The 72,089-nt window shown below is 40.4% G+C and overlaps 3 protein-coding genes and 1 long non-coding RNA gene across 4 annotated transcripts; 2 read left to right on the forward strand and 2 right to left on the reverse strand.

Moving 5' to 3' along the window:
- Nucleotides 1-17,674: 17,674 nt before the first annotated feature.
- Nucleotides 17,675-34,458, reverse strand: LOC146645107 (scavenger receptor cysteine-rich type 1 protein M130-like). Its single transcript, XM_085394814.1, has 19 exons — nt 34,396-34,458; nt 32,655-32,975; nt 32,311-32,409; nt 31,948-32,169; nt 31,603-31,794; nt 31,345-31,499; nt 30,381-30,528; nt 29,825-30,133; nt 28,701-29,006; nt 28,140-28,436; nt 27,460-27,768; nt 26,566-26,862; nt 26,003-26,275; nt 25,376-25,536; nt 24,856-24,964; nt 24,525-24,683; nt 24,014-24,109; nt 18,156-18,308; nt 17,675-18,013 (listed from the first exon to the last, which is right to left on the reverse strand). The coding sequence occupies exons 1-19, from the start codon at nt 34,451-34,453 to the stop codon at nt 17,829-17,831; spliced, it is 3,849 nt and encodes a 1,282-aa protein (XP_085250940.1). The 5' UTR covers nt 34,454-34,458; the 3' UTR covers nt 17,675-17,828.
- On the forward strand, nt 20,135-23,209 carry LOC146645108 (uncharacterized). Its single transcript, XM_085394813.1, has 2 exons — nt 20,135-20,636; nt 22,798-23,209. Exons 1-2 carry the CDS (start codon nt 20,247-20,249, stop codon nt 23,170-23,172), a joined length of 765 nt encoding a protein of 254 aa, XP_085250939.1. The 5' UTR covers nt 20,135-20,246; the 3' UTR covers nt 23,173-23,209.
- A 12,032-nt stretch (nt 34,459-46,490) lies between the features above and the next one.
- On the forward strand, nt 46,491-50,199 carry LOC146645109 (uncharacterized). Its single transcript, XR_014909012.1, has 2 exons — nt 46,491-47,244; nt 47,636-50,199. It is a non-coding gene; the product is annotated as an uncharacterized LOC146645109 (long non-coding RNA).
- Nucleotides 50,200-57,641: 7,442 nt separating this feature from the next.
- Nucleotides 57,642-58,891, reverse strand: LOC146645110 (syncytin-A-like). The gene has a single exon (XM_085394828.1). The coding sequence runs from the start codon at nt 58,712-58,714 to the stop codon at nt 57,752-57,754; it is 963 nt and encodes a 320-aa protein (XP_085250954.1). The 5' UTR covers nt 58,715-58,891; the 3' UTR covers nt 57,642-57,751.
- Between the last annotated feature and the right edge of the window lie 13,198 nt (nt 58,892-72,089).

Genomic DNA, 72,089 nt, shown 5'->3' on the forward strand with positions numbered 1-72,089 from the left:
AAGCAAAAACCAACAGAATAAGCAGGGGGGGAAAAAATGCATATATCGATCACCTGGATCACCTGTTGAAAAAGAAAAAAGAAAACAAGCAGAAGAGAGCAAGAGTAATAGAATAAACAACATCACAATGATATATGGGAATATGACAGTAAATACTAAATATTAAACATTATTGTGCAGCACGTAAGATCGACAGCACACAGTGTGCTTTGAGGTAGGAGCCAAAAAGGGTGTAGTTTGTGGGTGTGATCACCCGTGTGTACACCTGTGAGCATGGACGAGCTTGTTTTTTTAAAAGGTTCCTTCATGTAATGATCTGCTAGAGGGTATGGGGGGGCCACTGCCCCATCCTCCAGGGCATGAAGCAGGTATGGAGGAGATCAAAACTCCAGACATCCAGAGGCCCCCAGAACACAAGAGACCAAGGAAGACCAACAGAGGGGCAGCCGCGCCACTGTCCCAGAAAGAGCTGAGGAGAGTCCCAGATGAGGGCTCACTCAGCAGCCGCGGAGCAGAAGCCAGGGGGAGTTGCAGTGACGCGCCCGTGAGCTCCACCGGCAGCCAGCTGTGCCTGAGTGACCGAGCCCCAGGCCGAGAGGCTGGGGGCACCCCACCTCCGAAGTGGCCCGAGCGAGCCCCAGGCTCCAGGCCCCGATAAGCGGCCGCCAAGGAGTGAGCCGGTGTGTACCTGGACGCCCATCCCCAGACACAAAGAACCACCAACGCACCGATGTCTGAGGGAGTCCGCCACTGGCAGGGGAAGTGGTGGTGGGGGGAGATAGACCTCCAAACCTTGGAGGGCCTGAGATGTCCCCAGAGAGGTGGCGTCTGATACCCAACCTGACATATAGACAAAGACATACAGGCATACACAGATACAAACATCCATTCCCACCCTCATGCTCTCATATGCACTTACTCCACACTCAACCAACGTGGAGACAGACATAAAGAGACGCTGTACGCACGATCACACTCCCCAAGCGTACTCTACGAACTGGGTCTAGGTACCCTTGCCCCTGGAGGGGGGAACTGCACCCAGACCCAGGTGGTGTTACCCTTTTCCCTGCGGTGGGGGGAGGCAGACCGCCCCGACTCCGCAGCAGCAGGGAGGCCCCACACTCCAGACCGCAGTCGGACGGCCAACTCCTCCTCCTAGCCCCCCCGCTCCAGCAGGCCGCAGAGAATGGGGGTGAGAGAAGACTCCAAACCTCCCTCCACCCGCTCATTGTAGTGTTGATGCATGTGTGTTCTAAGGTGCATTTAAAACCCAGGAGGGCATGGAGCTACCTGCCAGAGAGCAGCAGGTAGGCGCATAGCCCCTCCTGCTAGCCCTCAATGTCTATGTGTATTTAAAATTGAGAGGTGGGCAATGACGCCAAGGGTGAGGTGTACACACTGATGGTCTTTTGGAGTCCGTGTAGCGTGCCCACCCCCAAGATCCTATATGTATGTGTAATGAGAGTGTGAGTAATGTGAATGTCTAAGTTGTGGGATAAAATTGAGGCAGAGGCAGCCAGAAGGGGACAGAGGGGGAGGGGGGGTAGCCTCCTCTGCACCCTGGTGACATACCCCTACTCCAAGGCCCTGCATGTGTGGGTGGTTGTGGTGGAGCGGGAAGAGGGAGGCAGCTGAAGATGGGGAGGGAAGGAAGGGAGGGGCAAGTGACCCCTCCCTGGGGCCAGCTCCCCAGTTGAAGAGTCCCCCAGGTGGCTCGACGCACCGGCGGCACCCTGCTCCAGGGCTGGGCCCTCATGCACCCACCCGCCCACAACACCCGGCAACACACCAACCAGGACCCAAGCCCCCGAGGCCCGGCCAGGGCCCCAGCCCAGAGACGGAGCGCCCCCAGAACCTCACGCCCATCCCGGACCCACCCAGGGGCAGCCAGGCTACCAGGTCAGTAACCCACGTCCGTCAGCACAGACCCTCCCCTAGCCCCGCTGCACGCAGCCGCGAGGAAACAGTCACCTGAGAGCCAACAGAACCCCTAATCGGACATGACTGCTACCCCGGGTTGAGCCCCCCAAGGAAGATGCCTCCAGGGAACCCCCAGACGCCCTAAGCCTATCCCTACCCCCACACCAATCACAACAGTGAAGGCGGGACCAAACTAAGAACCCCCCACCCCCACTAGGTGATGGAGCTGATCAAAGGAGCCCAGAGCAATTGATCTGATGTGGTGGCAGAGGCTGTATCAAGATTAATGTGATCTAATAGATAATTTCTATATTGGTTAGAATTAAGATTATTTTTATTTTTCCAGTTCATGAGGACTGTTTTCTTGGCTATGCATAGGGCAGTGAAAACCATATGGGCTATATTATTTTCTGAAGTGACAATATCTAAGCTGCCCAACAAACACACTAAGGGGGAAGTTGGAATGTTACATTTCAGACACTTCGATAAGTCTTCACATATCTCGCGCCAAAACTTCTGAACTGGTGGACAGAACCAAAGAGCGTGGATATAATTGTCCGGTGAATTGGTTTGGCAGTGGGAGCAGGTGTTGGTAGACGTAAAGCCCATCTTGAACATCCGATGACCTGTATAGTGCACTCTATGTAATATTTTGTATTGAATTAATTGAAGACTGGGATTTCTAATTAGATGAAAGGTTTTTAAGCAAATCTGAGACCAGAAGTTTAGGTCTAAGTTAACTGATAAATCCGCTTCCCATTTTGCAATAGGAAGTGATATTGATTCATCTGTTTTAGAAAGCATTCTGTATATTTTGGATAGTAATTTGGGGGTTTTAAGAGTAAGAAATTGAACCACACTTGGTGGTGTTTGTAGTTCAACTTGACCCGGTCTAAATTTCTTTTTTACTATGGATTTAATTTGTTGATTCTTGTTTCTAAGAAAAATGAGAGCCATATATGAGGATATTTGTTTTAACATTTGATAAAACAGAAACAGTACAATGTCCTCATAAGTGGATAGCAGGCCCTTGTAGAGTAAAATACTGTATTTTGGTCTAGACCAGCGGTCCGCATCCCCCGGGCCTCCGAGTTGTTTGGTACCGGGCCGTGAGAGTTGAGGCTCAGGTGTGAAATGTATGGTTTTCAGGGTTTTTATCGGTTTTCAGCGTTATTCTGTTATCGTTTATATCGTTTTCTCGGTTTTCCTTGGTCTTTTCACGTGTGTTATGAATAAATTTTCTTTTTTTCGGTACCAGTACTAGTTTTATTTTGTTGTATTTATCCGCGACACCTTAAAGGCCGGTCCATGAAAATATTGTCGGGCATAAACCGGTCCGTGGCCCAAAAAAGGTTGGGGACCGCTGGTCTAGACAACCAAAAATGTGATGTACACATATGTGGTCGGCAGGTCCTAGGAGGTTAAAGACATGAACAGCGTTGTATTTAAAAAGTTCTGCATTTCTTCTTTACAGAAAGATAGATCAGGTGAGTGACTTGTGTCTGTGCAGCTGACAGACTAGCTCATAGTAGCTCATGTAATATTATCAGTATCAAATAAAACGATGTTAAAGATTTTGCTATTTCTTGTTCTACATAAATACTTCTTGTTTATAATGATTATAACAACCTTAGTGAAGTACAGTATTTAAATGACACAAACTTTCAAAAATGAGGATCAGTAATAAAAAGCAGATTAAAAAACAAACAAACAGATTAATGAATTTCATATTTGTTGTATTTCTGTTCAGCTCCACAGTGAAAACTGAGGTGAAATAGAAATGATGCACCTTGAATTGATCAGGAGCAATAGCACTTTTTATGGTTGGAGCCTCTGCACTGTAAAACCTAATAAGCTCACAGAACTCAAAAATTGTTGTGTAACAGATTACACAACAATTTTTTAGTGATGTTTTTAAAAGTTTTAAGTTTAACTAAAATAAAAATTATAGTTGCAGTTGCCTTAAATTACCTCAATGTTAACTCATAAATGTTGATATTCCTCAACTTATAATTAGGGAGTAATAAACTCAAAATGTTCAATATGTTTCAACTTAATTAAGGTGGGAAATACACTCAAAATATTTTACATATTGCAACTCATACGATGTGGGAAATAAACTCAAACTTTTTCATATTTTCTAACTTATAATATGGGAAATAACACTTATAATCTTCAATATTTTTAAAATACTGTGGGAAATACACTTACAAATAATTCTAAACTGTTTGCCCAGTAAATTATAATCAGCTAAAAGTGTTAGAAAACATGAAAGTAACAACACTAACAATTTAACAACTTTTTATTAAACACAATGTGCTTTTAAAAAGGCACAAACAACAGAGCTCACTCATAAAAAAGTGCTTAATAAATAAAACAAGAGAAAAAGCCTCCAAGGGTCTCCATCTCAATTCTAAAATTCAATAACATTTTCAGTATTAACAGCAATTGCAGCTATTAGAACATTGAGGCATTTAACACTTACTGTACCTTGACAGCTGCAGCTCACTTTCTTTTTTAAAAATACATTAAAAAAAAAACAGTACTGTTTTCCACTGCTGTACTTATAGGGAACAAACATCAAGGCAGTGCATTTACGTATTAGGCAACAGAACATTAAACATGAATAGTGAACTGAACAGTCATTCATCTTAAATGTGAGGTAGGAGAGGCAAATGATTAGGAAAAAAACAAACAAAAAAAAGCTTCCTCAATACTCAGCTCAACAAGTAGTCCATTCTGAGTGATTCACTCATTGAACAAATCATTCTTCAGCATCAGTAGACGCCCTTTCAGTGGTTTGTTGTCCTCAAGGCACATCACAACCTTCTGGATAAATGTGAATGTAAGCTCAAGTTTCTTTAGGTATTGTAGGTCTAGTGCATAGATGTACCCAAAGAGCAGGAGAAATGACTCAGCCAGATTTGTGGGACCATTCACAAGTATTTCATCCTCAACGACAATGCAGATGCTTTCGGGACTGAAGAGGGCCGAATCAGTAGTGTCATCTGTGACAACTGTCAGCAGAGCCACAGGAGTGTCAGTGAGGTCTGGACCATCTGCTGACTGCAAAACAAAAATAATACAAGAATGAGTTCAGCCCCACAAGGACACAAATCATGCTATTGATTAGAGGTGTGAATCTTCATAAGTCGCACGTTTCTTTTAGGATTATAATGTCAACGATTTAATTTGATATTGCGATACATCATGATGCATTACAATAATCTTAATTTGGGTTTGGTTTCAAAACATATGTTTAAATAAATGTTTTCAATAATAAATATATGCCAAGATATTTGTTTTTGTTATTTACCAAACATTTCTCTGACCACAACATGGCACCTCCAAAAAAATAGAACACTTGAATTTTAAAAAGGGAGATGGATTATTATACAAAAAAAATCTGCAGATAAAAACTTTCAACTATTTTCATGTTTTCTGGTTTATGCATAACAATCTTCTTGCAATCTTATTCAACAATAGTTGATATATGGGAGAAAACAAGTCAGATGAGGACTGTGTTGAACCTCCTTCCTGATATACACCCTGGTTCTCCTTGAGTTCTGAGTGATGTCATATGGTTGATGCTGAGGCCAGTATACTTACATCACAAGTCCTGAATAATGTGGAGGCATCTTCACGCAGGTACACAGGAAGTGCACGAAGGACGAGGGCCCGTCTTGTATTTACATCATGCTGTTCCTAGATGAACATACAATATCTATTAGAATAGTAAGTAACACTAAAAACAAAGTGTTGGATAGCCATGTTCTGATTGTCATTGTTATAGATCAGGGGTGTCCAAACTTTTTGTGTAACGGGCTAAACTTGTCAATCTAGAAGGGTAACCCAAAAAAATCTAAAAATTTTGAATAATTCCGGGCAAAATTCTCTAGTTTCTTTGTATTTATTTTTTATTTAAATTAGGACACAAAAATTCACCCACTGACAGCTGGTGAAATGTTGACTCTCTGTAGCGCTCTTTGCAGTCTGATATCTGTAAACAATATGTGCACAAAGACGACTTATTAATGTTCAAAAACATTTTTTGCACAGCACACACACGTAGTCAGCTGATCTCATCTGATGCAGATCTGCTCCTTGATCAAGTGACATTTGTCCGGATTTTTGGCACGAGTGACGTCGAATCAGCACCGCAGCTGGATGGCCCGATTTACATACCCAGCGCAGCTGATACTCACCACAATAATTTACTAAGATTATATGCACTCCTGTTATTAAGTCCAGTTCAGTCTGTTAATGTTAACCATTTCAAACTAATGTTGATAGGTGTGTTGCTAAGCTTAATAACTTAAATAACAAACTTGAAATTTACCCGTCCTATTTTCCCCTTTATTGTTTTTTCTCTGTGCTGTAAATCTTCTGTCTAAGAAGAAATCTGAGGCTGTTCTGAGAACGAGCTACCAAAGCTTTTTCTGAATGAATCAATAAAGATCCATTTATGGAAAGCTGTGATGAAGGCAGTTTTGTCTTTAATTATATTCAACAATATAACATATTCGACCACTTTTAAGTGATTTTGTGATCTTTAATACACTAAAGTTAAGGTTATTTACCCAATTTCTAGTAAGTGGTCCTCAGTGAAAAAAGTTTGGACACCCCAGCCTTACAGGTTAGGGAGTATTTGTGATCCGCACAGTCTGCATCAATGATTCTTTCTTAGCCTGGGAGCAGAACACGGCTCTTTATTTTCATTTCATTTCAATTTATCTAGCAAAGATCGATAGGGTCTGGCTTAAAGGTGTCAAGGAGGCACCTCAGTCTGGCTGGTTGAGCCTTGTCGAATTAGCGCGAACAATTTAGCTGAACTTCGTTCGTAGCACCGAGTTCGACCAGTGTGTAATGTTAGGCTGAATCAGGCGATGCGTTTTTCCGCAAGCCTTGACTTGTAGAGCTCGCTTAGTGGAATACCCCTCTAAACTGTTAAAAGGATTTCGAGATTATCTCACAACCACACATTTGAGACTACGAAAAAATACAAACATGTGTCTAATTACCATCATGATAACACACATGTTGTTTATTATTGTTCGCTTCATGCTAGCACACACACACACAGCTAAACAGCGTGAACTACTGACTGTGTAACACGGACACTTATTGAAATGAGTATACTCAGAGTACGCACGTGCATTACTGGCGAATACGACAACCGGTAGAAACGGACAGTAGAAAGTTCAAATGCATGGAGCTAGAACTGCCACCGTCAACCTCCCGGGCAAGAATACAATGCATTATGGGAAATGTTGTCCCCCACGGAAAACCGCCAAAACGTTACACCATTCTAATTTGAAATAACATTACGTATTTGTCACATTCGAAAACTTCTAAAATTACAATTACTTGGATTCGAATTCATTTATAACAAACATTCACTGTGCACAAAGTACGAATATATTTCCAGTAAAAAATTAAAAAAGAATGTTTATCGAAATTAAATTTAAACAAAACAAAAACACGTTAGACTTACCCAATTTAGGGCAATTGATGAAAAAAAATAAGGTGGTGGTCGTGGTGGGTTGAAGTTGGGGACTCTTAATCCACACGGTCTGGCCAAATCTTCCCCGCATCAAGGTAAATTCAAGATGGCTGACTCAGCTTTCCTGAAGGAGCGACAAGACTCCACCCACCTGAACGTCACTAATATGCTTCTTAAACTTTTTGAGCGTTCCAAAAAAATTAGCTAAAAAATATTGAGCCCTATTCAATTAAAGCTGCATAAAAGCCAACAGAGCTCAATACTTTATAGTTTGCTCAACTACAAAACGACATTTGAGTGTTATGAGCTTATTAGTTATGAGCTAGAACAACTGTTAGGGATTACAGTGTGTGCTTACTTGATACAGTTGTAGTAGTAGGTACAGCAGTAGTTAAGTAGAAACAACTTATGGAAGCAGAAAATTGGAATATCAATATATCGATAATATTATCAATGTAAAATATTAAAATGTAATATAATACCATTCCTAATCCAAATGAATGACCTTATTGATGTACAGGATATAAATCACACTAAGCTAAAGACTTTAAGCAGAATCAGTAGTGTTTAGAAATACATTTTTAAAAAGTTAAAATAAATAAATAAATGACTCACTGCTATGACTGAGGTCACCTCATTTTCTTTGTTCATGACATCCTCATATTCCTTACTTTCAAACTCCAGTTCTGTCCCTGGAAGCATTCTTGCTGAAAGGTTACAGTGTTACATATTTACTCTTACAGTACATAACGTGTTCAGTCAACAGCAAGTGATGGCATTATTTGAAATGGCCATGTACTGAAGGGCACAGAGACGTCACAATTCAGTCCGTATGTTGAAGGAGCGCCCTCTCATGGCCAGAAGCTTCCAAAAACCCTTTTCTCTTTCTCTCTAACTGTAGTGGAAATGGCATCACAGTCTGAAATCAAATACAGCCACATTTTAGTTTTCTGGATTCATTCATAGTGAGAGCTGTACTTTATTTAAGTTCATGGATGTACAGTCCCTTTCTATGCAAAACAAGTGAATGAATATTTTAAAAACCAGTATGGCATACTGAGAAAGGATTAATAGTTTTGGCACTTTAGGAAACACGTTTATCCACTTTGAGTCTGAAAGACATACAAATATGAAACTGCAGATGGTCAGCTTAGCAAAAACACCAAGATAAGATAAGATAAGATAAGATAAGATAAGATAAGATAAGATAAGATAAGATAAGATAAGATAAGATACTTTTATTAGTCCCACAAGGGGAAATTTCATGTTAAGGCTGCCGACCTATTGCACGCAATGGCGGCGCCATCTTACCCTCCGATCATACATACATTATACAAAAACATCACATGGGGAAGACAGGTCAGAGAGGTATAACAATGGAAAAAGCACCACATGAGGAAAGATAAGGAGAAAAAAAAACTCCCCCCAGACTGAGCTCCAACATGGAGATCAGTTTGAGAACAGAAAAAAAACACCTGCAGATAGCACATGAAAAAACTCTTAATACACCAAAGAAACACATGACAAGCAACAGGGATGGGTAAAGGGTGAGAGACAGCCAGTGTAGACAGTACATCCGGGCCTGCAGCCAATGCGCTGGTCTCCTTTATCCACCGTCAGTATTGGAAGGGAATAAGCGTCGAAGGCGTTTGGAGGGGGAGGGGGGATGAGTGTACATCTGCATGTGTATATATGTCTGTGTGTATGTGTGTGTGTGTGTATGTCCAGAGTTCAGCTGAGACAGTGTCCTTCGCCCTGCCAGGCTAAGTAAACAGTCTTCCAGCCAACCCGGGTGGCCTTGCATTGAATGGGAAGAACAGTCTAAACACAGTCCGTATCAGGGTGTTGTTGTTCAGCTCCAGCCTTGAGACCGCAGCTGGCGCCGAAGGGGAAATGATGGTGGTTTTTACTTTAGTGCGAACAACTCATAAGAATTTCAAAGTTGTTCTAACAGTCTGACACTGGTCTGTCAATCTCCCGTTGGAGAGCCGTGAGCTTCTCCATGATGTTATCAACCTTGCGCTCCGTGATGTTGTCATTCTTGTGCTCAAAGAGCCGATTCTGAGAACTCACAACCACAGTGAGCTTCTCCAAAATGTGATCCAATTTTTGCTCAGAGGTGTTATTCCGAGCGAGCCCCTCCAAAATGTAATCCAGTTTGCGCTCAGAGGTCTTATTCTGAGTATTCACGGCAGCCGTAAGCATCTCCAACATCTTATCCGTGCTGCACTCAATGGCCCATTTTGAGCCCATCGTTTCAATCCCAGCGTTCAGCCTTGTGGGGGTTTGAACAGCCGGTTCCGCTTTCTTAATTCTTCGATAAGCCGGGGCCAAGCCAGCTCCGATCAGCAAGAACCCTGTTATCATGGTTCCGAATAGGTAGATATCTTCAGCGTCTTTGATCGACAGTCCCACCAGGCACACGATCCTCCAATTCTGCCACCCGTCCATTGTGTATCCGGCAGGGAAAGTACCTCCAGGACACTCAGGCTCACCTGAGCCCAGACTTCTCGTTGAGAAAAGGGTGTCAATTGCATTCAGGGACCAGTTGATCAAATCCATAATTCCTCTTTTAGGTTTTAGAAAACAGACTGTGAGAGAGTGTTCCAGGGAAAAGTAATACAAAAAACACGAGACTAGACAAGGACACAAGAGGCTAAGCAGGGAAGCTAAGGGAGAGGAGGAGGAGGAGAGGAGAAAAGTGCGACCACCTTCGTCAAGAGCAAGAGCAGAAGGGCCGAGGAAACAGCTGGCTTCCCTCTGTCCAAAGGTATGAAAGCCAAAGTGTAAAAAATGTTGCTGTTTAAAAACTCAAAGAAAATTTTTTCACACTTGTGAGCTGAGGTCACTTGCTTCACCAGGCTCCAGCCTAAGCTAAGTTAGACACAATGTGCCTTGGCTCTAGCTAATGTATGAGTTACATCAATCTTAAAATCCTAATTCTGTGCTAGAAATACTAAGGAAAAATCACATCACGAAATATTATCACTACTGCATATACAGATTATTTTAGATCTCTCCCACAAAGACCCTGAAAATGTTATTTTTCTCAAATATTTGTTTCATTTATATGAAAAAAAAGTTTTTAAAATAAATGGACTAAGAAAACTAAGCAAAAATGAAAGTGGTTTAGCAGAGGAAACACATATGTATGTAGTGATGTATGAATCAAGGTAGAGATATATGCATGGGAAGACAGGTGTATGGACATATACAGACTACTACAAGAAATTTACATCACTCTTTCCTTTAGTTTTCCAGCACTCGCCAAAGTAGTAGTGATGCTCATCACAGCTGACATGACAACCATGACAAACTCAGTTTGAATAGCTTTTGTCTCCGCGACTATCACACACTAAAAGGACCTGTGAGGGTGAGATATGTAGCAACGAGTGAACTGGTACCTTCAGTTTTGGGGAATGTATGGGATTTCTGTTAGAGGAGAGAAAATATTAATGCAGATTCCAGGATGGTAGAGACATAGCAAAATAATTTTTGAGCTTCATGATTGTCTAAATTTCTACTTGAGTCTGAGTGATGGGGAGAGGCAGCAATGGGGAAGTGGTTTGCACAAAGTTACCTACAAGGGATAATGACAGTACGCGGCATGAAGGCTGATTGACCTGAAGAAGGCAGGCAGAAAGATGATTTAACGAGACCAGTGATGTCACAATCAGCTTGATAGCCTGGGAAAGTGGAATTGATGTAAAGCTTAGATTAGCCACAAACACCTGGGAAAAAGAGATGTATTAGAATTTAGCAGGTGGATTTCCAGAGGCTGTAAGGTTGTACAGGTGAAGAGCGGCCATGAACGTGAACGTGGAGTGGGGAAGAAACAAACTGAGTGAGTAGGTGAATAACTATGAGATAAGGAAATATCCATTGGATCCTAACTGTCACCATAACGGCAACTCCCCCCGATCAGAGTACAGAAATCCTGTACTTAAGTAGAAGAATAGAAACCTGTCATAAATAATACTGTGGTAAAAGCTAAAGTACTGATTAATTTCTTTATTCAAGTAAAGGAGAAAAAGTAAGATAAGATAAGATAAGATAGAACTTTATTAATCCCTCGGGTGGGTTCCTCTGGGAAATTCGATTTCCAAAAAAGCACAGCACCGACAGAAGTTACAGAGTTACAGAATATTATATATATATATATACACACACACACACACATACACACACATATATAAATACAGAGACAAATATAAATAAAATATACAAAGGGGATAAATAGAATAAATAGGAATAAAAATAAAAATACAAGTGAATTGCACATTTCAAGTATTGAGGTCTATTGCACTGTTGACTATTTACAAAAGTATTGCACAAAGGTATTGTACAGTGAGGTGAAGAGGCACTACAGCTTAGTTGTTCCCCCCTCCTTTGTCCTCCTGTTTCCCCTCCCTCTCCCCTCCAGAGAGGAGTTAAACAGTTTGATGGCGTGTGGGACAAAGGAGTTTTTAAGTCTGGGGCGCTGGAGCCTATCCCAGCTGTCATAGGGCGAGAGGCAGGGTACACCCTGGACAGGTCGCCAGTCTGTCGCAGGGCCAACACACAGGGACAAACAACCATTCGCACTCTCATTCACACCTAGTGGCAATTTGGATTATCCAATTAACCTATCCCCACAAGCTGCATGTCTTTGGACGGTGGGAGGAAGCCGGAGTACCCGGAGGGAACCCACACAAACACGGGGAGAACATGCAAACTCCACACAGAAAGACCCCGGCCTGATGGTGGAATTGAACTCAGGACCTTCTTGCTGTGCGGCAACAGTGCTAACCACCGTACCACTGTGCTGCCCGTGCTGTTTTACTGCATAATACTGCTAATTGGTGATGCTTAGTTACCTTAATTTCAGTATTGAGAACAGGTACATTTGTCCACTTTAATTTTAACCAGCCAAGAGAGTGATTTGCCTTAAATACATATTGCTGTAAGATGCACTGTAGATGTATTAAAGCTTTCAATCCCTAATGAAGTACATGTAAAGAGATGGAACATTGAAGTGTGAATGCATTTATTTTTCTGCTTATGACTTAAAAGATGAACATATGCAACGTGTAAGATCACTGAGACTGAAAGCGAGTGATACACATGGATATTGTTACTGTTAATGAAACTTGAATAACAGATGCAGTTTGGAAGGTAAACCGAGTGCACTGTGCCTTTATTGTTCCTGAATTTCACTTGTATTTACATTAATTTCATCTTTGTTATAGTGACACCACTCCTGGGGCCTGTAACAAATACACCAAATATAATACTATCATATATATAATACAAAGCTTAACGTGTATGAATGCAGGAATAAACCCTTTCCAAGCTAGCATGAATGTAAAAAGTGTTTGCATAAAGTTAGTGGAATATTAACATGGTGATTAAATGACTAAAATATCTTAGAATAGCTTGTCCCATTTCACACACATTTACATGAGGCCTGATGATAGTTTTCCCACAAAATAACAGTTTATATGCTTTATTTTACTGCTGACATCAGAACAAACAAATCAGAAAAATTATAAAATGCTAAATATGTACTTATCCAGAGATGGTAATGCTAAATTAATGGAGTTCTAAATCAGCTAAATATAATCAGCAGGTAGCTAAAACCATCATTTACATGACTCTGACATGAGTTAAGAACTTCGTCTCAGCTCATGTTCTCTGTTCGTGGTGTGCCCCGACGCTGGTTCCAACACCCCACAACACTGATAAAGATAAGTGGAAGAGGATGGATGTATGTGAAAGAAAACCACATGGCTGCTGTGGAGATGTTGTGTTGCATTTTTGTTGTATATCAAGGTTCAAGGTTCAAGGTTCTTTATTTGTCACATGCATAGTTATACAAGTATAACACACAGTGAAATGTAGCCTGACACGCTCCTCGACATGTGTGCAAAAATTGGGGGGGGGGGGGGGGGGGTGTAGAGGAAGAACATTATATATATATATACACATATAGTATATACACTGGGTGAATGTGCAGTAGTAGCAGCAAGCAGGTGAATTCTGTACATTAATATGAATAGACATCTGACTATTTTACAGGATAGACAATATAAACATATTTAAAATTAAAGGAATTGAAATGTACATTGTGCCTTGGTTTAGAGTGTCTCTCCACAGCGCCTGTATAGAAAATCCTGAGGATCTTTGGAGAGACCCTGAACTTCCTCAGTTGTCGTAGGTGATACAGGCGCTGCCTAGCCTTTTTGGTCTGGACCTGAATGTGGGCAGCCCATGTCAGGTCTGAGGAGATGTGGACACCAAGATACTTGAAGGACTGCACCCTCTCCACTGGAGCTCCATTGATGATAATGGGCTTGTAGTCTCTGTGCTGACCCCTTCTGAAGTCCACCACCAGCTCCTTGGTCTTGCTGACGTTCAGCTGGAGGTGGTTGTCCTGGCACCACGATGCCAGATTCTTCACTTCATCCATGTAGGCCGCTTCATCGTTGTTGGAGATGGCACCCAACACCACTGTGTCGTCAGCAAACTTCACAATGGTGTTGGAGCCATGGGTGGCCACACAGTCTGAAGTGTAGAGGGAGTAGAGCAGTGGCGAGAGGACACATCCCTGAGGTGCTCCTGTGTTGATGGTGATGCTGTTGGAGAAGCACCTGCCCACCCTCACCACCTGAGTTCTGCCAGTGAGGAAGTCCAACACCCATGCACACAGACGGCTGTTAAGTCCCAGATCCCTCAGCTTTGTGAACAGTCTGCAGGGCACTATTGTGTTAAACGCTGAACTGTAATCAACAAACAGCATTCGCACATAGTTACCCTGTTTCTTGTCCACGTGGCTGAGAGTGGTGTGTAGGACGTGGGCGATGGCATCCTCTGTGGATCTGTTGGATCTTGTCTGAGGTTCGCTTTGTTAAAGTCTCCTGCTACAATGAGGGCTGCGCCCGGGTCCTTGTTTTGAAGCGAGCTCAGCACATCATGTAATTCGGACAAAGCCATACCTGTGTCCGCTTGGGGTGGGATGTAGACCGCCGTGGCGATGACTGAGGTGAACTCACGGGGCAGATAGAAAGGGCGGCACTTAATGCTCAGGAACTCCAGATGTGACGAGCAGCCGCTGGAGAGAGTAGAAATGCTCCTGGCATCACACCACTTTCTGTTTATCATGAAACACACTCCCCCACCTTTGGTTTTGTTCGACTCTGCCGTTCTGTCTGCGCGGAGCACAAAGAATGAATCCGACGGAGTAACGGCCTGGTGGGGGGTCAGCCATGTCTCCGTGAAGCACAGAATGTTGCAGTCCCTCATGTCACGTTGGAAGGTGACCCTTGCTCTTAGGTCATCGAGCTTGTTCTCCATGGATTGTACATTGGCCAGTAGGATACTGGGCAGTGGTGCGCGATGCGCCTGCTGTCTCAGTCTGTTCCTAATACCAGCGCGTTTTCCCCGGCGCTTCTTTGTTCTGTCCCTCGGATGAGAGGCCCGTCCTTTGTTGTTCTCCGCGCCGCGTAGAATCTCTGGCGGCCAGGAAGGGTCAGGTTTAAAAGTGTCCAAGATTAGATGTGCAACCTTGGCACCGATAAATAAGTAAAAAACAAGAAAAGTGGATAGTCGGAGCGGAGCGGTCAGGAAGGCGTCTGGACGTGGCCGCGCCATCTTGGTTATATAGCAGTGATTCCCATAGTGTACCCAGGTGGGCCACAATAGTAACAGAATTTCTGGTTGAAATTACTCACAAGCGTGTACAAAGTGAATTAAATAGGACAATATTACTGATTACCCTGACCTAAATTTACTACTCTTGAATTGAAGTTTCCCAGTGGCAGTTTACAGCCAACGGTCTTTATTGTTGATCTTTTTGAATACAACTTTCAAAATAAATAAGATTGGGTTAAATTTTGCTGGGCCCCAGAGATATCAAAAGCACAAACATGCTTTAAGTGGAAGAACAAAGACCTGTGTTAAAAACAGTGCAGTAAGTTGCAGTATTGTATCAACTACTTTACTTAATTGAAAGTGAAAAAATGCAGGCTTCTATCATATATTTTATGCAAAGGTATCTACACCTTGTGCCATCCTAACATAATAATGAAGAGTTCGTCCTGCACTAAACTACCGTGTTGGAATAACACAAAGCTAGTATATATTTATTTTACAGGATGTTTTCGCAATATAAAATACATTTAATGTATTTATTAATTTATCAAAACAAATCATATATGGATCCAATATATGAAAAAAATGATGATGATACATGTAAGCTTCACATTTGCACTTTATCAAGTGTTGCTTACCTTTGAAACTTACATCTCTATCCTTCCTTCTTACATCGTTCTCCATCCCTGTATAAAATTAGCTCTAATCCTGCTCCAACTGGAAAATACAGCAGCAAGACATTTAGCTAGCAGAAACACTGTGTGTGAAACTACACACAAAAATGTGTGTGTACTGATGTTTGTTGAGCTAATAGAAACATGTTACACTCTCCATCCTCACTCCTTTCCCGTAACACTAGATGCTGAATTACTGTGACTACAGCTTACAGGCATGTGCACTCACTCTGGCTCACTTTAACCCCGAGTGTAACACTATAAATTATTCCACTGATACCACCTAAAGTAATGAGCCTGAGTTGAAAGTACAGATATCTGTGTAAAAATGTAGGGAGTAAAAGTTAAAGGTTGTCAGACAAATAAATAATCAAGCAAAGTATAGATGCCTGAAAATTCTACTCAAGTACAGTAACAGTAACATGTATTGTTTTTTTGTTTGTTTGTTGTTTTTGTACCTACCACAAACTGACAGGTCGTCACATAGTCATCACATGTGAATTTTCCCAAGACAATAATAAAGACACCGCAAGGATTTATTACATATCAGCTAAAAGTCATAAACAGGACAGAAACTAATGGAAGTTATAAACAGTTATAAACAATGTAAGCGGTTTGACAACTATTGGAATAGATGATCAGTGCAGATAGCTATAGTAACTGCTAAAATTTAAATGGCTGTTATAGTTTTAAGAATTCAGCTGAAAATGATTAATTATAATAGAGAACATTAAAGTGCATGATCATGAAAATGTATTCAAATTCTTTTGAACCCAAACATTAGTGAAAGAGTCAACAACCTGAAAGAATTGCATGTAATATTTTCAGGTTCAGAGCTTCGGGTGACTCTACAAGCGACGTCTTATTGATAAAATGGCTTATTGTGCTGTGTATCAAACTATAAATAGCATACATAACATACAGTTTGATACTCAACATCTAAGCCATTTCCAAAATCCCCGAGTGTCTGAGGCATCACTAGATGTGCATAAAGGATCAAACCTAAAAATGTTGTTCATTGTCAGTAAAGCAATGTTATTCATCCCTATGAACAGAATGTAATCTCAACTGGGAGTAGGGTAGAGCTTGGGAGTTAGCAGCTAATCGTAGTGCTGGCCAGTTAGTTCTGTTAGCAAAGTACATCCGTAATTCACAGTGACTCGAAATCACATGTTAATGTTGACTAGTGCTGAAACAAAATGTACCAGCGAAGCTAAACACGATGAAAGATCACACACGTGTCACTCAGATATGTTCCTGTGAAGTTGAGCATCTTTAACATGAGGACTAAAGGACCAGTTTCAAAATACCAACAGCACTGGTATTTCAGGTTGGACCATTAACTGATGTGTTAATTGAAACAAAATCACTCAGAAAGACAAAAGATGGCAACCAAAACTTATTGAATTCTTTATGTTTTAAAGAGTATACTATATTTAGAACAGTAGCTTAATATTATGAGGCATACACTTGTTTGTTTCTACAGAGTTTGATGAAAATATCGATATTACACTCACATTTATAGCTGAATATAAATGTAACAAGACAGTTAGCTTAGCTAAGCCTGAAAACAAGAAGCAGGAAGAGGAGGCTAGCTCCCCGCCTTTAAGAAACTGTAAGCTAAGCAAACCTTTTTAATATCTATCTATCTATCTATCTATCTATCTATCTATCTATCTATCTATTAGCTAGCTCATGTGTTGCATCAACGTCACGCATTTAAACAAAGAAAACTGAATGAAAAATGTAATACCACACAGTACAGACATGTTTGATAAAAGCTTTACATTCAACTACTATTAAACACAATATCATGGAATGATTTATTGATAACACTAGTATCTGTCTTTTTTGTTACATTTTAAGTTTTTTGCTATACAGGATCAAGGGATGGATTTAAATTCTTTTAAAATTAAGTTCTTGCATTAAATGTCGTTTTCTTCAAGGAATTTCAGTAAATGTATGTTGCATGAATATATTTTAATTATTTTTGACCTCTTATTTTTAATTAGAGAAAAAGAACAGTTAATTTTGTCGTGTTTGTCATGAGCCACTTTGTGAGACTTTTTTTTTTTTAAGTAGTTTCTAAAGCTGCATTTGGCTCACTTGTCTTGATCTGGCTCTAGGTAGTCCTCATCCCTCTTCACCAATCCTGGGGCTGCTGTGTTTAAGTCATGTGGTGTTTCAGGGCTGTCGTGGATCTCTGCTGTAGTCTGTGCAGTTTCAGGGATTGTATCAATGTCATCATAACTCTCCTGTGGATCTTCCACTTCGTAGGTTACCCCGTCTGTCACAAAGAAAAATGTTTGGCACAGTTAAACACTGATTAGATTGATGCCATTTTCAAATTTGAAATGTATTGGTACTGAAAAGTGAAAACACTGTGTTCAAACTGGTTCAGAACTTTCTAGTGTTTTCATTATGGACACCTTCATGAACGTTGATGTCTTGGGCAGCAGGAGTAGTAGTGGCCGGAAAGGTCAGGGGTCGAGCCTCATCTGCTTCATCAATATCATCATAAGGTAAAGAGGAAACACTCCGCCCATCATTTTCTGAGACAAATTCAGTCTCAGATCTGAATCCTGAATGAAAAAAAGCTAATATTGTATTAAAAAATAAACTTTCACATCCCAGATCTGTACCAATATAAAGTCCATATATATATATATATATATATATATATATATATATATATATATATATATATATATTAGGGGTGCAACGATATTCGTATCGATATTGAACCGTTCGATACAGTGCTTTCGGTTCGGTACGCATATGTATCGAACAATACAGCATTTGTAATTAATTTTATCAATTTTCCTTCTGACGATGCTGTCTGTGTTGAGCACTCAGTGAATCTGCATTCGACTACTCCGCCTAGGCTCGACAGTGCAGCCTAGGCGGAGTAGTCGAATGCAGATTCACTGAGCGCTCAACACAGACAGCATAGTCAGAAGGAAGAGCGCAGGGCAAGCTAGCGAGACAGAAGTTAAGCTCTCCTTGTAACAGGCAAATTGAACCTCATTCAGATCTGGCGTTTGGAATTATTTTGGTTTTCATGTGACGTATGACCCTGAAGGTAAGCGAGTCATGGACTAAAGTAAAACAGTATGTTGGATGTGCCATGCAATGCTCAATTACATTGGTGTGAACTAGTGTGTTAGCGCAGTTAGCTCGTTAACGTGTTGGCCGTCTAGCCCCATGCACGGAGCGATCGGCGGTAGCTCGTTAACGGAGATTTGCCGTGTTGTGGTGTTAAGGTCATTTCAACGAGATTAACCTGAAAGCACTAGTGGGAACACAACGAATATGACTGTACATTTACGCCGACATCATCCTAGTGCAAAGACAAAAACAACAAGCATGCTACTAACTTTAGCCGAGTCATTTAGACAGCTGTTAGCACATGATTCTCCTTATGCTGCTGAGAATATAGCCCAGAAGAAGCGGATAGTATAGCTTTTATTTTGGAAAGAGCCATTTCTCTGTAATAAACTCTCTTTTCCAAAGATGAGTGATTCCTCAATCAGATACAGGGCTCGCAATATCGCTAGCCCGACGTCCCGGAGCTAGCGATTTTTTCAGTCGGGCTACCAAAATCTATCTCTTCCCTGCCCGTCGGGCTATTGTAGGAAAAATATATGTCAATGCTTTTGCATTCTTTCAGAAATGTAGCTGGGTAATTATGTCATTGGCATCGGTGAGCCACTGTCAATATGTGACATATTGAAGTCGCGTTTGAATTTGCGCTTGTTTTTTTGCTTTCACTTTGCAATCGTGCGAACTGTGTATAGAGAGCGACAGCACTGATCTGTGAGTGATGATAATTTGTGCACCAATTCCTCTGACATCGTCTTATTAATCGTTAGCTTACTATGCAAACATGACAAGTGAAATCTCCCGCAGCAAGCTTAAACATGTGAGAGGTTGATCGCGCAGAGAATCGCTGAGCTTATGTGAGTGCATGTGTAAAAGCATTTCAGTTCTGCTGAGCCAAATAAGACAGGTCAGGGTGAAGAAGTGACAGCCAAAGAAAAGCTTACCACAAAACGTTGAAGTTATGACAAATCAGACTATAAGGCAAAAAGAAAGTGCAGCTTTATGGTTTCATGGACAAAAGAATTTCTGTGGCTGCAATATGATGAGCTAAATAACCAGGGCTGCACATAAGTGGTCCGCAGGTGCGCATTCGCTGTCAAAATAAAAAACACGCACAAGGGTTAGGGTTAAATTTAAAAACTGTACTTTTGAGTTAAAATATATATTTATAATTTTAATAAATGACAAATAAAAAATGCATGAACATTTTTTTTGTATCGAAAAAATATCGAACCGTGACACCAAAGTATCGAACCGAACCGAACCGTGAATTTTGTGTATCGTTGCACCCCTAATATATATATATAGCAGCTGGATAGCGTAGTGGTTAGACTACACGCCTTTGGAACAGAGGATCGCAAGTTCGATTCCTGCCTGGGGCGTCTGTATCCAGTAAGGGTCCTAAGGCTAGACCCCCTATGCTAAGCAAGCCTACCGCAGACATGAGCGAGACAGATAAATATGAAGGCATGCCAGCTCGGACGTCGCCCGGATCAACAAGGTCCGCGTCAGGTGTTGAGGAACCAGGGCACCCTGACGAAAAGTGGGCTACTGGAACAAGAAGGCATCGGTGGGCAAGGGACGAAAACAGGGCGTTGTTGGAATGCTACTACGCAAGTAACCCCGGCGGAAGGGGCTACATGAATAGGATGAGGGACCTATGGATTCTTCGATACCCAACATCCACAATGACGGCGAAACAACTAGTAGCTCAGTGTTCCAACATTCGAAAGAAGGGACTGCTCTCACAGCTAGAGATTGACGAGGTACAACACAAATGCTACGGCAAGGAGGAGTCAGGACGCCAGGTCAGGGGGGGAGATATCATCACCCCCACCCGAGATTGGGTACATAGCCCCAAGTGCGATAGGAGAAGGATCGTTGAGTGCGAGAGGAACTGACCTGAAAAATAGGATCATGGCCAAGCTTGAAACCTGGATCCCCCGTAGCCGGTTACCAAGATTACGTGAAGTACCCTCAGAAGATCTGCTAGATGATGTTAATGCAGCACTACGGGCAATACCTACAACCATGATTACCGACACTAACAAGCTGATCTACAATAGATCTGCTAGAGGGCAAGATCAAAGTAGCACGGAGGGAGGTTAGCCAACTAACGGAGTTGCAGAAAGGTGCGACATATACGGTGCCTAAGAAATACAGCAAGCTGTCCATACCTGAGGCCTTGGAAACTGCCAAGCAAAGACTCACAGCCTTGGCCAGCCGCTTGAGGAGGTACAACAGAGAGATAGAAGGCAGGAGAATAAACCAGCTGTTCTCCACAGAACCAGCAAAGGTGTACTCTCAGTGGCAAGGGAACAATAAGAGAACAGCACCACCAAGGCTGGAGACGGAGCAATACTGGAAGAGCATATGGGAGAAGGATGCAACCCATAACGGCAATGCTCAGTGGCTAGAGGATTTGAGGGCAGACCACAGCGACCTCCCTGAACAGGGAAGCTCCTGTCAGGCATCATATCGGCTAAGATGAACAGGCACATGGGTCAATACATGAGTGGGGCACAGAAAGGGATTGGCAAGAATACCAGAGGCGCAAAACACCAGCTACTGGTAGACAGAACAGTCAGCCGAGACTGCAAGACCAGACTGACCAACCTGTGCACTGCCTGGATTGATTACAAGAAGGCCTATGACTCAATGCCCCACAGCTGGATACTGGAATGCCTAGAATTGTACAAGATCAATGGGACCCTAAGAGCCTTCATCAGGAACTCAATGGGGATGTGGCGTACAACACTAGAGGCCAACTCCAAGCCCATAGCACAAGTCACCATCAAGTGCGGGATCTACCAAGGAGATGCTCTGTCCCCACTGCTGTTCTGCATAGGCCTGAACCCCCTCAGTGAGATCATTAACAAGACTGGCTACGGATACCGACTACGGAACGGAGCAGTTGTCAGCCACCTCCTGTACATGGATGACATCAAGCTGTATGCCAAGAGTGAACGAGACATCGATTCACTGATCCACACTACCAGGCTATACAGCAATGACATTGGAATGTCGTTCGGACTGGAGAAGTGTAGTCGGATGGTAACAAAGAGAGGGAAGGTAGTCAGAACTGAGGGGATTGAACTACCAGAAGGCAACATTGCAGACATAGAGGACAGTTACAAGTACCTGGGGATCCCGCAGGCAAATGGGGACCATGAAGAGGCCGCTAGAAAGGCTGCAACCACCAAGTACCTGCAGAGGGTCAGGCAAGTCCTGAGGAGTCAGCTGAATGGTAAGAACAAGATCCGGGCCATCAACACGTACGCCCTGCCCGTGATCAGGTACCCTGCTGGGGTAATAGGCTGGCCAAAGGAGGCGATAGAAGCCACTGACATAAAGACAAGAAAGCTCCTTACCATGCATGGAGGGTTTCACCCCAAGTCCAGCACCCTGAGGCTGTACGCTAAGCGGAAGGAAGGGGGCCGGGGACTGGTGAGTGTCAGCACCACAGTCCAGGATGAGACAACGAACATCCAAGAATACATTGGGAAGATGGCCCCAACTGACCGAGTGCTCAGTGAATACCTCAAGAAAGAGGAGGGAGACGAGGAACCATCATGGAAGGAAAGGCCCCTGCATGGTATGTACCACCGGCAGATAGAGGAGGTGGCTGATATCCAGAAATCCTACCAGTGGCTGGACAAAGCTGGACTGAAAGACAGCACAGAGGCACTAATCATGGCAGCACAAGAACAAGCTCTGAGTACAAGATCCATAGAGGCTGGGGTCTATCACACCAGGCAAGACCCCAGGTGCAGGCTGTGTAAAGATGCTCCAGAGACAATCCAGCACATAACAGCAGGGTGCAAGATGCTAGCAGGCAAGGCATACATGGAACGCCATAACCAAGTGGCCGGCATAGTGTACAGGAACATCTGTGCCGAGTATAACCTGGAAGTCCCGAGGTCAAAATGGGAGATGCCCCCAAGGGTGGTGGAGAATGACTGAGCTAAGATCCTGTGGGACTTCCAGATACAGACGGACAAAATGGTGGTGGCTAACCAACCGGACATAGTGGTGGTAGACAAACAGAAGAAGACGGCCGTAGTGATCGATGTAGCGGTTCCGAATGACAGCAATATCAGGAAGAAGGAACACGAGAAGCTGGAGAAATACCAAGGGCTCAGAGAAGAGCTCGAGAGGATGTGGAGGGTGAAGGTGACGGTGGTCCCCGTGGTAATCGGAGCACTAGGTGCGGTGACTCCCAAGCTAGGCGAGTGGCTCCAGCAGATCCCGGGAATAACATCGGAGATCTCTGTCCAGAAGAGCGCAGTCCTGGGAACAGCTAAGATACTGCGCAGGACCCTCAAGCTCCCAGGCCTCTGGTAGAGGACCCGAGCTTGAAGGATAAACCGCCCGCAGGGGCGTGCTGGGTGTTTTTATATATATATATATATATATACACTGATTTTTACCTTTTTATCTTCTTTTTCATATTTAAATATGTATTACATAAAATATGTATTTATTTTATTGTTATTTATATTTATTTCTTTGTATGCTTAATGTATGGTTTTTAACTGCTATCTCTGTTTTATTATTGGAAAGCACTTTGGTCAACTTTGTTGTTTTTAAAGTGCTATATAACTAAAGTTGGATTGGATTGGATAATGTGTATATAACTGGTTCCACTCTGATACAATCTGACACAGAAGCTAAAGCTAGTGGCAAGAGAAAAGGTGGGGGTCTGGATTTATATGTGAACAAAAGATGGTGTAATCCTGTCAAAGAGAAGATGCGTTGTCCTGATATTACTTTTTTGAAAGATAATTTTACTTTTTATACCTGTTTTATGTCTATCTTTTTGAAATTTAGGTGAAATTTAAATTTGTGCACCTTCAACTCGACAGCAGGAAGGATGACGTTGAAGAGGATAAAAAACATATACATGTTTTTATATAAAACATATAAAAACAGGTAACAATTTATATGGGCAGAGCCACTGACGTTCTTGATATAGTACAGTTATTTAAAAATAAGTTATGAAGACAGAAAACTGTAGTACTAACATGCAGTAGTTAGTGTAGGTGGTGCAGCTTCTCATATTATCGTGTCCAAATTAAAATAACGATAGTAGTGGTGTAGAGTATATCAAAGGCCATTAAGCTATGGACTTTAAACACTGTTTAGAAAGAAAAACAGATAAGATAACACTGAATGAATGACTCACTGCCACGACTGAAGTCTTCCATCTCATTGTCTTTGTCCATGACGTCCTCATAATCTCCACTTTCAAACTCCATGTCTTTCCCTGGCAGCATTCTTGCTGAAAGGTTACAGTGTTATAAATTTACTCATACAGCAACAGCTGTCTCACCAATGCACTGTGCTAATGTACCAGTGAAGTAACTGTACAAGGAGCACAGGAGCATGAAAAACACACCACAAGCACAGGCGTTCTTAATTTTCCCTGTTCTGTATTTACATTTGGTCGAGTTTGGTGGAGCTGATGTGCTCCTTGTTCAATCAGCAGCAGTGACGGCATTATTTGAGTCAGAATTCAGTCAGTATGCTGAAAGACTGCCCTCTAAAAGTTTCCAACACCCTTTTCCTTTAAGCATGAAAGCTCTGGATTGATCTCATGTTCAGTCAGGATTTTTATGCCTTTTAAGGTAATTCATTAGAGCAAAAACAAACAAATAAAAAAACATGTGTGTAAGTCATGTAATAAATATACTCACCTAAAGCTCTGGACTCCCTGACTCTCCTGACATACATTCGTATAAATGAAGAAATCAAGATCACTACAACAAGAAGAAATATCACACCCACGATAATAGGTCCTGTGGGTATAGGCGGACGTGGTGGGGTTGGTGGTGCGGTAGTCAGTGTTTCATAGTCTGAAATCACACACAGCCAGTTTATTATGTTTTTTTCCGGATTCAGTTACAGTGAGTTTGAATTCCACTGTATCACGTTGATCAAAGTAAGTCAGCTCAGATTTACAGAATACAAAAAGTGTCTTTCTGTCAAAAACAACTAATTGATTGATGGATTCATGGTTTCTCTTACCGGGACAATATATTTTAACTTGATTAGTGCTTTCACAGGAACTTCTTTTGACAGAGCGCCTGACATCCATGGTAACATCAGTGAACTCCAGTGTTGTTTCTAAGTTGACCTTGAATCAAATTTAAACTTTTTCACATTTAGAGATACAGCCAAAATAAAAAACACTGAAATTTTCTCTGGCAGTAAAAAACAGGCCGGACTGAAGCAACACACAGCAAAAGAAGTCACTAGAAGTCCAGACCAAAAGTATTGGGACATTCAATTTCTTTTATATTTCTGCAAACTTTGTGTCAGCAAAGTGTCCAGAAAGTTTCAAACATTTGGTCAATTTGTGTTTATTCAGATACAAGTCTCATGCATTTCTTTCCATTTTATAAACCTAAATATTTAAAATGTGAGATTCCAGTCTTCATTATTAGATTAAGCTGAGACACAGAGCCAGGAAACTGTCCATGATTTTGGTTTGTAGAATATGAGACAAATCAGTGACCGATTCAAGATGTAAAATGTAAAGATTTACCTGTTTGATTTCCGTAGAGGTGCTAGGGGTCTCTTTATCAATCTCTTCACAGAGCTTTAAGTTTTGGGAATGATTAAATGGACATACTCTTTCCCACTTATCTCGATAATTGACTTCAAGGACACCTCCATGTTTTTCAGTCGTGCGGAACTTTACACTTTCTGTAAAAGCAAAGAAACTGTGTTTAAAGAAGGAAACAAGCTCATCCACTTCTGTCTGGCAAATATGATGTTAGAGATGGTCACCTTAGCTTTAGCAAAATCACTAGGAGCAAAGCAAGCACCTGTCATCACTCTGCATTTATTAAAGTTGGAGTGTAAAACATGTGTTCCACATATTTATTTTTAGAAATTTTCAACAAATAACTCAGATTTCTGGACAGAACCTGCCAGACTATAAGTGTCATGGTTTGCAATGCAAATTATTTGTAGCTTCACTATCTTATAATGAGCTTGACAATGTCATTTTTATTTTAAAGAAATAATCTTCTGTTTTATAAAATAAATACCTAAAAATTATCCCAAGATAATGAATTAAAATACTACCAGAATTAAGAGAGGACATACATGTATGTACTGTATATAGGGATGAGTTTATGGAAAGAGAGGTGTATGGACTCACACTTACCACTACAAGTAATGAACACCACATTTTTGTCACACTTTCCTTTAGTCCTCCTGCACTGGCCAATGATGGAATGGTACTTTTCACAGCTGACATGGTAAATGTTACCTGAACCCTTTGATGAAGCTTTGGATTCAATAAAGACAGCATTGCCACAAAGCTTTTCTTGGCAAACTTTGTGTGCATAGAATAGATCCCAGTTACTAGCACACACTGGAACGCCATCTATCCTCACTTCCCCACGGCAGCCCTGTGAAAGGCTGACATTGGGCTCCTCTGGGAAGGAAAGCAATAAATACTGCAGTCAAGTATTGATAAAGACATAAAGCACTGAGGTAGAAATGATCAGTTAATCTTCTCTGCACTGCAAAGTCAAAATATGAAGCACAAGTCCATAATCAAATAGTTCATTTAACACTTTTAGCTTTGGTTTGTTACTTTATCCAGTGTATCTGGAATAATTCTCCTTCACACTCCGAGTGTCTTGTTTCACTCTTCAGTGTTTCCAGTGCAAATGTAAAAAGTCTGTGATCATTTAAGATCAGTCCTGCTGATATAAATCTTACTTTTGCATTCAATAAAGACGGGCTCCTTCCTTGAGGGTGTGGTTTTATTTTCACATTCCCAAATGCTTCCTGGATTTTCACCACAGCTGAAGCTTTTGTTCCAAAAAGAATCTATTTCAATTGTTTGGGGGTGGATTTCATTTGTTGATTGGTATCCACCACAGTCCATATTCTGGCAAAGCTTTTCCTTCTCAGTTTCATTGAAGTTTTCTCTGGAAACAGCACTGAGTCCCTGTCTCCAGTGAACCAACACTGTTCCACTACAGGCCTTTTTGTCAGGTACCATCGTCCTCCATTCTGAGACAGACAAGAGAAATAAAAAGTTCACAAAACATGATGTAACCAACAGGATCTGAATGATATAAATAACACACTCTGCACACAGAAATGACATTATGATCCTGCATCAACTTAAAGTTTTACACTTTTGAAGTTTAGCTACCCTTCTGACTGCTGTGTAAATAAAATGATTTTATAGAGTGATAACAAAGAGATGACAACTGATGACAGCGATATTTCTATAACCATCAGACTGCACAGGCCAGCTGTTTCCAGCTGATTCCAGACATTAAGTGAGTCAGACTGTGTGGCAGAGCCGTACTGGTGACATGGACAACAAGCAGAAAAGAAAAGAGTAAAACTGAGTAGAACAAATATCATTAATGGAGGTGAGGATGTTAATATTCTACCCTTTATTTCACTAAAAGTAACCTTTGAAGGCGAGCATGTCAAAGTTTGAACGCAGCATTATTTTTATCTCAACATTTTTCTGAAATACAAACTAGTCTCAGTTTGTTTCAATTTCAATTCAGTTTCAAAGCCTTTATTTTAAAATTAGGCTGAAGGAGCAAAGAATAATTCAGAAACTGCTGACACAAAGATCATTATACACACCAGAGCATCGGAGGCCACTGTGTTTGCAGGCAGCTGTAGAAGCAGTAATACTGCTGCATGCAGATAATGGACTGTTAGCATTTGCAATGCAGTTTAGGTTTGAAATGGCTAATTTCTCTGCTGGTGCAGGTCCAAAGTAGGGAAGAGTCTCGACAGCATCACCACATTTAAGCTCCTGACAGATGGTGTTTCCATTGTTAGTGTCTTTGAGAGCATCCTCGCACACAGGGATCCACTTCCCCTCATACTCCACCTCTACGTTTCCAAAGCATTTGTAACTGGGAATGCTAAATCTGGGCTTGACACTACCTGAAACAAATTAGTAATGTTGTCACTTTATTTTTAATTATCCATCATAGTCGTAGTGAAAAGATGAAAAGGTAACTTCAGAAAAATTCAAATTTGCTTCTTTAACACAAAAAGGATTTGAAGGAATATTTAAAAACAGATTCATGTTAAAGCAAAAATCAGTCTCTTTTTGTTTTTTAAATTCTGGTATCCTGTAACTTAGTGACAAAAATTCAACAATCCAATAAACTGCAACAATAAAACTGGCAATTTTTTCCAAAGGAGGCAAATTAGTTGAAAATGAAACATTCTGCCAAGGAAAGTCACAACATTTATTATATGTTTGCAATCTAAAAATAGTTTTTTTTTTTTTAAAAAAAACAATTAATTACCTGAGCAAACAACATAGGCTGGTTTTTGTTTACAGGACTTATCATTGTCCTGGTTTTTGACAAAGATGCTCTGTGTCAGGTCAGTAGTCTGATTTGTCGGGTGTAAACTCTTAAAGAGGATATCACCATCTTTGGGACTGTTGTGGGCTTTTATGGGTGTCCCACAGTTCAGCTTTTCACACAGCTTCACAGACTTGTCTTCTGTCCAGGTGTCTCCACACATATCTCCTTCTTTCTCTTCTACATGAATCCTGACTTTTCCCCAGCAGCTGTTCGTCAACCTCATCTCAATATTTCCTGTTGTGACATGAAAAAGTTAAATTTAAGAGGAAACTAGTATCAGCAGATATTTCACAACTTCTTAGACCAAGCTAGGTTTCAGAAAAAATAGAAAATAGTAGAAATTTGATTGAGAGAAAACAAGGAGGTGAATGTACATCTATGGACATTAAAAGGTAAAGTCTGTTATAAATAAATTGTCTCTTCTGTGACACAATAAATCAATTCCATAATGACCTTATTCTTAGTTTTATACTTTAACTCATTCATATTTCACATTACCTGAACATTTCACATAGGCAGTAGAATTATGGTGGTCAGGAGGCAGAGGTGTAGTTCGGCTACACTCAAAAAGAGACTTTTTTCTGGATGAGCAGCTAAAAGAGTTTTTCCAAACTTTATTAATCATATCAGCCCTAGAATTGAAAGAAAACCTGGAAGCGTTCCCACAATGCATCTGCTGACACACTGTGTCTGCAGACTCTTGGTTCCATGTCTCTTTAGACCCAGAGAGCCAGTAGATTTCTCTGCCATGCTCTATCCCCACGTGACCAGAACAGGTTCCACTTAAAAACACCACCTTGTGACCTGATGGACACAAAGAGAGAAACATGATATACAGTAAGTGGCTGTGCAGGTCGTCTACCTGTTGAAAGGTCAGTGGTTCACAAAGACATAGACACAAAAATAGGAAAGTGGTGCATAAATACATACTTGGTGAAAGAAGCTGAATGGAGATATACCACAGTCTGGGCTTATTCCAGCATAACTAAGTGGTTATTCGGGGTCACCTTATTGAACACTAATTATAATAATTATCAAGTAAAGATTTAACTGGAGGCCAATTTAATATTTATAAGATTAAAATATACTCAGTTTTATCTCTCTTTATAAGAAAAAAATGGGCATTGGCTTTAAGACTTTCCTTAAGAAGCATGTGACTTTCCAAAAAATAATTTTGTAAATTACATTTGAGTAAAAAGTCAAGGCAGCATGTTAAAGAAAAAATGGTAATATGGCATGATCAATGAAAGTTGTAGTGTCTTATTTCACTTTTCTGATCAAAACAGATTAACAAAAATCCGTTTCTTAGTTTGCAAGTATTAAACTGTAGGTATAGAAGGACTCTTGAGCCTGAATGAGGTCAAGAATAAGCTGAGGGGAAAAAACACATTTTCTTTTCTTCTGCCTCACATCGATGAACGAAAATGGCTTTTTCCTGGTTCTAAGCTTTTGTCGTATATTAGTAATAATTTAGTATTTCCCGTTTTGATCAAACTTCACCAATATAATCAGTGTTAAGCAATTAAAAAGCCAAAGATACAAACATTCTTCCTTTAAGAAAGGAAACCGTTTTTCCGGCTGATGTCACTGAAGGGCAGAGAAATAAAAAAAATAACACTCACCCTCACAGGTGATTCCAGCTGCTTCCGTTTCCCGATCCGAAAATTGGTTGTTTGAGTTTTCTGTTAAACACTCAGATATCTTTGATATCTTCTTATTTTTCGGACACGTTATTGACAGGAAGCTACCAGAACCCTGACTGAACTTTTCAGTTTTGCCTTTTTCCCCACATTGCAGTTGTTTGCAGACAGCTGCTAATTGAGCGTCTGTCCATTCTTTTGCAGGAACTTTCTTCCACTGGCCCTCATGCTTTATCTCCAATCTCCCAGCACATCTTCCAGGACCATCTGCCAGGTTCACCTCCACACTGTCTGTACCACGACAATAAGAGATTTATCAGCCACGAAACACAAAAAGAATAAATACATTAAATTAAACTCTTACTGAACACATTTTGGGAAAAATATAATCAGAATTTAACAATGTCACAATTTCACTGAATGAAGTAACTCATTTTCTCTCTCGACATAGAATTTATTGCAGGATTTAAAATCCCATTATAAAAGTAGACAAAGGCCATCAGCAGCCACTCTGTACATTTCCACTGCTGTATCTCACCTGAACACACCACATAAGGTTGGTTTGAACACTGGATGTTCTTGCCATGCTGAGAATGACAGTGCCACAGTGAGGACTCGCTGCCTTTGCAGCTCACACGGTCCATTATCCCTCTTGAATTTTGACGTTCGACTTTAGTATAAATCAGCTAGAACAGAGCATTTATGAGTTTGCTTTATTTCATTGACAGACAGAAAACACTGACTGATTTAAAGACAACGAGTCACTGCATATTGTTAGCCTGGGGAAAAAAGAGTGGTGAATAAATATAAATCACAGACAGTGGAATAACTTAAATTATCAAACAGTACAGATAAAACTAACATCCACTTGTTTGGTTGGATTGATTAGGAGCTCAAACTGTTGAACTTACTTTAAACATTTTTAATTTTAATTCATTAATTTTAATCAAGGGTTTCCAACTCCAGGCCTCGGGGGCCGATGTCCTGCAGTTTTTAGGTGTGTCAGTAATCCAACACAGCTGATTCAAATGGCCAAATTACCACCTCAACATGTCTTGAAGTTCTCCAGAGGCCTGGTAATGAACTAATCATTTGATTCAGGTGTGTAGACTCAAGGTGAGATCTAAAACCGGCCTGGAGTCGGGGACCCCTGCTTTAATTATTTTGAGGTTCAAACAATGCCATGTTGATCAAATCAAGTGATTATTAAAATTCACAAAATAAACATTTGTTGCAACCCTGTAAAAAAGCATCAATCCAACTATACTGAGGAGAAAAAGCTACATGGTGATCACTAATATTCTTGTGCCATCAAAGAAATATATAATATTGTTATCATCTCCAGCAGCTTTTACTTCATGTGCATTCAGTATTAATGGTGCACGTTAGTACACTAATTACAATAAAGTCCATAGCACTGCTGTATGGACAGTTTCTGATACACTCAGTATCCATGTATCAGAACACCAGGTAACTTATGTTGACTAAACTTGAACACTCACTTCCCCACATCCAAGCTCCTTGCAGACCAATTCAGCTTCAGTTTTAGTCCAGGTGGAGGCACACACAGGATTAACTGAACCTTTCACTTCAATATTAACTGTACCATAGCACTTGCTGTCTTTACCAGAGTCCTTCAGAACTACTTTAACTTTATCTGAGAGAGAGAGAGAGAGAGAGAGAGAGAGAGAGAGCAGTTTCACAGTGTGAAGTGTTTGCTTGGAAGTTGTTTGTGTTGGAATATAGATGTGTTGAATTACCTGTGCATGTCACATTAAGGTTTTTGTTTGTGCTGTTGTTTGGGCTGAGAGAGTTACCGCAGTGCATTTGCTGGCACACATCAAAATCAAAGTTGTCCTGTTGAACAGGTACCCAGTTGTTATTTTCTTCTTTTTCCAGCTGCCCAGAACACACATTTGACTGGTTTCCTTTGAGCTGCAGTCTCGTATAACCTGTTCATAAAAACACTTTCACCATATGTGTGTGTGTGTGTGTGTGTGTGTGTGTGTGTGTGTGTGTGTGTGTGTGTGTGTGTGTGTGGGCACGCACAAGTGTGGGGTACTCTAGCTGTTTGTTTCTGGTTTACATGTGTGTGTGTGTGTTACCTTCACATATGACAGAAACAGGTTTGCATGATGCTGAATTGTCCTGTTCGCCATTCACACACTGCCACAGATGATCTGGATCTGCATTTTTAAAGGCTGAACAATCGATCTTCATCTTTGATGAGTCCCTGAAATTATCACTAACCATACTCTCTGAGGGAGGAAATTCTCTGAGTCCACCACACCCGAGATTTTTACACAGAAGCCTGGCTTCTTTTTCACCTTTTTAAGAGAGGAATTAAAACAGTCCAAAACATTTCGAAAAGCAATAAAATATTATTATAGCATCAAATTGAGAGAGAAATGTTGACAATATTTGAACAGCTCTGCCACATAGAAGATTAGCAAAAAGAAAATACATACCAATGCTGTTGTTACAAAAGTAACCCGGAGGTTTGCCATCAATGGAGTACTTGACAGCTCCAGCACATTTGTGTCTATCCAGGCTCAATGTGATATTACCTTGAGGAACGCACTCAATTACCAGCCAAATATAAATACAGATAAAAAACAACAAACACCACAATCGATCCTATCAAGTAATTTCCAATACAGTTCATTTTCTTAATTTTCTTAACAACTTTTAGCGAAGAGTTTAAGCTTTTAAAGTTGCAGTTTTTGTCAGTACTTTCAATACCCCCCCACCCCCACCCCACCTCCCCCCCACCCCCAGAAAAAAAAGAGAAAGAAAGATCTAACAAACTTACTTGAACACTTAAGTTTTTTCACTGTGAGCTTTGAGTAATAGCTGGACTTCCAACCAGGATGTTTACATTTCCACAGAGCGCTCTCGTGTCCTTCACACTTCAGTTCATTGAGCCAGATCGGTCTGTCTTCAGAAGGCTTAACAGTATCTATTACTGAGTTCTCCACAGGTTTCCCACAGTGAGTGCTCTTACAAACCACTTTTTCAGTGTTCTTGTCCCAGTGTGTATCCCCAACATAACCCCATATGTTGTTATGGTAGACTTCAAGGTAGCCTTCACATGGGTAGCCTCCTTTGTTTTTTAGAATCAGTTTGTCCTCAGCTAGGAACATACAAGGTTTATACAGCAAATTATTATTATTGTTATGATTTTTTCATGGCTGACTTACTTTTGGGAACTGCAAAGTAAATATTTAAAGTTGTAAGTTTAAAATGTCTTTTGTTTATTTGTTTTTTATCTGAATATCGGTAAAAACACTTTTTTTTACAAATCTTTTTAATCCCTTCATGTCTTTCTTTAGGATAATATCATCATTCCTCAGCAGATTTATACAAAAACAACAATGAAAAACCACAGTGGTTTATATTTTTTTAACATATGGGGTGTCTATTGTAAATGGCATAGATTAAGAGGAAGGGTATTGTACACCCATGACAGGTTACCAGTCTGTCACAGGGCTAACACATGGAGACAGAACACCGCTGATGCTCACACTCACCATCATCATTAAGAATTACCAATTAAACTAAGCCCTTAGTACCCATGCAGATACGAGGAGAACAGACAAACTACACACAGGAAGGCCCCAGGCTGGATTTGAATCACTTTCGCACTGTGAAGTGACAGTACTAACCACTGGACCACTGTGATTTCCAGCGAGGGCTAAATTTGCTAATGGGCCAAAATAGCATGCGAGTACAATTCGGAGGCATGCTGATGGGTGTGGTTAGTTTTATTTTATTTATTTAATTTACAAATATTGCACTGTTTTAAACACAGGTGCAGTCAGTTCATTTCAGGACAAAATCAGCCTGTGTTCTTAATTTCAATATTGTCCTGACTATATTTTGCACCTGCATCTGCAGAATCCGTCACAAAAATCTCGGACTTCCCTCCTCTAACACGTGCCTCTTGTCACTGAGCTCTTTGTAAATACTGTACTTTTCTTGACTTTTTTTTTGACAGAAAAACCCAGTTTGCACTTGAAAAGTCTTGATTTAAAAAAAATCACAACAGAAATCTGGACATACACTTGAATTGAACTGTTACATTTCTTCCACACCTTGAAAAGGCTGCTATAAATAAAACAATTTTACATATAGTTTTTAAATAAAATGAGAGAAGGAGAGTCATAGGTGCCCTGTGTGATTGTGAGTGCGAATGGTTCTCTGTCTCTATATGTTTGCCCTGTGACAGACTGGTGGCAACCTGCACAGGGGGTACCCTGCCTCTCGCCCTAAAACAGCTGGGATAGGCTCCTGCGACCCTGACCCGAGAGAATGGGTGTATTTTAAAATATAAATAATATTTCAAAGGTATTTCAAGGATTTCTTCCTAAGTTGAATTTTACACAAAAGTACTGCATTGATTGTTTTGGGGGGTTTTTTGGTTCAAATTCAGGATCACATCTGGACTCAGTTCTAACGCATTCACACACACGGTCATATAGAGAAATTCAAATTAGTACCAACAATTAACAATATTACTACTGTTCAGAATGAAATAAACTGAATTAACTTGCCTTGTGAGATCACCAGCTCAATGTGAGCAAGGTGGAGAAGCAGGAGGAGGAACCACATCGTCACCACAGCTCATGACTTGAGAGTGAGACAGACAAATGATGCGCTCAGCTTTATATTGCCATGGCTTCGCCCACCAAAAATGGAAATGAGCAGCATACGCGCCAAAGCTAGACTCACAAATATTAACTTAGATTGAAAGACACACAACTAACTAACACACAAGTGTCCTTACTTCATATACAGCACCTTTTTATGCTTTTCTCTTCATTAAACTAAAATTCCCCTTGATGCTGTGACACTGGCACACAACATACTGTATTAGAATGTACAATTGATCAACTGTTGATAAATTATAAATGTTAAGTTTAATAACTGATGCACATGGCTGTTTTGATGTTTTTAATTTGCTATTATTATTTTCATTTGAGATATTTCAATAAACTGATCTAGAAATGATTTTTTTACTCAGCACTCTCTATGACATAATTTTGACGCCATTAAATAATATCTGCCTCAACAGAGTCATAATATTGCTTCATGCAAACAAACTTAACATAGTTTACCAAGTTCTTTAATACTGATAAATTCAGTTAATCCATAACCACAGAAAAAAAGATGTGATGTTAACAAACTCTAATGTTATAAATGCAATTAATTTTTCTTGTGTTGCTTATGATGAATACCTTTATGCAAATGAGCACAGACAGATTATCATGTTCTTTAATACTAATAAATTTACATCACAAAATCAAAATAAGGATAGGTAACAAACATAAACACAATTTTTTAATTTAAAAAAATCATCATGAACATTTTTTAGCAACATTGTAATAATAGTAACACCAAAAATATTCCACATAGTTTTCTACAACTAACAGATAAAATAAGTTTTTGTCTTTGATTGTTTTCAATGATTCAACAGCAGCATGCATTTGCTGTGTATGAATGAGTATTAGGGCCAGGAGTATTAAACCCTCTACAAATACCTTGTGTAGACGAGTCAGTAGAATTGGTTTTAGTTAGTTTATTACCTTTTCAGTACAGAAACACAGTGGGACGATAAGTATTAATCACACTGAAAAGATGGTGCGGAGAGCTGCATCTGGTCAGAAGGAAAAACACACAAACTTGGAATAGATAGCCAGATTTGTGCAAAATGAAATAGCTGTGAATAGAAAGATGCAAGAATATTGATGCAGTAAAGAGTTTGTATTTTGTATCCCAAGATGGCTGATCAACTTATCTACACAAAGAGTTTTTAGAGAGTGTAGCAGCCGTGCCAGTTTGTCTTGAAACGGCAACTGTAACCTCCACATTTGACTTTTTTATCAAAGTATCACTTCAACTTTAATCTCAAAATATCTACTTTAATCCTGAAATAAACACTATTTATTTCTTCTTAACATGGTCCTAATACTCTGTCATAGCTGTGCCTGTTTTCAAAGAGCTCTATAAATAAATATAGTATGGTAAATCAATTTTAAAGAGCAACATTTTGTTTGATTTAAAATTAGTTTTTTAATCAGTGTCCTTAGCCGCAGCAGACAACTGTATAATTCCACTAGTATTGTGAAGAAGAAGGTTTCAAAGCATTTGTCTTTAATGAAGTTACATTAAATATCAACTTCTATCAGTAACCCTGATATCTGAGATCATTATGTCCTTAAACAAAAACACAAAGCCTTAGGGAGCAGCACACACAGCAAAACATCAGCTCACATCAGAGAAATGTCAAACTATTAATATTCTTAGAAAGGAAATATTATTCAGTGAGAAAGAAAGACTTAAAAACAACAACCTCCTGCTGCATTTTATCAGACCGCATCTACAAGCTGTAAAATCTGTGAAAAAAAAAAAAGAAATATATATATATATATATATATATATATATATATATATATATATATATATATATATATATATCATCCTGAAAGTAGAGAGCATGATATTTGAGTAAGGCTTTAAATAACATGAGGAATAATCAAAAATACTACACACAATATCCAAGTATTGCATTTCACAATGGCCAGGAGACATACACTCAAGTATGCATTGCCCAGTATATGCAGCATGTATACAGGATGTGATATATAAAATATGTATATAAACATTAACAACTAATGCATGGTAAAAACGCATCACTCTAATGGAATTATCCATCCTGACATTTTACATGTGAATGTTCCTGGATTGTGGTCACAGGTGTAAAATGAGTGTACGACAGAGCTGTGCGGCTCTGTGGCTGTCTGGCGGGAGACTTTTTGGAGCTGTGACTAACTGGAAACAACGTATTCCCCGCTGCCCTTTTGATTCTTACTGAAATTCATTTACCCAAAAAGCCCATTTTGGCAACAAAACAAACCAAGTTGCTAAAAGGCCTGCAAGAGTTTTCTAGACATAAAGACATAAATTCTGGTTAAAGTGTCTCAGAGTCTCAAACTATCGAGGGAAGACACTTCAGGGTGCATTTGTTTTATTGTTACATACTTTATGCGTCTTTATACTGTAGATATCATGAATGAATTATTAGCAGAATGTGCTTATATTATAAAAATGACAGCCAGGCCTGAGTTCTCCTGTAGACCCCCCAAATTTAAAAAAAATAATAATAATAAAAACAAAATCTACACATAAATCATAGCAATGAAAGTGTGATAATAAGGCCTTTCCTCGCCGACTGATTTATCGCTATCACTTTGTGACAGAGGTAGTGATGATGCTATAATAACATTAAGATTATTTTTGCCTTTTTTCCAGTCCCGTTATTTCTCCCCTCCTTGATGTGCAGAGAGTACAGAACACAGAGAGGCACACTTTACACACACTCTCATCAGGGTCTCTCCCTATTGTTATAAGAGACATAGATATAAATGTTAATATATATAATATAACCTATAAAAATATATATTTATAAACTACTGTCCAAAAGTCTTAAACCGCCTTTCATTTCTCTATATTTTTTCTAGTAGCTACATTAACTAGACTGAAACATGCACACATGCTTGAATTATTCATAGTGTGAAGTATTTTAACAAACGTACATATAATATGTATAATATATAGAAATTAACACACAGTATAATATTTAAATAAGATTTAAAATAAAAAATATTTTAAAAAATTGTAATATGTTTAATATATTAATAAAATATAGACTTATTTAAGAGAAATTTAGTGTGTACTTAACAACATTTTTAAATCAGGTGTTGAGACAACTTTAAAAAATGTTTTTCAACATTTTCTCTCATTTATGAATAAATTTCTTTCTTAATTTCACTCCTTTTTAAAAGTATATAAAATAAAATAATTATTATATATTTGTATATTTACATAATAAAAACTGTAAACCTATATTTGTATGTTTATTTTGTGTAAAAATATTTTTTGCTTGACATGTTTTTGTGTGTGTCTCAAAGCAAAGAATCAATGTCAAGGTTCAAAGTTGCGTATCATAACTCATTGTAAATTATTCACTTCTATCAGGCTCACTAAAATACAACCACACTGGAAAAACATCAAATTAATCTAATGAAACTCTCAAAATAAATACAATAATGTTTAACTATCACATGACATCAGTTGGCATTTTTTTCAAATATGCATAACACTGAAAAAAAAGAATTGTTTTTTTAATAGTTGTTGTGGAAATCTGTTTGATTTCCTCTCGAGTACTATGGCACAACATTCTGAGTATTTGATGTCACATCGAGGCGTATGACTCACGCAGGGGTGTCTTGACCACATTTATCAGTAGGCTGATCAGAAATGAGGCATAACTGACACAACCATCAGCTCAGGGTAGGAGCTAGCTTAGCAGAAATAAAGCCACAAACATCTGGGTTGTATTTTTGAAACCAGATCGTCTATCTAGGCAGGAAACTGTGATCGTTCACATGCTTCTGCTTCAGACATATTCTCAGGAAACATGAAAGTATCAGCTCCTAACTGAGTTTTAAGTGTTTATTTGATGAAAAAATAGACGCACGTAGGGCTTATATTTGTTTTAAATATTTAAACAGCAAAGTCATGGTATTTTTCCCATTTGAATCAAACTGAACACTAAATTAAAGGGCACACCAAACAGCAAACAATACTCTCAGGGTGCACAACCACTCCTTGTTGCCCCCATAAGACAGTGTGAAAATACACATGAAACAATAACAAAATACAAGAAACTAATAAAATCAGTGATTTCTTAACATAAATTAAGAAATCATGTGCAAGAACAACATACATGAAACAATGTTTTGAAAATATATTTTAAATTTCGGTAGCCACATCCAGGTCTGATTAAAGTGAGCACTGTCGGAAAAAAAAAAAAAAAAAAAAAAAAAAAAAAAAAGGGGGGGCAGGGATAGCTCAGTAGGTAGAGTGGTAGCCCCATGATCGGAAGGTCGGGGGTTCGACTCCACTGAACGGCTACCCTGAGGTACCCCCGAGCAAGGTACTGTCCCTACACACTGCTCCCCGGGCGCTGCACTGGCGGCTGCCCACTGCTTCACTGGGTGAATGGGTTAAATGCAGAGGAACTATTTTCCTATGGGGACTAACACGCACACTTTTTTCAGGGGATCACTTAAATAAAACCTGTTTGACAATGTGAAGTAAGATCTCAAAAAGCAACAGTCATGCCACAATTTCACTGACAGCTATCTGTCTTGTTAGAGCCATTTCTAAGGCTCTATCACTCACCAAACCAGGGTGATACCCATCAACCATTATGAGGTAAACTTAAAACAGAGGTAAGCCTTTACAGGAGTGGCTGGCCCACCAAAATGACTCCAAGAGCACATTGATGACTCGTCCAGGTCACAAAAGAACCCAGTGCAACATCAAATGCACTGGCTCATGCAGCAGGGCAATGATCCAAAACAGCAAGTCAAAAGATAAATAAATAAATACTGTAAAGGTTTTGAAGCAGCCTGATCAAAGTCCAGACTCACATCAGACTGATTTGCTTTGGCGTGACCAAACAGGTCGTTTGCGTGATGAAAAACCATTCAGTGTGGTTGACTTCAACAGTTCTGAAATGATCATTTCAAAATGGTATTTTGTATTTACTCTGGTTATTTTTGTCTCATTTCTAACATTTGTTTAATGATCTGAAACATGTAATTGTGACAAATGTGTAAAAACCATTTAATTCTGAGTACATTCATTTACTGACACTTGTGACAAATTTTCTCAGTAGTATCTATCAACATCTAATAACAATTATTAATGAACATAACAAATGAATGCCCTACACTCAGGACAGACAACTGATTAATAAAGTTTTTTGTTTGCTTCTATGAGGAAGTTACTAACAACTCTGATGGTAGGTGATCTTTCAAAAACAGCAATACAGCACTGATAGCCTTTAGCTACATGGAAAAAAACAGTGCCAATATATTAAAGCAGATGCAAAGACAAGAAAATTTCCTATGTGTGTATCACAAAAGATGAAATGATAATAACTAGGAAGTGGTTTAGGAAAAAAATACATGAATAAAACATGTATGTATGTGACTCTTTTTAAACGATACATCTGTGTGCCACAGAGAGAGACGGACATCTTAAAGTTCTGCCTTGTCTTTAACGTCTGAAAGGAAAAGGAAAAAGTATGACTTGTCACATAAAAAAAATTGGTACCGAACAAATCACAAACACAAAAATCACAAATAATTAAGTCAAACAATTCAGCAGATCCAGTACCTAACACAAAATACTGAAGCTAAAAAAATAAAGATTTTGAATGATGCTAAACCCAGAGGCATTGCATAGTTTGAAAAGTATAATAATTGCAGGTGTTGTATGACTAAAGCTTTATACTCACCCTGCCTGGCCTTTGAGTGAAGTGCTTTGAGGGAGAGTCAGTGATAGCAACACAATTGTGCTACATGTAAACTCTCAAAACATGATCATTAAAGAATGATCCTGAAGCCTTGCAAAATGCCTCATCATAGCAAATCTCCTTGTGCCTAAAACGAGTGGAGCGCGTTTGACCTTCTCTGCAGTACCAACACATGGGGCTTTTTTTCTAAAAATAAAGAAAAATGATTAAACCTTACTGTACAGCAACGATCACTGTAAATCATGACCAAATCATAACTATTCCCTGGAAAACAACATATTTGTTTATTTATATTTTGGACATTTATAAACGTGTATATTTATTTATATTGAGTTGTGTATTATATTTAGTATTCATGTATAAAATGTCTACAAAAATATCAAGTTTTTCAAGAACAGAATTGTGAGACAACAGTAATTAAAAAGGACAAAAATGCATTTGTTTGTTTGTTATTAGACCTGTGTTTGTTAGTTATTAATGTTTCCAGCTGCCCTTTTTTGCCAAAGGCGCTCTGCCATCTGTAAAGGATTTTGCTAGCTTATAGGAAATGACATTTACATGACATGTTCCTGTCTGTTATTCATTTGATGTGTTTTCTGTAACAGCAGGAGATGAAATCACCCAATAACTGTCATTAAAAAGCTCATTGCACATCTATTTGGTTATCACACATTATAATATATTCTGTTTTCATTGTCACTGAGTAGATATAGGCTGTATTAGCAGAAATATTTGGGTTTTTTAAGAAGAACACAGTTGTACGTGTTGAGTACCATCATCAGAGACAGTCAGTAAATCAGGAAACCACATTTTACTCATAATTAGATTATAAATACTATATTATGATGAAAATTCAGATTAGTGTAGTTATGATGTTTTCAGAATCAGATACCAAGGAAATCCTGTAAAACCAGGAAAAAGTTTTACTTTTTTATTTATTCACACCGATATTTATTTTTGTTATTGATTTTATATTATTTTTAGCAGCCTTTTTTGTTGCTTTTAGTGCGAACAGTGCAGATAATAAATGCTTGCAATTTATTGTTTGGGTTTTATTTAGCTCTTGCTATTGTCCATGTTCACTCACTATCACACTACCATATTGTTATCAATAATGTCGGTCATTTCTGCTTTTCTTCAATGAAGAGCCAAAGGTTGTTAAAAGAACACCATCTTGAATGTGACTTTGGTTCAAATCAACCAAAAAATGTTTGATTTATAGACTCAAACTGTTTTTGGGCAGATTTTTTTTCAGTATTTATTTTTTTAAGTAACTTGACTGATTCTTTTATAGTGGTTTCTCTACTCCTTAAGCACTTTCGCTCTGATTAACACATTGCAGAGCAACTTAAGATTTAGTATCTAAATCCTGCATAACTACTCCACCATATATTAGCATAATAGCTTGGCAAAACTGTTCAAACCCTGCCCCAGAGAGAAAAAAACAAAAAAGTGCAGACTCCTTGAATCTAAATAAAAAAGGCATATGTTTACCACTGTGAAAACTAATGATTTAAAATATTAGCAAGAAGTTCACTTTAATTAGATTTAATTTATATAGGGCCAAACACAAAAGCAGTTGGCTCAAGGCACTTTATATGCAAGGTAAAGACTAAACTATAATACAAGTAAGAGACAAAATTTTGAAATATTTCACTTCTCTACCTCTAGGAGGATGTGTGAATGGTATGCATTTCAACTTAATGGAACTAATATAAATACTACATGGATGCTGCCAATACTGACATTTCATGCACAGTTTGACAATGATGGTTAAATAATGCTGAGATCTGGTTCAGATTATCAGGTGGTATTGATGAAGGTGGGTTTACACCTGATGAAAAACATTTGGGAACCACTGCTTTAAACAACAAGTTAATTCAAACGTACTTATGTAGCACTTTTAATCTCAAGACATTTTGCCGTGCATTGCACTCAAATAAATGCATCTGAAAACATTTACCCAGAACCCACATCCACCTCACACATGTAAACCAGAAACAAACAGCTAGAGTACCCCACACTTGTGCGTGCACACACACACACACACACACACACACACACACACACACACACACACACACACACACACACACACACACACACACACACACACACACACAGAGTAACAAGTAAGAACCCTGAGAAATGCTTTCAGTTTAGCATTAAATGTGGATGCAGATGTCGAAGATCTCAGGTCACATCGACAGTTTGTTCCACTGAAAAGGATTAAACTAATCCAAAGCATCATCAATCTGGGGCTCACCACTTGAGAGGAAGACTTTTCAGTCCTGCTCCTAGACCTAAGTGACTGTCAGGGTTCCTGGGTCATTGACCCAGTGTTTTTTAAAGTTTTGGACTTTGTCACTTTTTATTTTCCACGTGTTTTTTGTTTTATTATCTTAGTCATCTGTCTGTGTTCTGTTCTACTTCCTATGTATCATTAGTTAGATTATTAGTTGATCCAAATCACAAATCTGTTTGGTGTTGTGTCAGGAAGGGTGTCTGTTAGAAACTGATTTGTTTCCACATTTTCACAGTTTCCCGGTTCTGACCCATTATTATGGAATTACATAGAATAAAAGGCTTTATTGGGATTGTATTGTATTATGAGGTCTTTAATATAAGATTATTCAAGACATTGTATGTGACGAAAATCATTTTAAATTTGATTCTGGATCTAACATGGAGCCAATGAAGAGAAGCCAATATAAATATAAGTAAACTAATGAAGAAGATCTGTAATTATTTATTTGTCTGCTTTCCTGCATGTTCAGCATGCTAGTCTATTTTTTGCATCACTTCCTCTTTGCCACATTGACAAACTCAGTATTTACATCATTACTCTTTAGTCCAGTAATTTTTTTTGCCTGCCTTCTGTAAGCCAATCAGCCTCAGCCTCTTATATGCTACCTATTTAATGAAATACTTCTTCTTTATTTTTTATTTTTTGGCACAAGCAGAGCAAAGTGAACTGGAATCACATTCCTTGTATAGACTTAGCCAAAACAAGGTCCTGTCCTAATTCCTATCACTGGCCGGATTCTATGTTCTTATGGTGAATCATCGGAATTTAACTGTCAAATAGCCTATTAACTTCTCCATCTCAATTAATCATGCTGAATTGTTCTCAGTAAAGAATTCTGGGGGTTTTTTTTGTTATTATTTAAGTAGAATTGAAGTCAGATATGTTTTGGACGGTTGTAGATCTCTGCTTTAGTCTGTTTGGTTTGAGGGATGTCATCAATATCATCTTAAATTTCCTGTGAACCTTCCACTTTGTCACCCCATGGGCTAAGTTGAAAAAAAAATGGCAGACTAAACTGTGACAAGTCCAATTCCTGATGCTTATATAAATTTACTACATAGTGGTATTTAATGGGAAAATCCTGTGATGAAACTGGTTCAAAACTTTTCAGTGCTTTCATTGTGGATGCCTAATATATTATACTCCTGATATGTTATTTTTTTGTATAGTTACAATACTTTCATGTTTCAGATCCAGCTTTCCATCCATTTTCTTCTGCTTATCCGGGGCCGGGTCACAGGGGCAGCAGCCTAAGCAGAGAAGCCCAGATGTCCCACTCCCTGGCCACCTCTTCCAGCTTGTCTGAAGGAACACCAAGGCACTCCCAGGCCAGCCAAGAGATATAATCTCTTCAGCGGGTCCTGGATCTGCCCTGGGGCCTCCTCATGGTGGGATATGCCTGGAGCACCTCACCCAGCAGGCATCCAGGAGGCATCCTTGTCAGATGCCCAAACCACCTCAACTGAGCGCCCACACAGATGGCTGGACACCTCACCCTAAAGGAAAAACCAGCCACCCTTCGGAGAAAGCTCATTTCTGCTACTTTTATCCGGGATCTCCTTCTTTTGGTCACTAACCACAGTTCGTGACCATAGTAGAAGGTGGGGAAGTAGATTTACTGGTAAATTGAGAGCTTCTCTTTTACGCTTAGCTTTCTTCAGCCACAGCATCAATACATCTATTGATCTCCAACTCCCTTCTCTCCTCACTTGTGAACAAAATTTCGAGATACTTAAACTCCCCCACTTGGGGCAGAAACTCATCCCTGACTGAGAGTTGGCACTGCACCCTTTTCTGGCTGAGGATCATGGCGTCAGATTTGGAGGTGCTGATTCTCATTCCCGCCGCTTCATACTCAGTTGTGAACCACTCCAGTGCGAGCTGAAAGCCATAACCTGATGAAGCCAGCAGAACCACATCATCCTCAAAAAGCAAACATGAGATTCTGAGACCACTCAAGTGGTCTGAGACCATTCTGTCCATAAAAATTACGAGCAGAATCAGTGACAAACGGCAGCCCTGGCGGAATCCAACACCCACATGAAACAAGTCTGACTTGACTATGCTCTTGCGATGGTTGTATAAGGATCACCCTTGGATATCCTTGAGAGGGTATAGACAAAAACTGCATTGTTCCTCCTGCATCCGAGGTTTTACTAACAGATGAACTCTCCTTTCTAACACCCTGGCATAGACTTTCCCGGTGAGGCTGAGTGTGATCCTTCTCCGCCCCCGATCTCCATGTAACATTGTAGAGGCGTGTCAACCAAGACAGCCCTACAAAATCCAGAGCCTTCAGAAACTCAAGGCGAACCTCATCCACCCAAGCAGCCTGCCACCGAGGCCTTGTTTAACTGCCTCAGTGCCCTCGTCCCCGGAGATAGACCAGTCGTCCCCCTCATCCCCATACTCTTTCAGCCTGATGGTTCGCTTCACCTCTGGTATCCACCATCTGGTTTGGGGGTTACCACCACAACAAACACTTTGAGGCCGCAGCTAAGTGAAGCAGCTTCAGCAATGAAGGTGTTGAACATGGTCCATTCGTACAAAATGTGCCCAGTCTCCTTCACAATGTTATCGAAGCTCTGCTGAGGTGGGAGCTGAAGAACCCGCGGGCCGGGATTCTGCCGGACTTTCCCAGTGCAGCCTCACTATACGTTTAGGCGTATAGTGAGCAGATCCCGGGAATAACATCGGAGATCTCTGTCCAGAAGAGCGCAGTCCTGGGAACAGCTAAGATACTGCACAGGACCCTCAAGCTCCCAGGCCTCTGGTAGAGGACCCGAGCTTGAAGGATAAACCGCCCGCAGGGGCGTGCTGGGTGTTTTATATATATATATATATATATATATATATATATATATATATATATATATATATATATATATATATATATATATATATATATATATATATATATATACATACACACACACACACACACACACATATACATATATATATACATATACACACACACAAACACACACACACATATATATATATATATATGTGTGTGTGTATATGTATATATATATGTATATGTGTGTGTGTGTGTGTGTGTGTGTGTGTGTGTGTGTGTGTGTGTGTGTGTGTATATATATATATATATATATATATATATATATATATATATATATATATATATATATATATAAATTTTATATGGACTGCAGGTAAAAGGTATGGCGAGTGACTGCTGTGTCTTAGCAGCTGAAAAACTACTGCAGTTCCATTGCAGCGTGGCATGAGAGGAAGCATAACAGATCAGACTGATTACACATTTCACGTCCCCTCCCAAACTTGTGACAGTATAGCAGAACATTGAGCTGAGCTGATGGGCTTCTTGTTTAGTCGTGCAGCAGTCATTGCATTATTTAAAATGACTCCATACTGAAGAGCCCAGAGAAGTCAGAATTCAGTCAGTATGCTGAAAGACTGCCCTCTTGTGGCAAAAAGCCTCAACAAACCCCTTTTCTTGACATTTAAACAATTAGGATGGACCTCTTGCTCACTTGTGATTTTCGTGGATATCTTGACAACACAGAATTGTTCAAATACAAAACTCAGTATCACTGCAAGAAGTTTCACATTGACAATAATAGGCAATAATAGTGGGCTCTCCCTCTCTACCCTCTCTCAGTCTTTGTGCTACCAGTCAAAAGGGCAACAGTGAAACAGAATTTAAAGCCCAATAACTTTTATAACAACATTCTAACTAAATGAGAGCTGCTGCCATGAGGTAACATTTGACATAAATTTATAAAAACATTTCTAATAGGTTTCTTTCTGTACTTTAATTCACTGTTTATAGATGTTGCAAACATACTATGATCCACAGTTTGACCGGAATAAGAAACTATAACTGTTATGATATTTTGATACCATGGTAGCATTTACAGGATATTGTTTTATTGTGATATTATACAGAAAAGAGTTACTCAATAAGGCCCATTTAATAGTTGTTTTTCTCTTTCTCTCTGACCCAAGAATTAATGTGTAAGACTCACAGGCTGGTACCCCAAGGTCGAAAACACCACAGAGACGAGACCACTTCCTTACTCCCATCCTCCCTTCCTTATCTCTTAGAAAAAGGCTCGTTAAAGGCCAGGTGGTTTGTTTCAGAATTCACTAATGAAAGAACTCTGTATTCTGTGTATTTTGCTGGGATGATCATAAATTGTAGCTGAGCTGATAAACTACACACAGGATACTTCTTTGCTCACAAGGCAGGAAGACGTTTCCTTATTTGGTCTGTACTGGTTTGAACTGAGAACTTGCTGACACACGAACCTTTTTTTCCTCTATATAAACTGCTGTGTATCAAATAAACCTTTGAGTCGATTGGGAAGGCAACCTAAAGCAGTCTCTGTTTTCTTGTTCTCCCAAGCTGCTCCCGAGCTCGTACTAACACGCTGAATGGCATACCTGAGTGTTACTTTAAATAATTAGGAATCTTAGAAGGAAAGGACAGAACTCTGCTTATCGCTCACGCCACGGAGGAAACCCGGGACGGCAATTTCCTTCAATTTTGGTGTCAGAAGTGGGATGGCTGACAGAAGGTAAATACACGTCTTTCATATTTATATAAAGACCGTATTATACCTCTCTCAGTGATCGATCCATAAAAAAAACGGGATATGCTGACGAAGTTTCACTTAGTGATCCAGAGAGATACACTGACGACTTCCTCAGTCCCCGAATAAAGTAGATTAACCCTTGTGTGGTGTTGGTGGACACAGGAAGTTGCCTGTTGTCTTGAATATTTTAATTTTGTTAAAAAATAATAATAATAATAATAATTAATTGTTTAATTAAACGTACGTTAAAAAGTGAGAAGTTGCTCACTCAGAAAAAGTGACACAGGAAGTTGCCTGTTGTCTTGAATATTTCTCGTTAAGCGAGAAGTTGCTCACCAAAGAGTGACACAGGAAGTTGCCTGTTGTCTTGAAACGTACGTTAAAAAGTGAGAAGTTGCTCACTCACAGAAAGCTAGTAAATAATTAAATTTAATTTTGTTAAAAAAAAAAAAAAAAAAACGAAAGAAAACTGAAAACGGGTCTCACAGACCCGATTACCATACAAGGGTTAAAAGCAGTAAATTAAAAGCAGAAAGACACAGGAAGTTGCCTGTTGTTTTACGAGAAGTTGCTCGTTAAGCGAGAAGTTGCTCGCTAAGTGAGAGTTGCTCACACAAACAAAAAATTGCTAGCAATAAATTTAAAGTAACCTCAGCTGTGCCGCAGCGAAAATACTAACATAAATCCTTCAAGCGTGTAAACCCCTCTGGAAATCACTGAACATGGGTCAGAATTATTCAAAGACCACAGACAGGTCCGATAAAAAATCTAAAGTACCTGTAAAACCAAAAAATTAATAAAATACAAAATAAAGTCTCAAATAACGGCTCAGTATAACTCCCATTTCCGGTTACGTGTAACCTACGTCCGCGAATCGGTGAAGACATCCATGATCACGTATCCAGAACATGCGGAAGTGCTTATGTGACTGACTTTGTTTACAACTTACGGACTGTGAGTACAATGCATTCTAATCTCTTTTCGGAGCCTTATCCCGAACGATTATCGCCAGAAACCAGGTCAGTAGAAATGTTGAATATCATTTGTGATAAGAAAAGTAGTCTGCTTAAAAAGTCCTGTAGAAAATATGATAGAATGCCGCGACGTGATGCATCAAATGTTACCGCTATGGACAAAAGGACCGGAACCAGGCGTAGATACTTTAACATCAAATAAAACTAGTGCAGGCTCTAGCAAAGAAAATAAATCTACTGCGGGAAAAGCTAGTCTTGCATGCTCAGCCATTCAGCCCACAGCCCCGCCGCCTTACGAAGATGAGACCGAATTAATAGTTGCTGCCGCAGCCGCATGCAAACAACGTCAGCGCTTTGATCCAACCAGCTTAAAAGACAGTGACAAAAAACCTGAATCACATGCAACGGGTCTCAGCCATCTCTTTAAACAGGATCAGGAAAAACAATATATACGCCGCGAGGAAGAATTAGCAGAACATAGAAAGAGAGAAAAACTTTTGAAAGAAGAATGTGAGGAACTTATGAAAAACAATTCAGACGACTATGAAGAAAAACTTTTGCATCAGGCAGTGTCCACGATAGACACCCACATGAAACGCCACGATATCGTAGCTAGAGGTTTAGAGGTAGCTAAAGAAATACCTGTTACCCGAACTTTAATAAAGACTTATCTAAAAGGAAAAAAGGAAAAACAAAGCCAGAATGACAAAGGTCCTTACGCCAACACTCGCGGTAGTAAACAAACAGACCCAAAATCTAGTGACGTCAATGACACTTACCCCTTTATGATAATAGGAGATCAGTGTTGTATTCAGCCCCCTAAAATCTCAGAATTAGTGACAACTATTAAAGAGCTTCCCGATCCTCTTAAAAATCCTACAGCCTTTGTCTCTGCACTACAGAGAAGTACCAGATATCACCATTTGGGTGGTCCGGATTACAGGTACATATTGTGTCAATGCATTCCTGGAGTAACCGAGTCACAACTCATAAGAGAGATAGGTGAATTAGACCCAAAGCATGATAAAGCATCCACAACTGCAGAGTTTTTGTGGGTAAATAATGACAAAATCACCGATTTCTTTAAGAATCTAAAGAAATTCCTGCTAACAATGTCCAGAGACAAAATTGACTTAAATGCAGTAACTATGTGTAAACAGAAGCCTGATGAATCTATCCTAGTATTCATAAAACGCTTTATGCACTGTTGGACAAGCTAGAGGTGCAAATTTAGCTCAGTTTTCCAGCAGCCGCAGACACCCAGAGCAAAAATGAATTTGTGTATTTAATTTAACACAAAGTGTGAAATGTTTGCTGACACTGATAACAGCTTATGTTTTCTCTGCCCTATGTACCGACATGATGGAGAAGGAACATCCTCTGTGTCAGCTGGACCCTCAGCAGAGAATGAACTCAACATCCTTTTTGTCCGGTACTCTATGTCACACACTGTGCCAAAAAAACGTGTACAGACGCCACTAACAGGTAATCCCATGACTGGGAGCCACACTTTTGTTTCTCTCACACTTTTCAACAACATGATAACTGCTCACACAAGTGAAGGTCAAACAGTGATTTTGTTACATAACTCAGACATAGGTTACGAAATATGTCGTCACATAGATCTAACCTAACCTATCCACTGTACTATTTCTGCACTTACGTTGCCAGCTGAATACCAGAATATGACATTGTGGTCTAAAAGTGAGAATGATATAGGATTTATTGACTGTACACTTTATCACGTACACCTATTAAAACACAACAAGCCAGTATATGTCAAGCAACATCCCATTTCTGCCGAAAAAGCCGCAGCCCTAGATGTCATGATAGGAGATTTAGAGACTACAGGAGTAATAAAGCCTACAGTATCTCCATATAATACTCCTGTCAATCCTGTGCCAAAGCCTAACAAACCTGGCGTATGGCGTTTCATACAAGACTTAAGGCAAATTAATGCAGTCAACATTCCTCTGCCACCTCTCGTTTCAGATGTTCACAGCATATTGACATGCTTTGCATACACACTTTACCGTGGTGGATTTATGCTCCGCTCCTTTTTCTCAGTAAGACACACAGCCGTTATTTGCATTCACACATAGAAATAAGCAGTACACTTGGACTCGTTTGCCCCAAGGCATGATAGACAGCTCTGCTGCTTTCTCAATGGTGCTTCACTCCTCCAGGGCTGCACCCTGATCCACATGTGGATGACCTCCTCCTCTGTGCTGAAAGTGAAAAACTATGTCAAACTGCTACACACATGCTTCTCCAGCACCTCCAAAAGACTGGCCACAAAGCATCAGCAAAGAAAATGCAGTACTGTCAGACTTCTGTTCAATATTTGGGATTCACACTGTCTCACGGAAAACGTTCCATGACTGCAGACAGGGTCAAAGCTGTGACCTCTGTCCCTCGTCCCACTACACAGAAGGAAATGTTGTCCTTCCTGGGCATGGTGAACTATTGCAGACAGTGGATACCAGACTGTTCTTTTCATGACCACATTCTGCGTGACTGTTGTAAAAAAGACAAGCCTCCTCGAATACTGTGGTCCACAGAAATGACTGCCTCTTTCAATGCATTACAGGGAGTGCTGACCTCCGCCACTCAAAGGTGCTGCCTGAATTGTTCAGGAATGCCGGCCTGCCTGAGGGCAGTAGCAGCTTGCTCTATCATGATAAGGGACTGCGAGAAGCTCACACTCTCACATGACACTATTCTACACACCAATCACCAGGTCACGACCATTCTAGCAAACATAACTACACAAAATATGCAAATCTCACTATAAAAGCGAGCAGCACACCCAATTCGCCAGCACATTTATTGATCCTATGCTGTGTTCTTCTGACCGACAGGATGGCTCAGACAGGCTTGACGATCATGACTGCATGACACGTATACAGGAATCCACAGCACCACGTCCAGATTTAGAGCAGACACCTATCCCAGACTCAGCCACGGTTTATGTGGACGGGTCCTGTTCAAGGCCGAATGACAACTCATTTCTTTGTGGCTATTCAGTGGTAACAGTGCCTGACATCATACTAGAGGCTCACTCATTTACGCAGACAGCCGCTATGCATTTGGCGTTGTGCATGACTTTGGCACATTGTGGAGACAAAGAGGATTTAGATCTGCTGATGGAAAATAAATTGCTAAATTCTGATTTTGTGCAAAGACTTTTTCAGGCTATACAGCTACCATCGGCCGTTGCAGTTGTAAAAACGAAAGGACACAGTACAGCTGACACAGACGAAGCAACAGGTAATGCCTTAGCAGACGTGACAGCCAAGGCTGCAGCTGCATCACAGCTCCCACCTCCGCAGGAAGTATTATCTGTGCCCCTACAGCTGTCACTTGTTAAACTCCCAGACTATTTAGGAACAAATGTTGATTTAAAATTCATACAAGAGCAAGCCTCTGCATGTGATTACACCTATTGGGAGAATAATGACTGTACCTTAGATGACAGAGATGGCTTATACAAAATCTTAAGGGTTTGATTGCCCTCCCATATTCCCTGATGCCAGTCCTTGCCCGACATTTTCACTGTGTGAGTCATGTCGGACAAAGAGGGGTAATAGGGGCAATAAAATCAAGATTTGTAATTGAGAAAACATCACATGCAGTAAAAAGCATATTAGCAACCTGTTTAACATGTGCACGAACTAATGTAGGAAAATCAAAAGCGAAACATCAGCATTTACCACAACCAGATTTTCCATTTCATACATTACAAATTGATTTTACACATATGCCAGCGCAAGGAAGCATCAAGTACTTACTGGTAATAGTGGATCAATTTAGTAAATGAGTAGAAGCTTATCCAACATCAAAAGAAACTGCAGAAGTAGTCTGTCAAAAGTTGAGCAATGAAATAATACCCAGATTCGGAATACCTCACCAGATTAACAGTGATAGAGGATCTTCATTCACATTAGAAGTAATTCAAAAGTGTGCTAAAACTTTAATGACCTGGGTCAAATTACTTACTCAAGTCCTGTGTGAGATTAGAATGACTCAATCTACAGTAACCAAATTATTTCCATTTGAAATAAGACTATTTCCAACACCATGGTCAGCTTCCAGAGGGGCACCGCTAGTAGAAGGTGATGTATATTGCATTGTCCACTGATGTTCACAACCTGGTAGAAAAACTGAATAATAACTATCAGAAAGTTTGTCTCTCTCAGCCTTTCCCCTCCACAGTTCCACCAGTGGAGACAAGGAGATGCATGTTGGAGAAGCCACTAAAACCAAGGACTCTCTGGGAGGCCGCGCGTGTTCCAGCCCCAGACTGTACTGGCAGTGACGAAGAACCAGCATCCTTACGGACGGACAACCTCAGTGGATTCATGCCAGCAGGGTTAAGACCAGCCCAATCGGACCATCTCAGGCGTCGGATCAAGCAGATGACATCTCCGGCGAGCCAGCGCCCGGAACTAGAGCAAATAAACACACACGGGTAGATGACATCTCAGGCGAGCCAGCGCCCGGATCCAGTGTACATACACACACAATCACTGATTAACACACAACGTCTGAAAGAACAACAACAAGGTACTCAAACATCCAGCAGGAACAGAAAGCCAAAAGTACCACATGATGTCTAACCTGATAAAGCTAGACTCACTCCATCCTGATAATGGAGAAAATGAAATGCCCATTGTCATCATACGGCGCGTATTCAATGTCTCTCGAACCTGGGACCAGGCCAGAAGACGACTGAAGAACTGTCTTTCTTATATATTTAGGTTATCTATCATATCTATCGCATTAACCTTAGGATTTCTCTTTGCTATTTTGTATTGTAAACTGCAACCATGTTCATATTTCTGCAGGTCATATTTTGCTGACTATACCTCATGCTCTATTTTGCAAGACACCTACTTAATGCACTCATTACGTTCCCTAAAATCAGTAAATGACAACATAAACGCCACTAATAAACCATTTTATGCACTCTCTAGAACAGGAGCTAACGCCTGGTATGAAAATGCCAGAACAGCCGCTCGTGATTTAGGAAACAGTAACTGTTATGTCTGTTCAAAGGCTAATCCAGAACAGGTAATAGTAGGATACCCCATATCCGGTTTCCCCCTCACTGAGGGACTAGAGGAAATCGGCGGAGATAATGCTCTCCTTAAAGACGCTTTACAGTTGACTCTGAGCCCTCTCGACTGCCTACTTAGACACACACACACACCAACTAACCCTGAGACTCCATTAGGCGAATTATTGAAGTTATCTAATGACACCGCAGGGACCTGCGCCCCAATGAAACGCCCCAAGAATAGGTTAAAACCCTCACTGCCCTTAGGACAGATCCCTCTCCATTTTAATACTAGTATGATATGTCTGCGCAGACTAAAGTTAACTGGCCCAGACACACACATAGATTATACAAAGGATAACTATACATTTTTCTCTGACTCCCCAGGTGCACGCTGTAATGAGACATGGCTAGCTGTCTCTGTGGCTGAAGTTGTATCATATCTGGAGGAACACACACACAGTTCAAGTTCGAGCAGAGACTCGATCATTGTTCCCCCAGAGGGTGTATTAAATGACACTGACTGGGGGGAGTTAGTTAAATCACATATGGTCACGCGCCTAACTAGAGCAATCCCTAACGCTTATTGGTTGTGCAATAATACCCTTAGATTAGCTTTACCTGTTAATTGGACCGGTACCTGTGGTCTAGTAACCGTTGATGTATGCTGTACTTTCATTCCCAATAACACCGCCCCTAACGGTTCATTCACACAAGCTATGAATAAACTTGAAGCATTGCAGATAGAACTAATTGCCAATACAGGTCACGGTCAGTGGCTACATAAGTGGCTACAGGACACGTTTGGGAGATGGAAGGAACTAATTGTAGCCTTTGTAACCGTTGCAGCATGTTTTTGATGATTATTGTCTGTTGTGTGGTACCCTGTGTACGTTCAATGATAACCCGTATAGCTACTAGTACAGCTACTTCAATGTATTTGCAATTGGCACAAATTGACCCAGATTATGTGTCAGATGTCATCGATGATGATCCTGATGTATGTATTGAGCATTAGATTGTGAATTACTCGATTGTTCAAGAAGAGTATGACGTTTTCTTCTCTTTCTTTTCTTCTTTTTAAAATTTTGATATTAAGCTTCCTCAAAGGACTAGTTACATTTATGATTTGTTTCACATTTATGATTTGTCTTTATATTATGTTATTACATTCTGTCTTTATACTATGTTATCATTTCATGATAAAAGGGGAGAACTGTTATGATATTTTGATACCATGGTAGCATTTACAGGATATTGTTTTATTGTGATATTATACAGAAAAGAGTTACTCAATAAGGCCCATTTAATAGTTGTTTTTCTCTTTCTCTCTGACCCAAGAATTAATGTGTAAGACTCACAGGCTGGTACCCCAAGGTCGAAAACACCACAGAGACGAGACCACTTCCTTACTCCCATCCTCCCTTCCTTATCTCTTAGAAAAAGGCTCGTTAAAGGCCAGGTGGTTTGTTTCAGAATTCACTAATGAAAGAACTCTGTATTCTGTGTATTTTGCTGGGATGATCATAAATTGTAGCTGAGCTGATAAACTACACACAGGATACTTCTTTGCTCACAAGGCAGGAAGACGTTTCCTTATTTGGTCTGTACTGGTTTGAACTGAGAACTTGCTGACACACGAACCTTTTTTTCCTCTATATAAACTGCTGTGTATCAAATAAACCTTTGAGTCGATTGGGAAGGCAACCTAAAGCAGTCTCTGTTTTCTTGTTCTCCCAAGCTGCTCCCGAGCTCGTACTAACACGCTGAATGGCATACCTGAGTGTTACTTTAAATAATTAGGAATCTTAAAAGGAAAGGACAGAACTCTGCTTATCGCTCACGCCACGGAGGAAACCCGGGACGGCAATTTCCTTCAATAACAAACAAAGATTATAGGTTTGGTACATCCGGTCCATGGCTGACAACTAATGATGTACTAGACTAGTGACTTAGATTATTCAGGTATTCATGTTACTTGTATTCAGGTTTTAAAAAATGTTTTATTCTATTTATATCATGGTCAGCGAAGGCAGACCGTGGGGATTTGAGGAAGGAGGACCCAAATGCTGGATTCTTTAGTGAAGACAATGTGTTTATTTACAGTGAGGTAAATAACAGATGAACAATAAATCCCCGTTGCTCCCTAGACTCCCGTGTGTGTGTCCCACTCCAACATCCGTGCTCGTGCTCTCCGCTGTCGTGTTTCTGCACACCCTGTGCGTGCTGTCCTTCTTGTTCCACGTTCCTCCTGCAGGAAAACAGAAGCATCCGTCAAACACTGACCCCCGCGGGCATACACGATCAGCACGATCAGCACTACCGAACACTGACACACACTGACTTGGAGTTTAACTCAATGATCCCGCATCGGTGGGAGCTCCATCACTCTCCTAAATAGCTCCCCCGACGAGCCCTGATCAGCAGCAGGTGTGTGGGAAGGACTTCAGGTGTGCCAGTCCTCCAGCAGGGCCACACCCACGAGGCCTGAAGGTGCCTGTAACTTGGTCAACAGAAAACAGCTGCACACACATACACACACACACACACACACACACCTGCGTACATTAAATGTGGACACAGAACAGTAGCAGTGCAGAAGACACACACATCTAATAATAATAATAATAACAATAATAATAATAATAATCCACACTGCTCACGTAGTCCCCAGAGCCGGGTCCGTGACAGTTTACCCAATTTAGGTTAGCGTTTAGTTTCATATTGGTCCGACTTGCTCTTTGTTTTGTATATTTTCTATTAGCTATAATAAACAGCTCACATTTTGTTATTATCCAGTTCTGTTCCACATGTTTGCGTTTGGGTCCACTATCTAACTTCCCCTCAATCTGCATCCGCTGTGTTTCTTACACAGCATAATGATGGTTCTGGCTTATCGTAAGCTTCTGAGCTTTGTTTTGATGTTTTTGTTCCAGTGATTTGGGCGAACTTGATGGGTGTGGAAATGTTCTTACAAAACAAGTTACCACATTACGTAGTGTTATCTACACTAGTGGTCTCACCGTTTCCTGAATGTTTGGTTTCTGGGTCTCATCAGGGTGGAGTTTTAGGGCTGACGTTATTATGAAGATTACTGAAAATAAAAATTAAAGAACCTGAAGATAATAGTAAATATGACTGTGAAGACTCACCCTTTAAATCTTTTCTGAATGTCTTGATTTTGAGTGTGTTGGCATTGTCAGGGTTCTGGATCTTCGACCCAGCATTTTAAGTTTATATTGCATTCATGATTATTTCCCTTGTTGATTTAAGTTCAGGTTTTAGTTTTGAGTTTACTTATATTTCTGTTTCATGTTTTCTTGTCTTTGTCTCCTCCCTGTGTCTGTCATGTCCTCTGTGTATATGTTTCCCTAGTCATGTCTTTGTATATTCCCTCTCCGTCTCATGTTTGGTTTTCCTATTTGCGTCTCTCTCCACCTCTCTCCATATCGCTCCCATGCTAGTTGTGTCTTAGTCGTGTCTCTGTTTCATCTCCCTTACCAGTTCTCATGTTCCTGTAACAGGGAGAACTGGGCCCAGGACTGTATTTCCCTGTGTTGAGGGCTCAATGCCAAACTGGCGGGGCCTGTGTCTTTAAATACTGTTTTCAAGTTGGCCAGTGATGAGGCTGTGCCTTCTGTTTCCTTGCTTGATGGACTAAAGACTGACAATGTTGACCCTGAATTCGCCTTAGTCTCTGTTGGGGGAAAACTCTGTAAAAGATCCAGGAGAAATAAAGACACAATGAGACAAAGTTACTTTCTTTATCAAACGTGTACACGGGTGAGCTGCTAAGAACAACTCACACCATGCACAGTGGCTTGGTAATTTTTATAGGAAAGACAGTGAGAACAGGATAAGAAAATACAAAACAAATAAAATAAACAACTCCATATGTGGCGCTAGTCTCGTCAGCAGAGAGCTGGGAGAAGGCTGTGAGAGATAAAACAATCTAAAACAATATGTCCCAAAACAGTATGTCTTTGCTGAGAAAGTCTAAAAAGATAATTCTAAACTAATCTAACCATAGGCAAAGGGCAGACAAAAGGCATCTTTGTACATTTAAAAGAAGGTAAAGAAACAGAATCATTTTTCCTGTAACATTCCCCCCTGTTTAACTTATTTTAAATGTATACAACAATTGTCTATGAAAATCATTTATTAAGTATGTTAGGCAATTTTTAATTTCCAAAATCTTCAAAATGTCATCATAGCAGAAATGGCAGTCATTTGGTCTAAAGAATAAAACAAAATAAAAATAAAAACATAGTAAATGAAAATCATAGTAAATGAAATAACAAGTGGAATAAACAAGAAAAAATAATAAAACTAAAACTACAAAAAATAAAAGGATGAAAACTAAAATGAAAACTTCAAAAAATACAAGGATAAAAACCTTATATTTAAAATGATGCAAACCTTAAATTGAAAACTTTATATGTAAAATAATGAAAACTTTATATTTAAAATGAAAAACTTTGTTTAAAAGTCAAGACTTAAAAAAAAATAAAAGCATGAAAACTTGCATAACCTACTAATGTTTTAATCAGTGCATGATCACTTGACAAGTCATTTTTAATCACCACGTCATTTATTAGCAGCTAGTACAAGTTCTCCTCTAACAGAATTGCAACGGGATGTTGTTCTTCTTCAGGCACGGCAACATAAGCAGTCATTGTAGTTGTTATCATCTGTGAAATCATTACTCTTAGGCATGGCAACACACACAACACTAATATGAGCAGTGCTATCATGATGAGACCTAGAAGGAAAAATGGCTTTGCTACAGCAGCCAGCCATGAACCGCTGAACAGCCAGTCCAGCCAGCTTTGTGCTGTAGCTGCTCCAGGTGTGTGTTCAGTGACATATTTTTGCAGAGCGGTCAAATTCTGCAAAGCTTCATAAATGTCTCCTCCAGTTTCGTATCCATCAGGGATAAAAGTGCAACATGTTTCCCCGATCAGCTTGCAAACTCCTCCTTGTGATGCTGTTAGCAGGTCTAGTGTCAGTCTGTTCTGCAGCACCATCGTTCTGATGGCCTGCTGTTCTCCTGCTAAGGCGGTTCCCAGGGTCTTAGTTAAGTTGATGTGTCGTAGCAGAGCATATCGGTTGATTTCCACGTGATCCCGCACCTCGGCAACTCCAATGCCGGGGATCAAGCTCTGTAAGAATTTCACTCCTCCTCCCCAGATGCGAAACTCTCCCGGCACTCCAGTGTCCACGGTAATGCCGAAAGAATTGGGGGAGGCGATGTCCACTTCACGTCTCTGCCGGCTGCTTGGGTGATGTGCAACACTTTGCATGAAGAAAACGTGATCTGATAATTCCACCAGGGCGCACAGACCTCCCCAACCTTCAGGGAGTGACAGATAAGCCTTGTTGCCACATAGGAAGTACCAGTCAGCCAAAACTCTGGTTCCTCTGCTGCTGGGTGCCGTCCGTGCACATCCTGTCTGGTACTGAGTCTTTGTTTGTAGTGGCATTCGGTAGCTGTAGTCAGAGCGACAGTTGAGGCTCATCAGTGTCGCGTTACTGGCACAGGTTTCGTTGAGTGAACAGTCCATACACTTCCTCTCGTTCCTTGGTGGGCAGAAAGTGTATATGTATTTGCATAGCAGTCAGTTTTATTATTCAAGTAAGCTGTAGTGTTCATAAACTGCCACCAGAAATTAGTGGCATAGCCATGGGGAAACTTGGTGTACTTTCCTTTGTCATACAGTGTCTGCCTTTTCTCCATGTAGCGTGACTTGTTGTCCCTCATGGAAGCAAAGGTGAAGAGCCCGGCCATGGTCAGGGCCGCTGCAGTTGATAAGAGCCACCACCTCATGACGACGGAACACACCCTCCTGTCGCGAGTAGACCCCCCGGCCAGGAAAGCTGACCCCTCCACCGGGCGAGATCACAACAAGTAGGCACGCCTGCCGTCAGCTGTGTTTAGATGGCTTCACTGACTCGCCTGCAGTGACTCTGATGGACCCAGGATGGTCGTTCCGCAATTTTGCAAGCGGTCGGTGTAGTGAGGAGGACTTGGTATGGCCCCTCCCACCTGGGTGTGCTCCAGTTTTTCCTTTGGAGCACCTTGATCAGAACCCAGTCACCGGGCTTTAGTCTGCAAGACACTGGAGAAACATCATCAGGTTGTTGATTATGTACAATGATCTCTTTGTTTTCTAACAGCTTAGACATCCATTCTGCTAATGTGTTTTCTCTGATTGCTTTGTCTATTGGTTGACTGGTAATAGGCAGTGGAAACGGCCTGCCATGAATGATTTCAAATGGAGTTAGTTTATGGGAGCCTTGTGTTAAGCGCATCCACATTTTCACTAAACCCAAACATTCAGGCCACGGCCTTCCTGTTTCTGCCATGCATTTCCTGAGCCTTTGTTTTATAGTGCCGTTAGTTCTCTCTACAAGGCCTGCGCTCTGAGGGTGATAAGCACAGTGGTGTTTTATGCTGAAACCGAGTGCTTCAGAGACCTTAGTGATGACATCATTTACAAAATGAGTGCCGTTGTCTGATCGTATCAAAGCTGGGATGCCATATGTGGGTATGAAGTGATTGCACAGGCACTTTGCTACTGAAATTGCATCTGCCTTTTTCACTGGATAGATTTCTGGCCACTTTGAGAATACATCTATAACCACTAGGGTGTATTTTTACCCTTGGCATTCATTTAGCTCAATAAAGTCCATATGAATTGTGTGAAAAGGATGAGGCGGAGTTGGAAAACGGCCTCTTTGTGGTCGCAGGTTACCCTGAGCATTATATTTTTGACACGTCATGCACGTTCTGACAAATTGTTTTGCTGAAGTTTCAAAATTTACAGTGTAAAAATGAGAGTTGACAATACAGGTCATTCCCCCCGATGACAAATGCGTACAGCCATGAGTCACTAATGCCGCCATCTTGTGGAGCGATTTTGGCAACACTGGCTTGCCATAACACATCATTAAATCGTTTGTCAGAACTGCACCGTGTTTTAGCCATTTTGCCTGCTCTGCTGTGCTCGCTGCTTTTTGTTCACTTTGCAACACATCCAGTGGAATCTGATGTGTGTTTACTGCCATCAATGTCATGTTTGTCTTTTGTGCCGCCTGTTTTGCGGCTCTGTCAGCAAAATTGTTGCCTGTAGTAATAAAAGAGCTATCAGTTTTGTGTGCTGCACATTTACACAATGCGAGTTGTTGTGGTAAATTTATTACAGTCAGCAGGCGTTGTAAGAGGCTTGCATGCTGGACTGGTTTACCGGTTGATGTAATCATTCCTCTGTTTTGCCAGAGCTTTGCGAAATGATGCACAGCAGAGAAAACATACTGGCTGTCTGTATGTATGTTTGTATTTAGCTTTCGCGTATCACAGCTATCAGCTCAGCGCTCTGTGCAGAACATGAAGAAGAAAATGGTTTTGCTTCCATTATTTTACTATCTGTGGTTACTGCGTAACCTACACAATTTCGGCCTGTGCTGTAAAGTCAAATGCTGTTCTCCTAGCTTCCACACTTGCTGATCATAAGGTGGATCTGGGCCTGGAGTTTGTTTAAATCTCAGAATGTTGTGATACTCGGTCGGTTTCTGGCACTCAGGTGTAATACCAGAAAAGAATGGCATGACTGCTATCTTAAGTTTTGTCAGAGCGTCTCTACCTAGCAAATTTACTGGACACAACGGGTCATATATGCATTTAATAAAGCACCTGCGGCCACTTGCTGTGTGTACTAGTTCTAAAAGGGCAGTTAATTGTTGTACAGTTGTGTGGCCTGAAGCTGACTTTACAACTAATTTGTCCTCTACTCCTACAATCTCGTGGGAAGTGACCTTCCTCTCCATGGTTCTAGCAGGCGTTGTCTCTATGTTATCTGCTGTTTCTGCGTGGCTGTCTGCAGCCTTAGTGTTTGTGACTTTGCTCGCCTCTCTGTTCCTGATAGCCACCTGTGGATTAGTGTTTTAGTCTATTGTCAACAGTCAGCCTTATTTTGAAGTTACAGAAAGCTTCTTCTTTTTTGTTCGTCTTGGTTTGGGAGAATAGATGCAACACTACATTTTCACTTAAGGCAGTTTTGAATAATTTCTAGTTTTTCAAACAATTCATGGATCTCACACATTTCAAACTTTGAAGTTAGGGTTGTTTCCCATTTATACATATATATATTTAACTTTGCATTGCTCACAGCTCATAGCTCACAGCTCTAAACCTAGGCATTTTTCAATCATATGCCTAATCACTGTGATTCTCAAGTATTGTCACAAGTTCGTTTAAATTCGTTTCCAAAACCAACAAAATAATCAAACAAAAACAAAAAACATAAACGTGTCAGGACACAAAAGAAAAAAGAAAAATGCTGCCACCCGAACAAGGCAGAAGTCTGCATATGTTGGCTTGTAATAGCATGCAGCTTGTAACATGGTAGACTAATGTGCCTGTGTTAATTCAGCTCCATATTATTGTGTGAAGTTGCACTGGGTTGGGAGTGGTTTTGTGTGTGTCACATTTTTGGTGAGCCAATGGCTGGAATGAGGTTGGACTAATTAGAGGCAGGTGTACTTGATTGCACTGATACACTGGTCTACTTATAGCCCACACTACAACCACTGCTGTTTTGTTTTGTCTCTCTGTGCAGGTATGTAATGTGATGAAATCAGATATGATTGGGATGGATTGGTTTTGCGCTATGAATTTTATATTAAGTGTGTCGTTTTGTCTCTTGATATATTTTTTGTCAATAAATTATCTTTTAGAATTTTATTGACTGACATCTTTTTGCCCACGACTGAGACGGTTGGTCAGACCTAGAGTCTTTCTTTGGGTGTGTTACAGCAGCTTCTGCTCTAAAAGAAACAAATAAATAAAAAGAAAAGAAAATGTGGAACATGCTCATCAGCTTAGCAGTGTCTACATATTTAATTCAGCTTCTCAATCCTGTAGTTGTAGCTGTTGTCTACAGGGTTTTGCTTATTGGTTGTTATTATAGGTGTGCTCTATATCTCAGCAATGTGTCAGTCTAGGATGATAGGTTTCAAGCTGGTCAAGTGCCTCTATGCACTTCATTAGTTTAGTTATTCTCCGTATTGTCTTCATCTCACATGTCATTACACTGAGTTTCAGCAAACCTTAAGCTTGATGCAGACTACTGCTTAACAATTATTCACCACACATCATAACAGATTAAGGTGCCTCTTCATATTAATATTGTCATTGTTAATATTATCCTCTTTGTCTTATATGACAGCAATAGCATATTATAATATTTTAGCAGTGTGTACCACTATAGTACTACTGAGCCAATTTGATAGTTAGGATCATCTTATTCAGCAAACAGATAATTTTGAATTCATCCAATCAGCGGTCACATTTGTTCTCTCTGTTGCATGGCGGACCAGGCAGTTCTATTATAATGTATTATTTATATTTTATTTTGTATCCATCAAGGGCTTCAGATGACCTGCAGAATCATCCTTTTCCCAGGGTGGAGACAGTTACCTTTTCACACACTGTCCTTGGCTGAACAGTGACACAGCCTTAATATACCTTATTTATTTTATTAAAATATTTTCGTGTGAATTATTTGCTTTATATTCATTTTATACATGCTGGGCATGGTCATCATGCCAACTGTGTTTCATTGTTAATATCACTTTACAGGTTGTTGTCCTTGCTATTATTAATGTCAAATACTCTAAAGATCATTTCTACTGTAATTTTCCCTTTGTTCATCTTTATTTCGTACTTTTTATATTTATATCTACTCAGTGGGGTCTGTTTTCAACCCTTTTAAACTACTTCAAACTACTGTGATCTCTAGTTTTCACTTAATAAGGGATTATTAAGTTCTTCCTGATATGGGTGGTGCTGCAGATGCGGCTGCAGGAGTGAGTGATGGTTTACTAAAAGGATTGTGGGAACTGCACAGTGTCTCGTCTTCTGGTTTTACTAAACTGGCAGTTGAGTTCTGTTCTTCTGACTGTTTATATTTTGTTTTCTTAAATCTCTCAGTTTACAGACACTGTTTTTGTCCGGCGTCTGGACTTTTCTCACCACTGCTCGTCAGCAGGAGTGAGTTTTAATTTCACTTGCTTGATTACCCATCTTATTTATGTATTTACTTATTTTTGTTTAAGTAATATATACACAATACAGCTGCTATCACCTTCGCTGGTATTAGAGACGAGAGTGGTTGCTCACACGCCCTTCTACTTTCGGACTATTTCCAAAAGCGGTGTGAACTTTACGAGACGGAACTCGACCGTTCTCTCAACTCACCAGCACGTCAGTGAATAGCAGTAAAAGAAAAAACACAGTAGGAGCAGCTCAGTCTCTTATTGGACCGTGAAAATTCAGCTTGCTCCATTAATTAAAACAATACACACACACACACACACACACACACACATTCACAGCTTCGACGCGCGCGACCGGAACCCTTATAATAAGGGGAGCTCCCAGAGCTACTTACTCCCTAGACCCAGTCTAGACCCAGCTGGGGGAGCTACCCAGAGCTCCAAAGCTACCAGTCGACGAGCTTCCAAAGCTTCCAGTCGACGAGCTACGCTACCAGTCGACGAGCTCCCAGAGCTACCAGTCGACGAGCTACTTCCGCTATTTTAAATTCCCTGAATTCAAAATGCGCTTTTACGCAAGATTGTGTCAGTGTGTCTGTATCTACCTGGTCGGTGTCGCCGGGTCTGGTCCACCTCGATCGGGTCCCACCACCGTGGGTCGCTTTCTAAGACGTTGGCCAAGACCCGAATTTAACGCTCCTGGTCTTTTTCCACACACCTGGTGTGTGGGCTGTCGACAGGCGAACAACGTGGACTGGTCACGGAGATGGGACACGATGGAGGTGATCCGGCTGTCGAAGGACCAAGAAATGTTGGGGGAAAACTCTGTAAAAGATCCAGGAGAAATAAAGACACAATGAGACAAAGTTACTTTCTTTATCAAACGTGTACACGGGTGAGCTGCTAAGAACAACTCACACCATGCACAGTGGCTTGGTAATTTTTATAGGAAAGACAGTGAGAACAGGATAAGAAAATACAAAACAAATAAAATAAACAACTCCATATGTGGCGCTAGTCTCGTCAGCAGAGAGCTGGGAGAAGGCTGTGAGAGATAAAACAATCTAAAACAATATGTCCCAAAACAGTATGTCTTTGCTGAGAAAGTCTAAAAAGATAATTCTAAACTAATCTAACCATAGGCAAAGGGCAGACAAAAGGCATCTTTGTACATTTAAAAGAAGGTAAAGAAACAGAATCATTTTTCCTGTAACAGTCTCAAATGTTAATGTTAAACTCTCAAAAGAACTTTTTTTTTAACTGCATAACTGCCAAACTAATGAACCTTACATGATCATTTAGGTTGTGACAATGTAAACAAAGAGACAGAAATGTATTCTGAAGGTTGTAATGATGGTCTTGTTTTCAATCCAGAAAATAATCAAAGTAAGTCTAGTGGGATTGAGACAACCAGTCCAAATTTGTTTCTCTCTGTTCCTGGCCTTATGGAGTTGTCTGTTTGTTTTGCCTCTGAGCCTGCCATTGACTATTCTGGTTCTATGCCAAGCCTGCCCAGCCTCCTGTGGCCTCCACGCCTCAGGGACCAAGCCAGTTGGACCCTCTCTGCCTTAGCTCAAGGGTCACCCATCACCAGAGTCTGCAAGCCCTGTGCAGCCCTAGGCAGGGCCCCCAGAACTTGCTGCAAGCCTTGTACAATCCCAGGTTGCTCCTGCTTTGTCTTAGCCAGCAGTCTGCACTCTGCCGTCTGGTTCAAAGTGCAGTCCTGATTCAGCTTTGACCTTGGAAGATTATTGCCTGTGTGTGTAAGACTGGCTGCAGGAATGTGGACGATAAGAAATGTGTATCTGTCCCAACATCATGCAGAATTTCAACTGGATTTCATATGTTGTAATTGAAAAATACAGGATCATGATTTATATGTGATTTTGCTGATAGCTAATAATGGTGAATACTGATTAGAATATAATCAAGTATAAATTGAACAAATATGATCTTTAGCACAAATGCTTGTTTGCTTCCTCCCTGTCTCATTGTGTCTGATTAGTTCCAGCTGTGTTTCCCTCCTGTTTCCCATTCCCTCGTTATTGTTTTTGTAGTTAGTCCTTTTTCTTTCTTTGCCTGTCGCTGGATTGTCTCCCTTTGTGGCCTCCCATGTTCCCAGTTTCTTGCTTCCCAGTTTAGGTTTTGTTAGTTTCTGCTTTTGTTTGTAGTTTTGTTCAGCCCCAAATAAAGGCTGGCTTTTTTTTAAATCTCCTCACTCCATCTCTGTCTGCATTTGGGTCCACACACCCTCTCCCAGCAGACGTGACATGAGGAGCGATCCTTGTGGATTGACAGACAGCTGACAGATGTTTCACCATGCCATAACCTCATCGGTCCTCTGAAACTACAGTTACATAAATATGAATATTAACATTAAACATTTTTATTTGTTATTGCTGTGAGTTAGTATTTTAGTCAAAATTAAATTTGAGGTCCATTGTTGTTTTGGCGTTGGAATTTCGGTTGATGAATATCATAAATACAACAAATCATGCTATTATTGTAGGGGAATACAAAGTGCTAACTACAGAGTTGTAGTTAATTGTGTTGGGGACTTTCATTTTTTTCACCTAATAGTAAAAGTGGATTGAGATCATTTAATACTTAATTATAGTTTATGAAATACACCAGAAATCAGTTTCAAGAATAAAAGTCTTGTTCTGCTTTCGGCTACATCTGCAGGAGAAAGTGGAAGAGCCTCAAGGACACATACTCCAAGGAGAAGAGGACGGAGGAGAAGAGGAGTGGGTCTGCACCAGGATCTGGGAGGAGATGGAAGTTCTTCGTGGTCATGGGGTTTCTGGACCCCTTCCTCACCCATGCATATGTATCGAACAATACAAAATTTTCAATTTATTTTATCAACTTTCCTTCTGACGATGCTGTCTGTGTTGAGCGCTCAGTGGATCTGCGCTCGAAAGTGCAGCCTAGGCGGAGTAGTCAAACGCAGATTCACTGACCGCAGGGCAAGCTAGTGAGACAGAAGTTAAGCTCTCCTTGCAACATGGCAAATTGAACCTCCCCCACCCTCATTCGAGATCTGGCGTTTGGAACTATTTTGGTTTCCATGTGAAGCATGACCCTGAAGGTAAGCGCGTCATGGACTAAAGTAAAACAGTATGTTGGATGTGCCACGCAATGCTCAATTACATTGGTGGGAACTACTGCGTTAGCGCAGTTTGCTCGTTAACGTGTTGACGCCGTCCAGCCCCACGCACGGGGCGATCCGCGATAGCTCGTTAATGGAGATTTGCTGTGTTGTGGCGTTAACGTCATTTCAACGAGATTAACACTGACAGCACTAGTTGGAACACAACGAATATGACTGCACATTTACTCTGACATCATCCTAGTGCAAAAACAAGTGGAAGCAGACAAAAACAGCAAGCACGCATGCTACAAACTTTACCCGAGTCATTTAGACAGCTGTTAGCACATGATTCTCCTTATGGGGACCTGATATGTTTAATATGTTGCTGAGAATATAGCCCAGAAGAAGCATATAGTATAGCTTTTATTTTGGAAAGAGCCATTTCTCTGTAATAAACTCTCTTTTCCAAAGATAAGTGATTTCTCGATCAGATAGATTTATTTTTTTTATTACTTTGTTGTTTCAGTACCATTAAATTTAAAAACTGTACTTTTCAGTTAAAATATATATTTATAACTTTAATAAATGAAATTAATCAAATTAAAAAGGCATGGCCATTTTTTTTTTGTATCGAAAAAATATCGAAAAGTGACACCAAAGTATCGAACCGAACCGTGAATTTTGTGTATCGTTGCACCCCTAATACATAACCTTAAGTTCTCTTTCATAGCATTCGTGTCTCACTATGGGAGAAATACTGTCTACCGGATTGCCAGACATACCTGTTAAGAACACAACTTCACAGGGGGGAAGCTCCCAACTGGGAAGAACCTGCACTGAGGACTGAATGCGCTAGGTTAGGTACTGTTACATCTAACCTGTAAAACCTAGCAAATGTGTGAGGTGAGGCCGAGCATGCAGCTGCACACACCTCCTGAATAGAAACTCCCCTAAAGAGAGCCTATGAGGTTGCCAGACCTCTAGTGTAATGTGCACGCAAGCCAGCAGGAGGCTGAAGGCACCTGCTAGTATAGGCCAGGGCAATTGCTCCTACTATCCAATGGGAGAGGCGCTGTTTAGACACAGACTTTCCCATGTGTGGTTTAGCCCAGGACACAAACAGCTGGTCACTTTGTCTGACACTTTGGGTTCTGTCCATATAAATGAGCAGAGCACGGACTGGACACATGGTATGCAGCCGCTGTTGCTCCTCTGAGGAGAAAGGCGGTGGGTAAAAGGCCGGCAGTTCTATAGGGGAACGTGTGCTGACAACGTTTGGGATAAAGGCAGGGCTGAGCCGCATACTGACCCTCGTATTATCCGAGGAGGACTGAATGCATGACTGATGCACTGAGAGAGCGTGGATCTCTCCTACACGCTTAGCTGAAGCTAAAGCAATTAATAGAGCTGTCTTCAAGGACAGAAATTTTAACTCAACCTGTTCCAGGTGTTCAAATGGGCAACAGGAGAGCGCAGCTAATACTGTGGGAAGGTCCCACGATGGAGCCAGTGGCCTAGATGTAGGCCACTGGCAGTCTTAAAGGGTTAATATGCCGTTTCATGCACCCATCATGAAATGGCATATTAACCCTTTAAGACCTACCATAGAACCAAGTCCGCCAGAGCTTATATTATATTTTTACATGTTGTAGTGCCATTTTTGGGAGCATTTCAAGTTGCTATACATCAATACAACCATTACAGCCTACATTTTAATAATATGTATGCATTAAGTGCATAGTAATTACATAAATTGCAAAGAAGTGCAATAAACTACAAAAAAAATTGAAAATCGTTTTTGTTTTTTTAACATATATTTCTAGTTAGAGAAATTTAAGAGGCTTATCCCTCAAAACTGTACGTACAAAAAAGTTGCACAAAAGTTTCCCACCACAGGAAATTTATTTTGAGTGTCTTCATAGTTTTATTTTTGAAATACACCAATTTTAATACACTGCAGGAAAAACGAAATAATATAATATTATAGTGCAAATTTTCAAAAAAGCAGCATATGCATCAAAATAAACTATTTCCAGCAGTGCAATATTAGTCCTAAGCATCCCAGAAACGACACAGAGAGTCATAAAGTCAAACGTAACTTTTAAAAACACCAGTATAGGCCCATGAGGCCCTGATGGTAAAAAAACTAAAAAATGACGTCACTTCCGGTTTCGGGCAGGTCATGGCGGACATGCGATAGTTCGCGCTGACATCTATTCCAACGTAGGAAGTGTTATGAACAGCTGATCGGATCGGCAAAGCGTGTTTCTGGAATATTATGTTTTTGTTGCTGCAAGCGCTTTTTATGCAGTTTTTGCAAAGCTATATATGGAAGGAAACTGTGACCTAGGACAAGCTGATGGCATAAGATGTAAGTACAACTTCTCCGGTTTCATATGCAAAAAAAAATTATTGCGCTAGCTTACGTGGTTGCAGTGCTACCGGGATTTAAAAGTAGTTGTGCAAAATGGAGCGTGCCCGCTCTGACCGGTTTTAAAGGGTTAAGGGATGCTGGCAAACAGTCTTCCCCTCAAAACCAATATGGCAGACTGAAATTGCTGCCAAATACACCTTGATGGTGGAGAAGGCTTTACCTTTATCAATCAGTGCCTGAAGAAATGACAGAATCACAGCCACGGAGCACTGAAAAGGGATGGCCTGTGATTCTAAGCACCAGCATATTTCAAACATACGCCACACAGCAAATTCAAAAGTGTTAAATGTTTTGGTGTTAATAGTCTTCTTGCAAAAGTAGAGTTAATTTTACTGTAAGTAGAGTCACATTCTTTTAATGTAACTCTGAGGTGTAAAATGACAGTAGTTAAAATCGAGTGTTAAAAATGAGTGTTTCTATGTCAAATCTGGAGGTGTTACAATGGAAACGTTAACTCTTGACCTCTTAACTCTGAACTCCTACAGGGGCTATGACACCAATAGAGTAAATTCACAGACTCCGCCCCCAGCACGGCTCCAATCGAAGCTGAAGTGAAGCCGTTTCAGAACATTTTGCTCTACATATTTGAGTTGTTTGCCATGCTTGGTAAGTCATTTTTTCAAAGATTGTTTCAATTATTATTATGAGCTTTTACTTCTGTGGCTCTTTGGAGTTGAGACAAAGCTGTGTGAAAGGCATTAGCCATGTTGCTCGGTGATAGCATAATATTCTGTTTTAGCTAGCTGAAAGGTATTGTTTGCGGGCAAATACCACAGCCTTGAAAAAAAGCTAGTGTTATGTTACTGCCTAGTTAGTTTCATGTTTTAAATGTCAGTAAATGCGCCGCCCTGTGGTCCCTTTAAGTCGATATTTTGTGACAGTAGAAGAAGAGTTAGACAGGAAGTTCATGTTTTCTTGCTATGTTGCTTCGAGATGGCTGCTCCACATTCATGTCCTTCTTTGGGTGTTTGTTAAAGCATTGTCTGTAAGTACTCAATGGAAAAGCAATGAGACACTCCAAGTGTTGTCTTTATGTGTGATGGACCACAGTTAACAAGTTTTCTATGTGCTATTCATATGTAAATGAGATCGCCAGTTCATATGCTAATTCGCGGTGCTAATCGTCATGCTAGCTTCTCAAATGCATTGTTATTGTCATTGGCACAAGTTGTTGTTTACAGTACAGATGAGTAATGTACATTTCCACATATGTTTATTGTTACAGTTTCACAAAATGAAAGAACCAGTAAACTTCTCAAGATCTCATCTATTGTCTGGAGTTCCTGGGTTCATGTTTAGCTGTGTGGATAGCTAGTCAGACTTCTAGCGAGGCCATTTACAGTGAAAAGACAGCACCACAGCAAACATCATAGCTACAGAAGCCACCGCGTGGAGCTACGACCATCCTATAAGCTAAGTAAAGTATACGGGCGGACACAATCAAAGTACAACAAATCCAAAATGTCTGAAAGTAAATCCTCCAAAGCCGAGACAGAGTCAGTCCGTTCCCGCAAACCACCATCAAGAGCAGGTTCGTCAGCTAGCATTGAACTGCTCAGAGCAAGAGCAAAGGCTGAAGCTGCTCAAACAAGAGCCTCATATACAAAGAAAGAAATAGAAATTAAAGTCGAGCAAGCTACTCTTGACGCGCTGAGAGCGGAACAAGAGAAGGAAGCTGCCATAGCAGAAGCTAATTCTTTAGAAGCTGGTCTACTTGAATTAGGCTTCGAAACACGCAGTGTAGCTTATGGGCCACCCCTATCTGAGAGCAAAGAAAAATGCACTGCGCAGTATGTTTTGGAACAAACAGCTATCAATGCAGCAGAATCAACAGCCCCAGTAAAAACTGAATACAAAGACCCTACACCCGCCTTTCAAGAAATTGCTATAAAAGAAGGAAACAAAACAAACTGTGCAGCTACTCATAACGAACTGTACAAGCCCCCATCCACCAACTACAAAGAGTTTACACCTCTTGTTCAGACACCATATAAATCCAGTTATACTCAGGGCAATGAACATGCCCCGAGCCAACACACTTACGACCTCGCCAAATATCTAGCCCGCAGCCAGCTCATTACTACAGGCCTTACCAGCTTTAAAGACCAACCCATGAGTTACTGGGCATGGAAATCATCTTTCAAAACCGCAATAGCAGGGTTAGACCTTTCACCAGGAGAAGAGCTGGATTTGCTGGTGCGCTACCTTGGTAAAGATTCAGCTAAACAAGCCAAACAAATGAGAGCTGTCAATATCAGATGCCCTGAAGTTGGTTTAGCTATGGCTTGGGACAGACTTGAAGAAATATATGGCTCCCCAGAAGCTGTAGAGCAAGCTCTCTTTCAAAAGGTCGACAGCTTCCCTAAAATCACACTTAAAGAGCCTTATAGACTCCGTGATCTTGCCAACCTAATGTTAGAGCTAGAGACAGCCAAGTTGGACGGTTACTTACCTGGCTTGACCTACTTAGACACATCAAGAGGGATCCAAGCGATAGTCGAAAAATTGCCGTACAATCTACAAGAAAGGTGGATGAATATTTGTTCAAGGTACAAGCACGATTATGGCGTCAGCTTTCCCCCCTTTACTGTGTTTGTCAACTTCATTCGCACTGAAGCCAGAACACGAACTGACCCTAGCTTCAGCGTCCACAGCCCTAACCAACCCATAACATCAGAACGAAGACACATGCACGAAAGGTTCTCCAAAGGACCCATATCTGTTCACAAAACTCAAGTACAGGACAAGGCAGATGCAGAAAAGTCTAAGTATGCTGTGAATCCAAATAAACAGTGCCCAATTCACAGCAAGCCTCATCCTCTGAAAAGGTGCAGAGGGTTCAGAGAGAAACCCTTGGAAGAGCGCAAACAGATCCTCAAAAAATTAAACGTCTGCTTTCGCTGCTGCTCATCTACTGACCATTTAGCCAAGAACTGTGAATCAGAAACCACGTGCACTGAGTGTGACAGCAAAAATCACATTTCTGCCCTCCACCCAGGTCCAGCACCATGGGAGTCCAAATCGCCCCCTTCCCCACAGCAAGGCGGGGAGAGAGACAAAGCAGACACCCAAGAAGTCACATCTCGGTGTACTGAGGTGTGTGGGGAAGGAGTGAGCGCCAGAGAATGTTCAAAAATCACACTAGTGAATGTATACCCTGCTGGACACAGAGATCAAACAAAGAAAATGTATGCAATCTTGGACGATCAGAGCAATCGATCGCTGGCACGTTCCCAGTTCTTTGATGTTTTTCAGATCCAAGGAGAGAGTCGCCCGTACATGTTAAAGACGTGTGCCGGACTCACAGGAGTATCAGGAAGAAGTGCTTCTGGCTTTATAGTAGAGTCAGTGAATG

The sequence above is a fragment of the Rhamphochromis longiceps genome, linkage group LG20 (genome assembly GCF_057381845.1).
Source record: "Rhamphochromis longiceps isolate RC_006_pf linkage group LG20, R_longiceps_female_GT1.1, whole genome shotgun sequence".
Lineage (NCBI taxonomy): Eukaryota > Metazoa > Chordata > Actinopteri > Cichliformes > Cichlidae > Rhamphochromis > Rhamphochromis longiceps.

Bases quoted from the DNA above. Each gene is read 5' to 3' on its own strand.
- LOC146645108 (XM_085394813.1), top strand. From the start codon at position 20,247: ATGCTAAGCAAGCCTACCGCAGACATGAGCGAGACAGATAAATATGAA. The intron at 20,637-22,797 runs GTCAGGGGGGGA...GACTGAGCTAAG, and splicing joins AGGAGGAGTCAGGACGCCAG to ATCCTGTGGGACTTCCAGAT.
- LOC146645110 (XM_085394828.1), bottom strand. From the start codon at position 58,714: ATGGACTGTTCACTCAACGAAACCTGTGCCAGTAACGCGACACTGATG.
- LOC146645107 (XM_085394814.1), bottom strand. From the start codon at position 34,453: ATGTGGTTCCTCCTCCTGCTTCTCCACCTTGCTCACATTGAGCTGGTG. The intron at 27,769-28,139 runs GTAATTAATTGT...AATTTGTTTCAG, and splicing joins AGCCTATGTTGTTTGCTCAG to GTAGTGTCAAGCCCAGATTT. The intron at 26,863-27,459 runs GTGTGTATAATG...TGTCTGTCTCAG, and splicing joins CAGTGGCCTCCGATGCTCTG to AATGGAGGACGATGGTACCT.